We start from the raw sequence: 72,089 nt of genomic DNA on the forward strand, positions 1-72,089 counted from the left end.
ACACAGGTTCTTCGATAAAATAACGGCTCGCACAATGTGTACTAAAAATGTTTAAATGGGTAAAAGGTTATGGAGTTCACTTAATAATTGAGCTTAATTCTAATTGTGGTTCATAATTAAGGTAATTATGAATCAGATTTAAGGTTCAGGGTTTGGATTAGATAAACGCAGAAATATATCACCCCGTAAATTTTATTAACATAAATTTTAAATTTATTTAAATAGGAAAATAAAAGAGGGAAACGTACAAAATCTCAAAGGCAAGTAATTAATGCATACTTAAAAGTAATCATAGCTAAACCCTCAGCATAATTCTGCCATTTGAAAGAGGAAAAATTGTTTTATATAATAATATTTTTTTGTCTTCTTTAAGTTAACTGCATATCAATTTCCTATGCTTAACTCTTCTTTAATTCTAAAATGCGTTACTGTAATTTTTAGTAACAGAATTTGGTATTCAATACGATATTTTTCGAGTGGATATGTGTTGAGGTGCGGGTAACGGGGCAGTAGACCTAATCTAATGCAGTTAGTTGTACGATTTTTCGATCAGATGATGATATGAAAAGAATGAATAAGTAGAAGGGGAAGTTCATAGTATTTTGAAGAGAGTTCATATCATAAGCAGCAGTGGAGTAGCATTTCATGAAGACGTCAGTAATCAGGAGACGGTAGTAACAGTGCAGATAGCCTTGAAGTCAGGGGAATAACATAAGCGACATCATCCGAACTTTATTTGCGTCGCCTCTGCCTAGGAGCTTGCCGTTAGCAGTATGGTTCGATGAATTGTAATTGAAATTGCTGAGTTGGTGGGGAAGCGTCCTATTACATGGCAGGCAGAAGGAAAGCAAATGGTTGTAATTGAGGAACGTAATGCAATGAAGTAGCCTCCGCCCGTCGAAGCGATTGGTTTGTTCGAATTTAAAGCAAATGCATTTTTGTTTGCGGAACTTGTCTTTTGATGTCGATTTATGAAATGAGGAGTTAGTGCCCTTAAAATCTATTTAAGTAGAATTGTACATGTAACGTGCAGAAATGATTGACAAAACGACTCTCAAAACGAAACTGTTGCAGTATGCGAATTGTTAGGTTAGGTTAGGCTATTTAATTACCGCAAAGCCTCGAGGGCTATCTGCCTAAGGGATGCCTTCGTGGAGGACTTTCTAAGGGAAACTGGCTTGTACCCACGTTACACATGGGGAAAAAAGTTCAGCAAGATGCAGGAAGAGATAGGGCTTGCGCAAGGAACATTGCAGGCGATTGTGCATGGTGATTTAAAGATGGCAAATGTGCGGGCAACGTGGGTGGACCTCGGACTACGCCTTGCTTGATAAAATGAAGGACGAAATTAATGGCCAACATGTTGAATCTTCTGCCGAATTGCATGCAAATTGTCCATATGTGGTGCACTAACAACTCACAGATTGGTTTACGAAAGCCGCTTCAGTACCACCCGGCCAGATGGCAGAAGTGTTTTGACATAAGAGGGGATTATTTCTAACTGATGTACTATTAGTTTTTTTTTTTTTTTTTTTTTTTTTTTAATAAATTGTATTTCGCTCTCCGGCAGCATTTGCGCCATTCATTATCTGTACGACATAAGTTTATGTGTTTTAAGTATCACCGATCACCTCCACATAGAAGCAATGAATCAGGGATACGATTTAATTATTTACTACATAGCCACCGCTCTGTCCATTATTAGCAAAGCAGTTTCTTTAAAAAAGATGTAGAAGTTTTTTAAAGTTGCAGAAGTTTACCGTAATTTTAAACTACATATAGCGCAGATGTATACGAAAAAACTAGTGGGCAAGTAATTAATTACAATTTTTTGATATTAAATAGTAAACAATTTTGAAAATCCACAGTGTCATCGAATCGAAAATTGTTTCTATGACAGATGCATTTCATATAGAATTTTGATATTTTTTTATTAATTTGAAGGTTTAAATTCCCGAAGTAATTGGAAGTGCAATCATTATACGCTGTATTCATTTCTTTAAAAATTAGTAAAGTGTTATGACAGGTTTGCGGTTATATTTAGTGATCATCAGTGATAAATGCTGATGGCTGCTTGATGCATAGTCACCTATTTTTTTCCCATTTTAGATCCCGTTTGCCACCGGTTTGGCTATTATTATGTTATGCGCCCTTGCGGCAAATATATCATTGGGCAGGATACATCGTAAGATTACAGCGATTTCCAGGCAATACATGCGTGGAAGGATGAACAGCAAAGGTCGAGAATATCATGCATTTTTGTTCAGAAACAAAGCATTTGCGAGATTTCCTGCATGACTAAGACTCAGTGTATTACTAAAATATTATTCTCTACAATACTGAAATAATAATTGACTCGGTGTGTTAAAAAATTAATCTGAATTTTGTTTTATGGTTTTGCTTTTAAATTTAATTTTTTAAACAACAAATCTGTAATCGATGTGTACATTTACTTAATAACGGAAGTTCCCACAGACCTCAATCATCTTCACACAAACTCTTGTAAAATAAAATATTATTAGGAAAATAAAATATTCTAAAAACTGTTGCAATGCCAAGTTATATAAATAACTAATTCTATTGATGTTATTTGTATGTTACTATATGTACTATTTTTTATTAAATTTCCAAGTATTAAATTGCTTTCATTAATTTACATTTACTAAAAACATTCTGAAATAGAACTTCTCTAAGTCTAGCGGCCGTCAAAGGCGGATTCAGAAACGAGCGCAATCATGGAATTACGTGAGTGGGATGACTTATAAAGAAAGAACCCAAATTAAGTTGCAGACAATGGCATACTTTCGGTTTCGGTTACTTAAATTTGAATATGAATGTGTGATGATTTCAATACGCGACAAACCTGATATTCGGAGATACAGCGGATTGCGCTTTCGCGAATGAGAGCACTTATGAACGCTAGCGCATCATTTTCGATTCAGATAACTTGATTTTAAGTATAATATGATGTTCCTCTCCTTTATCCAACAGCTAAATGTCTAGGAAACTCGTGAACAGCTAAGCGAATAATCACTTTAGTTCATGAAAAGAGACGTGAACTCAAGAAGGGTTAATTACCCTTTATTCTTCAAAATATGAGTGTACAGTCGGCTCCTTTCTCAGAGCGTACAACAAAGCCTCTACTTGGGCTCAAACTCAAAGTAATCAGAAATAAATAAAATAAACTGAAATAAAACTTAACTGAAAAGATATAGCCGAAACTATTAAAATTCTAAGTAGTTGGCCCCGAAATACCTAATACGCTGGCGAAGTACTGAAGGGCTTGTAATTCGGTCGAGCTTAGTAACAGCTTAGAGAGAGACGTAGCCAAAGAGCGAACGCTTGCAAGTCAAACTCTGGGGCTTTCTAACGAAGTGAGTGGAATTTCGACTTAAATAACACTCTTACTCATTTGCATTTAACGCAATTCTAAAAACACATTCTGGTAGGAAATTGTAAGCTAAAATTAGGAAGGACAGGAAAGTATCTTTAACTAAAATTAACTGTTATAAACTTAGAATAAACCTTACGATAACAATTAGGAAGAGTGACAAGATAAAAGGCTTCTATACCATACAAAAACTGGATTTTCAATGAAATGTCACATAAAACCTTTATATTAGGGCAGTGATTCTCACATTGCGCTATTGAGACAAAGAGTAATTTTGAAAATTAATATTTCCCTTTAGCTTCGCTTAGGTCTCCTTCATACTTGCTTTGGTCCGCCAATTTCACGCCCTTGTTTTGATTCTTCGCTGTTGAACTGCGTTGAATAGTTAAACGAATTCCATACTTTTATACATACTTAGACATTTGTCTATGTCCATTTTGTGCGACCCATTTCGTTTTCAAAGAACTAGATTCTAAGTAGAAATTTTAGTTTGATTGCCTGCGAGTGAAATACGTTAGAAGGCGGATCTGCTCATTTGTTGACGAATAAAAGCTACTAAGCATTCTTTACGCAAATTAAAGACGTAAATCTTGTCGTGTACATAAAAACGTCTTCGAAGCATAACGTGACCGATTTAAGTCCTTGAGCTTTTTTAACAACCAAACCACTAGTTTACTTCCAGCTGAAACCTTGCGGTGAAAACTTTAAAATAATTTCGAGTTTCGGAAGCGGATAAAAGAATTTCACATTTAGGAAGTTAATTTGCGACAACTATATATATGTTTAACTAACACTTACATTTAGATGTAGGCAAGTCATATAAAATTAAATTCAATGGGGAATAAATCAAAAGATACTAATTTAACTTAGTTAGTTAAGTGTCTGCCACTGCCTCAAGAAAAGGTAGTTACTGCTATATTCAACTCAGAGAAAAAATTAGATAGTGCCTACGCACGAGTTACTGGCAATCTAAAAAAAAACGCACGAGTTTATGTGTAGGGTTTCTCAATCAGGTGTTTAAATTTGTATTCAACTTTATGTGTATAAATATTTAAATAAAACTAGAAGATAAATCAGTCTTATCCTTGTCACACTACCTTTATTACAACAAGTCATCTTTTTATATTTGTGTTGTATTTTCGGTTATAAAAGTCTTAATAAACTTTAATTTGGATCTTCACCAAACTTGCCTTGTAATTACAGTTAAATAATTTTTAAGGGCGCTAATGTTTCAGAAGTTTAGATAATTTTGAATGTTAGTTGTTAAGGCTGGGTTAATATGTAAATCTAACAGATAATCTCACAGATAATTCAGCTTTGTAATAACGTTTAACCAATTCAAGCGAGCGCAGATTTTAAATTAGGTTCCAATACTGTTTGTTATATTTGAGTCTACAAAGTAAATGCTGATGATACAACATAATAAATTGCAAGTTATATTACATTGAATTTAGTTTCATAATTAGCATTTCATAATAAGAAAAACCACTAACCCTATAAGCAAGTTGTCTTGAAGTAGAGGCCATCGTAGCAATCATATGTGAAAAGCGAAAAGCGAATACATTTTACCTTCAGTGAATTAGAATTAATCTGACATTAATTATTATGGCAACGGTTTCTAGAAATTTTAATGCTTTAATGGCTTTGTGTTCAGTTTTACATTATTTTGATTAACGAACATTAAACGAACATGAATAACGTCTCTCAAAAATCTACAAGTTGTGGTATAAACCTTATTGAAAGATTTGAAGATAGAAATTTGTTTATTTATATGACTGAGAATCCAATTTTTATTAGAAAATTTTATTTTCATAATTATGTTTTACTTTTATCGCAACTTGTATAATGATGATTGAAGCTTCAGGTTTTTTCCGGCATTAAATCAGTAAGTACCTTGATTACAGACAAGTTGATTAAAATTTAAATTCAAGAAAAATGTCTTATAACAAAACGCAGATCAACTTCAAACTCTTAGAATCAATTTTCCATTCCGAGTTGAGACATGTGAAGTAAGTGAAACTTGTAGAGATTAATAGTTAAAGGTTATAATTGTGATTTGGTCTCAGGAAAGTACTTCATTTCTGTTCCTAAGAAATGCTTGATATTCTCGTTCATTACTGTTGATCAATACCAGTATTTATCTGTGATAAAGTTTCAAAAACTCTGTGATAACAGTTTACTTACTTTAAAAAATGAATGCAGCTTATATAGTTTGGATTGTCAAATACTTCGGAAATTTAGTTCTTCAGATTCCAAAACATTTCAGATTTCTTTCGAAATGCATTTGACGTCACAACAAGCTTCGAGTCGATGGTGCCATGGATATTTTAAATCATATTTAGCTTTTCAGATTACAATATTTATGATAGCAAGTGCAAAAATAAAATTGGTACTCACCAGTTTTTTCGTACACTGTTGTTCTTTATGTGTTTTAAAAAATAGAAAACACGCCAAAAATATTCCAGAGCAAATAAAAATTTTTTTAATCAGACTGTTCTGCGTATTTTAGGCAGAGCGGTGGCTTTTAAATTAATTGAAGTTCCGTTATTTTTATTGTTTTATTTTTTTACTCTGTTGCTCACAGCCAAGTACTTTAGGAAATATTTCCGAAACTTGAATGAAAGCGCGTGTTTCGATGACTGTGCACTTGACGTAAAACTCACAGAATTTAAAGAAGTTCTAAAATCCTTAGGAGTGCTTTTCCGAAGCCCCACAGGACGTTTTTATTAATTAAAGTATTTAAATAAAAGTTTAGTCTTGCTGCTAAACTTTCAGATATGAAAACGTGTTATAAGCCTAACGTGTTAATTATCAATATAGTTGTTCTAGCAAATTTTCTACATTTTTTTAACCTTCCCGAAGATACGTTCTTTTTCATTTTGTGATTTGACCTGGATCAAACTACCGGAGTTCAGCAAATTACCCCTCCGCTGATGATAGGTCCCCCACTATAAGGAAAAAAGAAATAACATTTAATTCTCCACCTACTCCAATAATACACGATGCTACATATATACTGTGACAATTAATCAAAGAAACATAAACACTCAGATACTCGCTTGGATATAGGCTTTCAGCAGTTATATCAAAGAAGCTGCTTTTTACTTGAAGCTTTAATGCTTTAATTGAAACATCTTCATGAGTATATGGCGCAGGGGAAAAGTGCAAACGTTTACCTTCTCTGCGCCATATACTCATGAAGATGAGATATTTTTGGCTACACAACTATTTTCCACCAGTAGTGGGAAATCGTGAGCTCCCAAATAAGGGAATCAGAAAATTGTGTACGTTTCATTCAAAATCCTCGGATTGGCTGAGGTTCGATTTCTGAAAAAAAATTTTTAAAAAAGAATTGTAATGGTTTAACAATTTAATTCCAAATTTCCTCAAAGTGTGCTATAAATAAGAGTGCATGTCCAGAAAATTTGAGTGAATCAAAGATTTACTTGATTCAAATGACGAGTCTGCGAGCAGCTGTAAATGCACCGTGGTACGTCTGAAGTTCACTTCTGGCCTCTGCTACAAAAGAGTATATACCAGTAAATATCTTGGCCCTTGGACTGACTGACTGACTGGCAGGTTATTGCCGGCAACGCAATTGCGTATCCGGCTCTATCAAACTAGCCCTAATGGCGACATCACGATAAGTCAATCGTCACGTTAATACAGTAAATAGGAAGTGGCAAAAAGAGGGGACAGGAGAGTCAAGGATTATGCACAGAGGTGAAGACGTTGCCATATAATGCAATACAAACTATCTACAAATATATACGAAAAATATCAAGTGGGAAAGTTTGAGTAACAGAGGTGGGCCGCGAATGAACGTAGGTCTATATCCTCCATTAATATGACGTAGTTGAAAGTCTGGAAAATATTCATGTGATCACACATAAGTGCCTTATCATAAAAGTGCCTATTAAGTTTGCGTATGTGCTCCTAAAGTGTATCCAGCCGCAAGTCATGATGAATAGTTAAGTTACTAACATAGATATGCGCGTTAGTAATAGTACGAAACACGCTATTCTGTATTAGTTGCATCCTTTTAATATCATTTTTACGTATCGTCGACCAAGCAGGCGGTGCATATGTGATGGTCGGCCTAATAGTAGTGAGGAAATTTAAACGTTTTCTTCTTAGGTCAAGACTTGAAAATTTCCCTAGCAGGACTTTAAGCTATTGACTCTTTCACATCCAATCCTCCCGACACGGCCGTACATTGAAATGATCAGAACCGCCCGAAAACGGCCGAGATTGTAATCTTCTTTTCTTCCCTCTCCCCTAAGGTATGTAGTAGCTGGTGCACTTTTCCCAAATGCATTGTATCAGTTTACTGCAGACAGCTTGTCCTAAGAGTTTTTTAATGTTTTGGTTGATCGTGACATTTCGTTGTTGCTCCTTTCGTGGAACAGTGTGCTTTTAAGCTTTAAACAGCAATAAAAGAGCAGTTTAAAAATTTAAGGATTATATCCATTTTTGGTTGATCTTTACAATATGATAACTGGTAGTTTGGCGACATTTTGGAGGCGATAAAGGTTACTACCTGGGACTTTGGTAATAATGTGAGCAGTACTCAGTTCCGATTACGCATTATTTTGCGTGAGGGAAATGAGAGATCATGGGATATGTCATGTGATATTAATGGACGAATTACGGTTCTTTAATCGGAAAAGGGGGGAAATCGGGGAAAAATGTGGAAATTTTGTATTTAGCTTTATTCTGTGTTGTGTGAAACAGTGTTGTTTAATTTTTGGATCCCATGGCCCTAACTAAAGTGAATTCGAAATGGGTATTTAAGCATTGTGATAAAGAGAAGTTTCCTTTTTATTTAGCGGAGGAAGTATGGAGGAAAATTTCGCAGAAAAAATCTTTCAATAATTTTATTGAATGAATTAGAAAAGTGTATCCGCCACGTAATCAAGATTCTGAAGAAGATTAGGTAAGTTAGTATCTTTAATTATTTGAGGATATTATTTTTATGCATTATTCTAAATGTAAGGTGGAAAGGAATTTGGTATTATTGGGAAAATTGTTATTAGCAATGATTTAGTTTAAAGTAATTAGGATTGTAAGGTAATTTTTATTAATTTAATGTATGTGCTCATTTATATTTTAAGTAGTGCTTTTGAATTTAATTATATTTTAATGAAATGATAGTTATTTTGTGAATTTTATGTTTCTAGGAATTTGGTATACGTTTAAGTTGAAATAAACGTGCATGGAAATAATTTAAATATTTGATACTATGTATTTGTAATGCTTGCGGTATGAATTCGTTGGTGACGTGTATAATGTAATAGATGATTTAGAGGTAAGTTTTTGGATATTTTATTTATTTTATATGTGGAAATGTTCATATTTGTAAAAAGTAAATACTTTTTCGCGATCAGGTAATTTCATATATGTTCTTTTTACCGGGTTTAAAGATTGAGAAAATTGTCATGTATTTTCGTGAAATTTTTGTAATTTATGAGAAAAAAGCAGTGTACATGGATATAGTGAAGAGTGTGCGCAATGCCATTTTTGTGCAATTCTGGGATGTTTTTTTAAGTAAAAATAAGTCGGCGTGTACATGGTTTATGTGTATGTGTTATTTTGAAAAACGCGTAAGGAGTATGGTATTGTGCACTTTTTCCCAATTTTGCAGTGAATATTTGTCATGATTAAGCAGTTTTGTTTGATAAAATTTCTAGCATAAGTGTAATTCGGCTAGTAGATTGTTGGAAGAAGTGTTCAGTAGATAAAAACAAATGAAACATGTCTTTACTTAGTGAAGACAAAATGGCGGCGAGGAAAAAAAATAGAGGGTTGCTGTAGGAGAGTTGGTTGCCAAATTTTCGCCAAAAAAATCGCCAAGTTACCATAATGTAAAGATCAACCTTATGTTTAAACAATTTATTCCTTCCTATAAAAATACCGGAAATAAACAATATCTCAGTCGTGATCATAACAAAACCGGAAAGGCTTTTTGATCTGACATTCAGAATAGTTTTATAAAGAAAGGGGTCAAAAGCTAATGGAATCTTTGTAAGAAAGTACAAAGGATGTCATTGGACATCTTCACGCCTATTTTCTCTGTTAATGGACGGGGAAGGGAGGAAATTGCTGTGAAACTGGAAAAGTATTTCGGCGGTTCGGGTATTTTGAGGATACAGCTTAGCGAAGGGTCTGGATTTCAAAGAGTTAATAAGAGGGAACGCCTTTTTGCGAAGGTCCTTCCAGGTAAGTTGATCAGTAATTACTATACCAAGATAGGTGGCTTTTCTAACTTTTGGAACTACTTCATTAAATAATGTAATATTCTCCTGCATAGGCGTCTTGGTATGTTTTCGCCGCACTATGAGCAAGTTAGATTTTTGGGCGTTTATGGATATTCTACAATTTGTGCACCAGTTCTCAATGCTAGGCATGATGTTCTGCAGCTTACGAATAGCAAAATTTGCTTTTGCGGACTTAACGGCCAAGGCCGTTTCGTCCGCGTAACATCCCAGGAAGAAATTGTTATCTAGCTGCGACATAGGAATGCTCCAAACAATAGATACAAAATTGTACCTAAATTGGATCCCTGACGGACCCCCGCATTTATTGGCCTGATGCTGGAATGATCTTTTCCAATAGCCACCGTAAAAGTTCTATCTTGGACGAAGGACACAATGAGCTGAATTAGCTCTCTCTATATATGATAATGGATTAATTTGTAGATAAGTCCCTCATGCCAAACGCGGTCGAAAGCTTTCGCCAGTCTAGCATGAGGATTGTCACATTTTGTTTTTTATAAAGTGCGTCTCCGCAAAAAACTCTGCAAGCCTTACTAACTACTTTGTGGTGGACAACTTGCTTCGAAACCCGAATTGCTCCGGGGGAAGGACGTTCAAATAAGTCTTTAATCTGTTAAATATAACTCTTTCGTAAATCTTATCGAAGCCTGAAAGCAAACTGATAGGCCTGTATCCATCAAGTTTTGTTTTATCTTTGCCGGGCTTTGGAAGAAGTATGACCTTCGCATGCTTCCATTTGACGGGAAAGTAACTTAAATTTACACTTGCATTTATGATGCTAGTATACATCGTGATGCAACTGACAGGCAGATTTCTAATAGCCGTGTTACTAATCGTGTCATAGCCAGGTGCCTTTCGTCTCTTTAATTTCTTAATAATATCCTGGACCTCAGATGCAAATTTTGGGAGATTTCTAACTGTTTAACTAGTCGCGTAGATAATAGCAAACTTCGTAGGTAAACTCAATATTGCGTGGGATGCGGTTTGCCATAAACTGCTGTTCTAGGTGCTCCGCCAGTACATGTGCTTTTGCGTTGTTAGTAGTGGCAATGTTGTTGTCAGTATAAATAGGCCTGTTGCAAGTAGCAGTACCTTTAACTTTTAAATTAATAAACTTCCATAGCGAACCGTCCTCTGGGTTTAAATTCAGGATCCTTTCTTCCCAAACCTCATTTGTATGCTCAGTAATTTTCCTTTTAATGAGCCTGTTTAATTGATTTAACTCTCTCTTAACCAGAGTACTCCAGGTCAAATTCCATCTTTTCCTTAGTCGGTTTCTGTCCTTAATTAAGTCCCTAATGCTCTTCAGAGCCTACCGGCAAATTGCTCCTTATTAACCTGACGAGAAGATGCAAGTGTTATTAACTGAAGTGTTTATGCTGTCTATCAAAATATCAATGGCTGAATCTATATCATTTCTGGTCCTTAGACTTACAATATTCGGGGGGGGGTTCACCTGCAAGATGTTTTTGAAAAGGTTCCAATCAGTAAGATTAATTTTCTCGCAGCGTCTTTCTTTGGCCATACGAAGTGTAACGAGGACCGGCAAATGATCAGAAATCAGTTCATGTACAACTTCAGTGAACATCGGAATTGAAGTGTTAGTAAGTAGCAGGTCGAGGATATCTGCCTGATGAGGATTATCAGTACGATATGTAAATTCTGCAGGCGCTTCCAATGTAATTGGGTAATTGTTCAAAAAGTCATACAAGGTTTATCCGTTTTTTATTTGTAGAACGACAACCCCATTGTCTGTGCTTAGCATTGAAATCGCCTGCTAAGATAAACTGGTTCTGTTCAGGGTGAGTGAGTGAGTGAGTGTGATTATGGCAAAGCCTCGAGGGTTACCTGCCAAAGGGGAGGGATGCCTTCGTGGAGGACTTTCTAAGGGAAATTGGCTCCTATACACGTCACACATGGGGAAAACCACGAAAACGCCCATGCAGCCAGCCCGTTCGCGGGATTCGAACCTCGGACCGAACTACCAGTGTTCAGCGACTTTTACCGCTCGGCCACTGGTGGGCCTCGGTTCTGTTCAGGACATATATTCTTAAGAATATCCTCGTTGAATTTGACTTGAGGAGGATTCTAGAAGGCACTAAAATAGATGGTACCCAGAAAGGGTAATAAAACTGAAACTGTAACTCATGAAAGTTGCTTCTATCCTCGCCGATTAAGCATGAATGAAGGGAATTTCGAACGTATACCGCAACACCTCTCCCTCTGTGACTCAGCCTGTCACAACGATATGCACGAAAATTGATGATCCTTAAGCTTCTACACGGAGTAGCGTAGGTCTCCGTAATCAGGGCGATGTCAATTTCATGATAAAATAGAAAATTTTCTAGCTCCGTTAATTTATTTTGAATGCTATGCGCATTCCAATACACTAATCTGATGGGAGCCTTAGTAATAGTGTTACTGGCCATTATGTTCGCAGGATTTGAGAGTTTCCTCAATTAAATTTTTGGCCTGTTGTAATTGCCTTGAAAGTAAGAAGCCGGAGCTTTTAATGACACTTACTAATACCGCTAAATCCTCGAAAACCTTTTTTGCTTCTTTGATAGTGTCCGTTTAGAGGCCAGCGGATAAGGCCTGTGCAAATGTTTTATTTTCGATTACACGGCTTGGGAAGGTCTTAACCTAGTCTTGTTTCTTCTTAGGAAACTTTTCACACCCCCTGAAGTTCGAAGTGTGTTCTAATTGAGTTCGCGCACTTCGGGGGTTTCTCCTTACTTTTATTTGGGCATTCCTAAGAATAATGTTCTTCCACGCATCTCACACACTTGGGGGTAAAGTAGCAACCGGCTTGGGTGTGGCGGAACCCCTGGCAACGGTAACATTGCAGAGGCCCAGTCCGACCGCGGTAATCCTCAATTTATGGTGCCAAGTCCACATAAATTAATGATATTATGAATTTCCTTCGATTCGTCTCTTTTGGGAAGTGTAATTAAGAATAACGGTAACTTTATAACTTCACCGTTACGCCGACGGGTCATCTGTTTAACAGATTTAACAGTAAAGTTCTTAGCTTCGAGTGCGGCTCGTATATCATTGAGTTCAGTATCAATTAGTAAACCCCGGATTAGAACCTTCAGATCTCTATCCTGAGGGAGTATAAATGAGTGGTGTTCAATATTGGCAGCACGAAAAAGTCTAACAATGACTTTGTAGTTGTTAGCATCCTTTGCAAAAATTTTAGTACTTTTAGGGGTATTTTTACTCATGATATCTACGTTTCTCTCAAGGAATGTGTTTCTTAGATTTTGAAACATTTTATTACTAACTCTGATAATAATGGGCAAAACTCTACTTTTCTTAACAAATTCCTCTTCAAGGTCATCATTTTGCGTGGTAGTGTCTATTTTTGAAGTGTTAATCTGCTCATTAGCAGCGGAGGAGGTATCCATTTGTAGCGAAGCGGTATCTTAACTTTAAATTAATAAACCTAAGAATACATCAATGCGAGTGGACTGTAAATTTAACCTTTTTTCGGCGGTTTTAACTTTCGAACACAACACAGCACAAGGTAAAACGACAGAGTTACAATTAGCGGTTTTAAGAATGCAAGAACAAAATGCGAACTACGCATACAATCTGCGCATTGCGAATTAATATCCAACAGACAGGCAGAGAGCTCTGGTGGCTGAAACATTCCGCCCGGCGTTGAAACATCGTTTCAAACTAAATAGCTTTTACAAAATGAAATTATCATAACAATATTAAATTATGCAAAAATGTATCATCAAAATATTCACAAGAAAACATAATATGAAATTATGCAATGAAACTAAAATATTCTCAAAACAGATGCACAGAAGCCTTGATACAATTCAGGAACTTATATAGTTAAAGCAAAGTACAAAGTTATAATGCTTTAGGAAAAAAACTTAATCATTGATAGGCAAAACAACAAGTTTGTGAATTGGCCTTTTGAAAACTCCGTTAGCGGTTTTGATCTTCACGATACGCACAATATTATCTGAGCTAGGAAAAACTTCCAGCACCCTTCCTAATTTCCATCGTAGCGGGGGTAAACTGTCTTCCTTTATGATAACTAAATCATTAACCTTTAAATTAGGTTGCACTTTCAACCATTTTGAACGTCGTTGCAAATTAGAAATGTATTCATTGGACCATCTTTTCCAAAAGCTTTGAAACATTTTCTCAACAAGCTTCCAACGTTGCAATATAGGAATTTTTTGATCGTGTAAACTTTCTTCTGGTAAGGCAGTTAGCGGGGTACCAATTAAAAAATGGCCTGGCGTAAGTGCAGAAAATTCTGATGGATCTTCAGACAGTGGACACAACGGTCGCGAATTTAAACAAGCTTCAATTTGAGCTAGCAATGTCGTAAATTCTTCTTGCGTTAGAAGTTGTTCACCTATGGTTCGCTTGAGATGTAACTTTGTAGATTTGACTGCAGCTTCCCATAATCATCCAAAATGTGGCGCTGCGGGAGGATTAAATATCCACTTAATACCTTCAGTAGAGCAATATTTATTAACCAATTCATTTTCCTTCAAGGAGTTTATTACTCTTTTCAATTCCTTATTTGCAGCAATAAAATTTATGCCACAATCGCTATGCACTTCTATCGGTTTTCCTCTTCGAGATACAAAGCGCTTTAAAGCGGCAATAAATGATTCTGATGTAAGATTACCTACTAATTCAATATGTATAGCTCTTGTAGTAAAACACACGAATACACAAATGTAGCATTTCATTGGTTTTACTCCTCGACCTTGCCTGGGCTTCACTTGAAATGGCCCGGCGTAGTCAATTCCAACTTTGGAGAAAACCTTTGACGGAACGACTCTAGACGATGGTAAATCAGACATTATCTGGGTAGATGTTTTAGCTCGTACACGATGGCATTTCACACATTTCCAAATCTGTTGTCTTACAACTGACCTAGCGTGGATTATCCAATATTCTCTTCTAATTACTGATAGCAATAGCAGGGGGCCTGCGTGAAGATGGAATATATGAAAATGATTCACTATAATCTGTGTTATGTGATGTTTCTTGGGCAACAAAATAGGATATTTTCTGTCCTGCGCGATGTTGGATTGTCTTAATCTTCCTCCAACGCGTATAAGTCCATTCTTATCGATAAACGGGTTCAAAGAAAGGATCTTACTATTTGAGTTTAACGGTTGATTCTTTTTCAGAAGATTATATTCATTAAAATACTCATCCATTTGAACTACTCTAACAATTGCATTTCTAGCGTATTGCAATTCTTCGGTTTTATGGTAACCCTTAATTCTTGTTGCGGTAGATTTAGCTGAATTATTCGCAAACCGAAAACACCATGCGATGATTCTTTTAAGTTTCAAGAATGATGAAACTTCATTAAGGACTGTAATTTGCGAAGCGACTGTTCCAATTGAACAAGAAATATTTTTCCGTTGTTCCCTTAAAGACTCTTCTGAAAATGGTAAGTTGATAGAGAACGGAATATTATTTGAATTAAGCCACTGAGGACCTGTCCACCACAAGTCATGAGTAGAAAGCTCTGAAGGCAAAAGACCTCTTGATGCGCAATCAGCTGGATTCTCCTTTCCTTTTATGTGATTCCAATGCGATGAAGGTAAGACTGATTGAATTTCTGAAACGCGGTTGGCTACGAAGGTTTGCCAGCGTGTTGGTTCTGATTGTATCCAGGACAAAACTATCATTGAATCACTCCATGCGTAAATACTGTCAACATGAATTTGCAATGAATTCTGCACAGCTTGAACCAAATGCACTAATAGAACTGCGGAGCAGAGTTCTAAACGAGGAATAGAGATTACTTTCAGGGGAGCTACGCGAGTTTTTGATGTTAGTAGCTGCACCGAAATTGAAGAATGATTTGAAGACTTTAAATAAATCACTGCGGCGTAAGCTTTCTCTGATGCGTCACAGAAACAATGAAGTTCTACATTTGTAGATTTGGGCAATAATACTCTCCTAGGAATATGAATGGATTCAAGATTTGCGATATCTTCACAATAGATTTTCCATCTTTGATTGATTTCATCTGGCAAGGGATCATCCCACGAGATTTGTAATTTCCATATGTCTTGAAGCAAGATTTTTGCTGCAACTATAAAAGGTGCTAACCAACCAAGTGGATCAAAGATTTTCGAAATAGAAGATAAAATTATTCTTTTAGTAGAACACTCTCTGTTTTCGAAATTTCCAAAGTGGCAAGTAAACTCGTCTTGCGTTGGATACCACTCCAAACCCAATAATTTTATTGATTTAGTATCAACTACTGTACATGAAGAATTTGAGTTCCGAGCACTCAAAGCAGTTTCCAAAATCGAGCGATCATTAGTACACCATTTATGCAATTGAAAGCCACCTTTTTGTAAAAGTTCACTCTTGTGAAATTAACTCTACTGCGTCTTCTACTGTGTCTGAACCAAATAGGACATCATCAATATAACAATTGTGTAATATTATTTCAGCTGCCTTTGGGAATTTAGTTCCTTCGTCAATTGTTAGTTGTTTGAGTACGCGAGTAGCCAGGTATGAAGCGGAAGTAGTGCCGTACGTAACTGTGCACAACCTGTAAGTTTCAATCGGCTTCGATGGATCATCTCTCCAAAATATTTTTTGGTAATCGCGATCTTCATCATGAATTTGAACTTGTCGATACATTTTCAATAAGTCGCTAGTAATGGCTAAGGGATAGCATCTAAACCTCAAAAGAATAGTAAATAAGTCGTCTTGTACCTTGGGACCATTCATTAGCGTGTCATTAAGCGATATCCCTGATGTAGTTTTGGCACTAGCATTGAAAACGACGCGTAATTTTGTGGTAGGACTGGATTCTTTTAGCACGTGATGATGAGGTATATAATAATGAAAATTTACTTTATCTGGATTATCATCGGATAATTCTTCCATGTGTCCAAGGGATAAATATTCGGACATGAAGTCGTTATACTGTTGATATACTTCAGGAGTTTTTATTAATTTTTGTTCCAGACTAAGAAAGTTTCGAAAGGCTGATGGTCTGGAATTACCCAACTCATTTCTTTTAGGCTTGAATGGCAGTTTTACTGAGTAACGACCCTTTTCACTACGCACGTGATTTTCCACGAAATGATTTTCACACAATCTTTCCTCTTTAGTTAAAGGTTTCGATGTGGGAATTTGTTCCAAATCCCAAAATGATTTAACTAATTCCTCCGTGTTTACGTTTAGCGTATTGACTGAAACCTGCTTACGGTTTGGGAATTCAAAATGTGTAGTTCCAGCAATTATCCATCCTAACTTAGAACAACATGCAAATGGAAGATTTTTGCCCCTTTTAATTACCTCGCCATTTATTAAAGTAAGGAATACATTAACTCCAAGTAAAATATCAATTTCTCCCGATTCATGAAATGTAGGATCTGCTAAATCCTCGAAACTTTCATATAAATTCAAAGGTAAAGTTACACTTGGAATGTTTCCTGTAATTTTGTCTATTATGTAAGCGGATGTTGAAATTCTGTAATTAGTATTAAAATGAGGTGTAAACAACAAGTCAACTTCTCCAGTAGTAGTTGTATTGAAAGTACCTAAGCATGACACTAATATCTTCGAATCCTTTATGCTCAATCCTAAATTGATAGCTGTTTTCCGACGAATGAATGATTTTTCACTACCTGAATCTAGTAAACATCTACAATTTATGAATTCCTGGTTTGAGTTTTGAACCTTAATTAAAGCAGTACACAAAAGTACATGACTACGTTTACCATTAGCATGAGCTACAAAATGTTTATTTTCATAGTTGTTTGCACAAACAGTTGGAGAACCCTCACTCAAGTTGTTTTCTGGTTTAATTTGCGATTTCGGAACAAACACTTGTGCTTCCGGTGAAGGGAATCTAGATGCATTTTTTGGTTTGAAATTATTTTCTAAATGCAAAATGCTATGATGATGCTTAAAACAATGCTTGCAGGTGTTTGCACTCTTACACATTTTAACTTTATGGACATTAGACAAGCAATTAAAACAAAGTTTATTAGTCTTAACAAACTCTATTCGTTTTCGCACTGGTAAATTAAAAAAATTAGAACACCTGTATAAAAAATGATCTTCTTTACAAAATAAGCAGGTAGAATTAGAAATCAGAGAAGTAACCCTATTATACACTGGTTTATCTGATTTATGCGTTTTACTAACTAAAGGTTTACTGTTCTGTAATGTTCTAGCGTAATTCTTCAAAAATTCTATCAAGTCATTCAACTTTGGTATTTCGTCTTTTTTTAATTGACGCTCCCACCACAACTTTGTCGAAACGTCAAGTTTTTGCAAAATAATATACAACAACAAAGTATCACTAAAATTATCTATCCTTTGATCTAATATTTCCAATGAGCGAGTTATTTCGTTTACGTTATCTACTAAACTTAATATCGAGGATGCAGATTCCTTTTGTATTTGTGAAACGTTAAGAATTCTTTTAATAAAAGCAAATATCTGTTCTCTCTTGTTAGAAAATCTCTCTTCTAGTAAATTCCAAGCAATACTGAAATTTTGATCAGCTATGGGAATTGACTGAATAATGCGATAAGCATCATTTTTCAAAGAACTCTTTAAATATTGTAATTTTTGAGCTCCAGAAAGATTTGAATTGTTGCGAACACTAGCGTTAAATAAATCTTTAAATGTTATCCATTCAGTTAAATTTCCGCTAAATGTGGGTAAAGATAATTTTGGTAACTTTAAACTTTCAGAGATTGATTCAGGTACGACAGGTTTGTCGTCATTTGCACTTACGACCTTGTAAACCTTTAACTTACGAATAATTTTTAAGTGAACCTCCTCAATTTTCTCTAAAATCGACTGTTCTTCCTCAACGAAAGTGTCTATTTTTTCATCATCACAATTTGTATAAATTTCTCTAAATAGAGATTTAAAATCTTCCTTAAAGATTTTACATTTTTCTAAGATTAATTCAGCTTCAGCATTATCTAAGTTATCATAATTTATTCTCTCAATGAATTTAGTTAACTGCGTTTTCAAAATTTTCTTTCGCTTTTTTTCTATATCTGACATTTTGAAAATATTCTAAATTCTCGATTTTACTAATACTTTAAACACAACAATAGTAGCAATAAGGAAATCTCAAATGCAATTAAAATGCGTTAACTATTTCACTCACCTCGAACACTGTATCCATTCCGTACGTCTTGAGAATTCTAAACCGAAATTGCATTATCAACTCCATTACGGACACGTAGAATTCTTATTCACAAGCGCGGGTTTTTCTCGAAGCTCCGGCGTATGACGACCAAAAAATGTAGCGAAGCGGTATCTTAACTTTAAATTAATAAACCTAAGAATACATCAATGCGAGTGGACTGTAAATTTAACCTTTTTTCGGCGGTTTTAACTTTCGAACACAACACAGCACAAGGTAAAACGACAGAGTTACAATTAGCGGTTTTAAGAATGCAAGAACAAAATGCGAACTACGCATACAATCTGCGCTTTGCGAAATAATATCCAACAGACAGGCAGAGAGCTCTGGTGGCTGAAACACCATTATTTCGTTATCAGTTGTCTTTTCATTTCCTGCATTCACTTCAATATCAGAATTTCAGCGTTATTCATTTTATCTTCGTCATTATTGGTCACCTCAGAAGGCGATTTAGTCATATTTTTATTTTTACTCATACTCTGTGTGTTGCTTTTAGCGGGTGCAATATCGGGTTTAGTTGAGGGAAGTAAGTTACTTATATCAAGTGCTTTGTGCTCTTGTTTTGATTTCTTCACCGTCGCCTTAACAGTACGACTGCGTAGAGTTTGATCGCCTCACCTTTTCCTATAATATTCCTCACCGGAGCTTACATCTAGATCTAATGTTATTTCATGATCGGAATTAACTGCAGAGTTTTCATTCAACTTAATAGGGCTACGAGAACGATCGTTGTCACTGTGTGTAGCATTCATGTCATCTTTATCTGCATCAGTGTTATGTGTAGTAACGCTATTTCTGTCTCTATCTGATCCTGCAATGTAATTATCAATCCATGCTAGCATTTGTTGATAAAATTTATAATCGCGTTCCTTATCGCTAGCAAGCGCACCAGCAACGCTACGCACTTCATCCAAATCGGCTAAAAGCTGCTGAAAAACTAGCCTTACTCTGTCCATGATCCAAACGAAAAAGAAGATCGCAGCACCCAAATACGTTCATAAAAACCTGCGCCCTGGAACAACACCTCCTTACAGAAGGAAGCCAGGACACTGAAGCGAGAGGAAGCTCTGACGTCAAGGGTACTCGTCCTGACGAACTTCGCTCCTTCAAACAAGCTGAAAGCCCCGTAGTACTGGCGAACGTTGAACGTGTGGCGATTCTTTTGAATTTTTATATTAATTGTTCTCGTGATGTTATAATTTAATAGGATTAAATACGTGTGCTGCAGTCACATATCGTTAAAATGATCCAAAAGATATTTTTTGAACCTTCGAAGTGAGCTTTAAAATAAATAAACAAGAAGTCTGCAAAGCAACGATGGCAACTAAAGATAAAAAGTACATTTCGTTGCATCTTTCGTGTTTTTTTAAGTCTTTACCAGTTTTTTTATTGATACATTTGTGGTATTTTTCTTTATTAAATTTTAGTTTATTAACAGGAAGTTTATGGTTAATAGATTTAAGTCTTATTTTAATAACTTCAAATAAATATTTTCTTTCAAAGCTAACAATTTTAATCATGAAAATTGTAATATTAACTTATTGGGTACAGATAAATTACCCTTATTTGGGTACAGATAAATGTGATATTTGGGTACAGATAATGTACAGATAAATCTGTACCCTTATTTGGGTACAGATAAATGTGAATGAAATAAAATTTCACTTAACAGGAAGAATTCTAGATGTAGTAGTTATCTAAAAGACAATTTATATGGCATGATAATTTATGTGCCAAAGACAAGGAGCTAATAAATAATAATAGGATTCATTTTAAAATTTTCATATTGATATCTGGTCTGGTATCAGTGTGGTATAAATGTATTTAAATTAACTGATTATGTTCGACACTCAGTGTTTGATACTCCTAATTATTTGCCAATGTTATAAATTTCTTTAAATCTAAATAAATCGTAATCATCATGATGAGCTTTCTAGACATTACAAATTACTTAAACAATTATGTATGTAACTGAAATTATATTGCCGGCATTTTAAATGGTATTTAGTTTTCAAAGTACTCATTTAAATCATAGGGCTTACTGACTTCTGTTACTAAATGTTTACGTATACGTAACTATTGTTATGACAACATGTTAATTTTAAAATGGCATTTTAATTGGTATTTAGTTTTCAAAGTACTCATTTAAATCATAAGGCTCATTGACTTCTGTTACTAAATATTAACATATACATAACTATATTAACGGCAATAAGTTAATTTTAAAATATCGTGTTTTATAGGTCTGCGAACTGCATTTTCGAGGAGCTGATGTGCTACTATTTCTCTGGAAGTCTGAAAAAAAAAACAGTTTACTGCTGGATCATCCAACATGTCATCAAATTCTGCATCTGGAGCCACATGGAAAGCTTTTATGATTACATGAGACATGAAGTGTATTCATGTTTTGATTTTAAAGGAGGAAATTTGTGCAGTATGGCCTAAAATTTGCGAAAATGATTACGAGTGATTACGTTTTACGATGACCAGCTTATTATCGCCTTTCGAAGATGTGGCATATATATTGCCAGTTCAATCATTAAAGGAGCCCACCAGCGGCCGAGCGGTAAAGACGCTGAACACTGGTAGTTCGGTCTGAGGTTCGAATCCCGCGAACGGGCTGGCTGCATGGGCATTTTCGTGGTTTTCCCCATGTGTAACGTGTATACGAGCCAGTTTCCCTTAAAACGTCCTCCACGAAGACATCCCTCCCTTTAGGCAGATAGCCCTCGTGTGCTTTGCCATAATTGAATAACCCAACCCAACCCAATCATTAAAGGCTGAGGATCTGTACCAGTAACTTGAGAAAATAATAATTGGTTTAGAAAATATAGATTGCAGAATTGTGGTTGTGGTCTGTGATAATAATTCAATAAGTATTCAGTACTTTATTAAGGTAACAGCTATGTGTTTCAGCATGCTTACAAAATTATACGTTTATAATAACTGCTACTGTTATACTAAGAATAGGTCATTATAATTTTGTTGATATGGACATGTACTGACTGTTTTATATTCAGACGAGTTGAAAAATTCATCTTCTTGCCTTTAATTTGTCGTCGTGTAAAAATGTGTCTGAATTGTGTTTGTAAGTGGCTGCTACTTTATCATTTGGATATATTTTAACATATGATAAAATACTTTATCAAGGTAACAGTTATGTGTTTCAGCTTCAGCATGCTTACAAAATATGTTTATAATAGCTTCTGCTATTATACTGGTAATGGGTCATTATAATTTTGTTGATATAGACATATACTGACTGTTTTATATATTCAGATGACTTAAAATACTGAAGAAGGCATTTCCTTGTCTTTAATTTGACATCGTATAAAAAAGTGTCTGAGTTGTGTTTTTAAGCGGCCACTACTTTTATCATTTGTGTATAATTTTGGGGGTAACGTATGGTGAAATAATTTTTCAAGGTAACAGTTATGTTTTCAGCATGCTTAATATGTTTATAATAACTACTGCTGTTATACTGAGAATGGGTCATTATAATTTTCTTGATATGGACATGTACTGACTGTTTTATATTCAGATGAGTTGAAAAAATTCATTTCCTTGCCTAGTGGCGTAGCCAGGGTGGGACAAGGGGTAACATCTGTCCCCGGGCGCAGCATCCAAGGGGCGCCAAATTGACGCTACGAAATTTTTAATGAAATGTTTTCCAGTCTTGGCACACAGAAAGGGGCGCAAATTCTTCAATTGTTCCCGGGCGCTGGAAACTCTAGTTACGCCTTTCCCCTTGCCTTTAATTTGTCGTTGTGTAAAAAATTGTCTGGATTGTGTTTATAAGTGGCCGCTACTTTATCATTTGGATATATTGTAACATATGGTAAAATACTACTTTATCAAGGTAACTCTTATGTATTTCAATTTCACCATGTTTACAAAATGGTATGTTTATAATAGCTTCTGCTATTATGCTGATAAAGGTGTAGTGGAACATAATTTAATGTTTTTATATAATTATTAAGATTTTCTAAGTGGCAACGTGATGTAATGTTTTGAATAGTTATTAAGATTCGCCGTATGGCAACAAAGAGTCGAGCTAGAAACGTCGTTACTTCGAGCCTTCCTTGATAAGCGTTGCGTAAGCTTTATTTCTTAAAAGTTTGTTATATTTTTATTTAAAAATAAGTAACATGTTGCAAACAAGAATGGAAACTGTAAAAATAAATATGCTGTTTCTTTTAAGGGCAAAATAAGCATTTATTTCACTTATGAAATTTTGCTTATTCATCAAATCCATTTCGCTTATTCATCAAATCCATATTAAAAGATTGGTGACCGTAACATTGGATTATGGAAGGAACATCAACGCTGGAAACTTGCAAGGTGAGTGTGAAAATTCCACCTTTTTGGCCAGAAAAGCCTGAAATTTGGTTTTTTTTTTTTCAAATAGAAGCTCGATTCGAAATTAATGCAATAACTGTTGATAGTACCAAATTTAATTATGTAGAATTTCAACTCGAGCCAAAAGTATATTGACATTATTTGGGATATCATTACGGATAAAACATCTGATAATAAATATGCTTTAGTTAAAGCAAGATTGTTAAATACATTCAAAGAGAGCGAAAATAAGCGAATTAAGCGCTTAGTCACTGGCCTTGACCTTGGGGATATGAAACCCAGTCAGTTACTTCAAAAAATGAGATCCCTCGCTATTGCTGACGTTTCAGATAAAGTACTCAACACATTGTAGTTGGAAAAAGTGCCTGACTCAATAAAAAATATTTTACTGGTTTCCGATGAAGGCTTGGACAAAATAGCTTTAATGGCCGACAAAATAATGGAAATGAATTCAAAGCCTGAAATTTATTCCTCTGGCAAAAATTTAAATTCGGTTGAAGAGTTACTGCTGAAGAGTTACCACATTTTAAAAGGCAAAACAATATTTTTCAAAATTGATATTTTCAAAGCTTATTTCCAAATTCCTATAGCCGAAGAGGACAAACAGAAAACCGCCATAATTACGCCATTTGGCCTCTATGAATTTATCGTAATGAACTTCGGTTTGCGAAATGCACCAGCTACTTTTCAAAGATTCATACATGAAGTATTTCAAGGTTTGGACTTTATTCTTCCATAATATCTCGATGACATATTAATTGCTTCTGCCTCAGAAGAAGAACACAGACATCACTTGCAATTTGTTTTCGATAGGTTAGATAAATACGGTTTGAGAATCAACATTTCTAAGTCGATCATGGGTGTTGATAACTTAGAACTTTTAGGATATCTTATAACACCGGAAGTATCTCGTCCTCTACCTGAAAAGGTCGAAGCAATATTGGATTATAAATTACCAGAGACTATCCATGATTTGCGAACTTTCTTAGGGATGCTTAATTTTTATCGACCGTTTCTGAAAGATGCTGCTAAGACACAAGCAATACTTCATGAATACCTAAAGGGTGCTAAGAAAAAAAATAGAAAAAAAAAATAAATGGTCAGATGAAGCTATATTTAACTTTGAAAAATGTAAACAGGATTTGGCAAACGTAGCTCTTTTAAATTATCACAATTCAGATTTGCTTTTGTCACTATGCACGGATGCATTCAAATATAAGCATTTGGAAGAACAAATTTGGAATTTGTTTTATTATCTATTTCATATTTTGTAAAGCATTTACGAGTTTTTGATTAAGAACCTGAACGATTTCAAAGCGAGCAATGGCAACAATACACTGGAAAAAAACATTTTTGCCTTCAGCGCGTGAGACTGTGTATCGGAAATTCTAAAGATAAGCTCATTTTAAAATTATTTTGCGACATTATTTTTCAAGCTGAATCTTATGATTTAAGTTCAGAGGACATGATATTTAATAAATAAATGTAACAGAAAACGTTAAAAAAACCCGCCTTATTTTTGTTCTTTCTGTCATCATCCATCGTTAGTGTTAAGCAGTGACGATTGGCCATGTAAATCACGTAAATCATTGATTCAGTTTAATGTTTCTCATATGCGCTTTCTTATATATAGTAAATATTACATATTACTTATATATATATATATATATCACAAGAAAAGGTAAAGTTAAATTAAATTTAAATAATTCTCTTGCGCCATTACTGCAAGTATATATAATATATATGCATATACATACTTGCAATATATTTATATTTGTATGTATTTATATATACTTGCGCCGTATATATATATTTATATATATATACGGTCTTTTATACTGCGAAATTCATCCCCGGATGGTGGCCGTATACGGATCAGACTATGTTTCCGTCAAGTCAGCGAGAAAGGTGGAGTGCCAATTCCGCTCCGGTCAGCATCCGACGATGAATATCCGTCGGTTGAACTCCTCCCAGACTCAGAAATCTGATGATATCTCGCTGCTCCTCAGTTGTCGACTTTTGAATTGTGAACGCCAAAATGTCATTACACACACTGCCTACTCCAATCCGACGTCATGTGTGGCCGCGCGCGCAGGCACAACCATGTCGGATAATGCGTTCACGTCCCTAGAGGTCTCACTGCGTTCCCAAAACGACATATTCAAATTTCAACCGATTTGGTTGTTACGACATTTCGTACCTTTCCATTGGATAACCCTTACATATTTTTCACATTTGACACATCACAAAATGATCTGTTTTTGTCATTGCTTCGATTTAATAAACCCTTGTGTCAGTTATTTATCAAAATATCTGAAACTGTGCATCATCCTTTCCACCTGCATGTATCACAACTGGTTCTTTTAACTTAATCACAGCCTCTCTCTGAGTAACTTCAAAGAAGGCTTTCGAAGAAGCTAAAGTATTAGAAGTATTTCATTTTCTTCGTATTCATCTTTATAATTAGTAAACATATTTTTTATATTTGACACTTCAGAAACAGCTTTTTTTCAGTTTTCATTCATTTTACAGTACTTAATGCAAAATCTGATTGTCTGTTTGAAATATCTTCCTTGTACTCATGCTTATAATTAACAAACATATCTTTCATGTTTGACACATCAGATAATACAGTCATTAAGTGATTCATTTTAAGACTTAATGAAGATGTTTCTAAATCTCCTTCCCACCAAATTGCAAACAGGCATTACTTTTAACTTTGGTTAAGCATTATTTTGAAGATAAATACATTTTATGGAGTACATACATATTTTGATAAAGGTACAGCATAGAAATAGGTGACATTAGATTTCTTCTCTCTCTGAAAATTAGGGATATCGAAATTAGCAAAACGAAACCTCCTTCACAAGAATAACTTTTTCTTAACCTGCGTTCAATTCTCCCAGTTCCTATACTATAAATTACACACTGAGAAAATCTGAAATAACAATTATTCAAATATCAGTGGCAACACATGACAGCTTATTTGCCACTGATATTTGAAATTAATTTCGAGTTTGGCACAGGGAAGCTAAAAGTTGGGACTTTTCTGGAGTAAGGCGTCAAACAGATAAAGAAAAGGAATGAAATGAAATCGTCGAATAAAGAAAAAGAATAAAAAATTTCGAATAAAGAAAATGAATGAAATGGACATTCTTGAAATTAAAAAAAAATCTAGAAATTTTCCAGAGAAATCTATATAGATGCTTAACACATAAGATTTAACATCTGAAAGGTTAGCAAAGCTTGTAGTATTATTTAAAACATTAATTGACAGACCCTTCCTGCGGGGTTTTTTTAAATCTCTCCTAAAGGAAACATAATTCAGCTTTTCAAAGCCTAAATAAATTATTTGTGAAAAATTTTCAAATCTACAAACTGCAAATTTTGTTTCACTTGAAGAATGTGCATTCACGCATTATGTTGACAATGCATCCTTAAAAGAAGCTTTTGAAATTTTCCCTAAAATTCCGTCAATTTGGCATCTAGAGTTGAATCAGTAAATATTTAAAAACAAAACTAAGCAATAGAACAAAAAATTACAATTAGTTTCGTAGCCACCGCTCTGCCAAAAGACGCAATGCGGTTTTATTAAAAAGAAGAAAATATATACCAAATCATTTGAATTGTTTTTCAATTATAAATTACATATAGCATGCAAGTTTATGAAAAAACTGGTAAGTAAAGAATTGGTTATAGTTCCTTTCATAATAAATGCAATCAGAATCTCTAAATATTATTTTAAATAGTTTAATGTAATCTAAACCTGTAAATATAATTTTAAAAATCCATTGCGTTATCGAATCGAAACCCTTTTCCATGTCTGACGCATTTCAGGAAGAAACTAAGATTTTTTTTTTTTTTTTTTAATTTGAAAAACAAAATTTCCAAAGTATTTGACGATGCAATCCGTATAAATTTTATTCATTTTTTTAAATGCTACTAAAGGATTATCATAGATGTTCTCAAAACGTTATCAAATATACATACTAATACTGGTCAAAAGCAAACTCCAAAAATACCACACATTATTTTAGCAACAGAAACGAAGGTTTTTGTGAGATTTTCCGCACCACTAAGACTCAATTTTTGTAGTATTATACTAATCTTACATACGTTACAGACAATGAATGCAGTCTGACATAATTTACGTATCTCAGTTAGGTACGGAAAATTGATTCAGACTGTGAAAACATTGATCTGCATTTCGATAGAAGATTTTTTTTAATTTAAATTTCATAAACAACATATCTCTAGTCAATGTGCGAACTGATTTAATGCCAGAAGTTCCTCAAACTCAATTATCGTTATACAATCTTCAACAGAAGTAAAGCAAAATTACGATAATAAAATATTCTAATAACGATTGTAATGGAAAGTCAAAATAGTAAAATCTGTATCTTCAAATCTTTGAATACGATTTGTATCACAGTTTGAAAATTTTCAGAGCTATTACCCATTTTCCTTTTTAATGGTAATCAAACTAATGTAAAACTGGAATTAAACTATTAAAATGCTAAAATATCTCCACATTCTTGCGATAAAAAGTGATGTCATAGTAATGTTAGTTAACTCGATGGAAAATGCATTCGCTGGCCGTTTAGAATCAGTTCCATTGTCCCTAGATTCAGACCAGTACCTCTTAGGATTCGTGTGTTTTTCGTACTATGAAATGTTGATTCTTAACAGAGTAAAGAATTAGAATTTCATAGTATGTAGACATGAACATGATAATTTTAACGGAGTTAAGAACATAACATTTCATAGAGTTTCAGTATAATACATCATAGTGATGCTAACCTTTCGATGCCTGTGCCGGTCGGATAGGACCGAAGAAACGAAGCCGAGAGAAGCTGCAAGGTTACAATGTTAATTTGAAAGCATCGCCTTCAAATCCTGTAACCTTAGCCATCCTGTAACCTTAAACAAATTGGCATCCTGTAACCTTAGCCACGAACTGCCGATTGCAGCAATTCCATTCGTCGTCCTCAATAACTACTTCACCAACTGGTTTTAAGCGTATCTTGTGCCTGATCATGGGGCTGTCACTGTTCCATAGGTAAATGATACAGCATTGAATTTCACAATTCGGAGTGTCACTTCAGCTGCATTCCGTAGAAGGAAGAAATTTTTCATTGTATGTAATTAAATAACTCTGAAAGCTACTCGGCATCGACAAAACCCAAAGGATACCTTAACATGCCCTGTCAGACTGCATGGTAGAGAGGTTTAATCAACTCTTTTAATAACCTCTTGCTGATGGTTTCTAGAAAGCAACGACGTTACCTCTGCTGTTACTGGCCTATCGCAGTGCTGTCTACGATATTACCGGCTCTTTCCAATTCCAACTGCTCTTCGATCGCTATATGGACACGGTGAAGTCATGGTTCGATAAGAGGTGTATAGGTTCCCACTTAAAAATATAGCGTTTACAACGAAGAATCAAAACAGGGGCATAAAATAGGAGGACCAAAGCAAGTATGAATCAGACCCAAGAACAGAGTGCAAAGCGGAAGTGAAATACTAAAATCCATCTCCGAAGACGTACCATTACGATCGGGATTTATGGCTGGCTTTTAACAAAACGGCTCTTTGGCTCTGCGAAATGAATTAAACAATATTCATTCTGAATGGCCAGATAAAGCAAGCCCAAATAAACGCACATAATTCCGCATTTCAACACGTTTGACAAATGTAACAGTAAAAATAGGAAGAAATAAGTAGCCTTTCGTTTTGATACGAAAATAAGTTGCAATTACAGCGAAAATTTAAAATGAAATTTTATGTATAAAATTTCTAGTAAAATGTGAAAATAAATCTTTTTACTACCTCTATATTCAAAAATCATAAATTAATAATATTTAATTACTCGAATATGTAAGTAATAGTTAATTATAGTATAGTAAGAAATAGTTATTTTTTGTCATCAGCAATCATTAGTATTTTGCAGTAACGGCTCGCCGAATCAGTTGATTCAGTTGTTTGATTATTTTCTGATTAGATCTTATTTACGTCTACAAGAAGTGCCAATAAATGAATAATAAAGCTATGGAGAATTTCGTCAGATTGGTTGATATACAAGTAAATAAAATGTTGCAGAAATGAATAAAACACTCCTTATAGTTACCATTTCGAAGTTTCATATACGGAAATTTGGCTGAGACCTAATAATAATTTATATCTGCTTTCTCAGTGCAATGTTTGTTTATACTTTTATAAACTGTGTTCCACATAAATGCTTCCACAAAATTATTGCAATATAATATTTAGCATTGCCCCCTTACTCGTATTCACGTTCACTCGCTTTTTATTTAATTTGGTTCATAGGTTTGACTAATATCTCCTGTAGCGGGTTTCTATCTGTCACTTGCAAATCGCTTAATTTTATCTTATGAGTAATTTGAAAGGTTAAATATTCTGATGCTTAAAACCGCTTATGGATTTGTGTATTCTAATCGATGACGATGTAAATAAAATATTTGATGTTTTCTAGCGTTCTTTGGTTTTTAGCCTGTAACAGGTATTGTACTTAGATGATGTCGCATGAATGTAAAGTACTTACAATGCATTAACACATATATGACTAATCAATTTAGGAAAGGGAGCACTAATGGATTTCTATTTGGCAGTATTATGAAACAATGAAGGAAGACACTACCTATAAAGAAAACTATTTGGTCAAAATATTGCCTAAAGATATTGCTTATTTTGCAGAAGATATATTTTAGGTAATTTATTTAGCCAGTTTTGCAGTGTAGACAAAGCTACAATTTAATGCTCGGCAAAGTCAATGATATCTTGATTTTGGTTTAATACATACTTTTAATATATTTCGAGCAAGCATTATATATCTCCCATTTCTTCACAAAACAAAAGCATTTTGTTTCAATTTCGTCATAAAAAGGAAACTAAAAGGAACGAAATAAAAGTAATAAAGTTATTATCTAAAACTTTTAGCATGCGTTCTTAATAACTCATACGACATTTCCCTACTAATATGAAATGTGAAATGTACACATATCCCAATATAATTAACTCAGAATAGTTACTGTAAAATAATCACATAAGTAATTGGATTTTGTTTAAAAATTAAAAAAAAAATATTACTCATGTTGCCAAATGATAAAACGAAATATATAATGTCGAATTAAATGAAGTCAACTGAAAGAATAATGTTCACTTTATTGTATTTCATTTTTTAATGTAAATGTTACAAGCGATTAAAATATTTTCAGAAATATGTCTGAGAAATTTATCCAATGAAGTATGTAAACGATTGCACATGTTAACTGTGAAACGTACGAGTAAACTTGCAAATAATTCTTAAATAATATAGCCAGCTGATATTTTAATGAATAATCTTTTGCCCTCTAATTCGTTTTTTAAAACATCAAAGATGTCAGGGTCATATATTTTCAAATTTACCATACTAAGATACGTAATATTATTATTATTATTATTATTATTATTATTATTATTATTATGGAGTGTGCGTTTGTCTTTGAGTATGCTATGGAACGCCAATGTCGAGCAGCGTAGACATCACATGATTGGTATTGATAAACCACATGATGTATTCTGGGAGATGGGGAACTGCAATTCCCCCATTCGCTTATGTACTGCCTCATTACACGGCGCCTGCTAAAACTTTGCAATTGGAAAATTTTCAAAAAGAATCTCAATAATATTATCATTGCTAAACTGGTACTCGACTATAACTAAACTGGTACTCGACACGAAACTGAATGTCGGAGATGCAATCGGCCCACCAGCGGCCGAGCGGTAAAGACGCTGAACACTGGTAGTTCGGTCTGAGGTTCGAATCCCGCGAACGGGCTGGCTGCATGGGCGTTTTCGTGGTTTTCCCCATGTGTAACGTGTATACGAGCCAGTTTCCCTTAGAAAGTCCTCCACGAAAGGCATCCCTCCCTTTACGCAGATAGCCCTCGTGTGCTTTGCCATAATTAAATACACCAACACCAACGGAGATGCAATCATTGACTTAGTAAGTATCAAGATTTAATGTGCAATAAATACTCCAAAATACATCATAAAGGAAAATGATATCTGCTCCCCCGCGGTATATTCTTGACAAAATAAAAGAGAAGAACAGATTCGTAAATTTTACCAACGCTCTGAATACCCCAGAATTAAATTTATCCAATTGGAAGAGGAGTCAAACGCTTCTGCATGAAACATTAAGACAGCAGCTGAAACTCTTTCGTGGAAAGTCTCTCCGATCCCGATTATTTGGGATGGAAAATTGCTAAAACCCGCAAACAAGGCAATCACAAGTTAGGCCATATTTTACGTACCAATAGCACGATTCGGAATCCGGAAGATAACGCTAATGTATTTGCAGATACTTTCGCGAATAATTCACAGATAATGACTTGCCGAATGACATCAACCGTGTTAATAGCTTTCTTAGTCAAAATTACTTCTCCTGTAGTCCTCCTCATGAATGACGATATTGCATCAAGTGAAGGAAGTAATAAATATGATGGAGTGACAGTGGACAAAAGACTATGAAGTCCATACCGAAAGCATCAGATATAAATCTTCTAAACCTTTAATGGTGTTTTTTTTTTCTATGATCGGAAGGAAATACAATCTTTCTCTCAATACAAAACGTATTTTGCACCCCGAAGCTACAAGACCAATTATGCTCTACCCCGCTTCTGCCTAAGCAGCCACAGCAAAATTCATTACAAACAAACTTTATATCATATAAAATAAAGCTCTCAGAATGATACCAAATTAGCTATGGTTTGCACGAAATTCGGTGATTCAATAATAGTTTTAAAACAAAACCCACTGCTTATGAAGATCTTGTCCAAACAGTAAAATTCTTTAAAAACGGTAGAGTTCGTCCTGTTGAAATCCTTAAAAAATTGGGTAAGTGCGATTACGCTATCGAACAGTCTATTAAACGCTCACGTACAGTTCACTATAGAAAGAAATGGGTGCCTCTATAATAGTGTACATAATTTTCATTTATTCTGCTTTTATTTAATCAGGATTTTATTTTCTTATTAATTTTTATATTACTGTGTCATGCAGTCATCTTAGCAGTTCGGTAACCGACAGGACTGCTGCACTAGGGATCGAGGGTTCGAACCCCACTCGTAGGCTTTTTTTTTTTTTTTTTTGAATTTGAATCTGAATCTCCTCATTTATATAGTACTATTTTCTGATTTTTCTATTCCACAGAGACTATATCAATTTTTGAATGTCTGCGGAACTGCTAGATTATACGTCAGTCAAAGTCTTTTAAAGACCTATTAGTTTCCGGCAAAGGAAGGCCTATAATCAACTACTCGTGTGAAGCAGATGCAAATTTCTTCAAAGCATATCGTGATTAGAGCTTTTTAAATAACGAAAAGCATTCATTTATTTCTAATTGCAACGTTCTGTTCAAAGAAAGTTGACAAATAAATTCTAAGTTTCGAACGAGCACAAAAGTGTTTTACATTTAGGTATTTGTCACTACTAGTCACTTTTTTCACTAACTCTCCATTTTGAGATCTTTTATCATTCTTCGCTTATATCACAATTTTTTCTAATATAAAAAAGTTATGCAAATTTAAGCTCGTTGTAGCAGAGCTAAAAAGTAGGAATTTAGCTCGACTAGTGGAGTGTTCGTCCCGGTCCCACTAATGCAAGTTCCTGCTAAATCCATCTGAGGGGAAGAATTAGGTAGTAGCTGTGCTAAAGGCAAACTACGTAAGATTTTAACTCATTGCAGTGTAGAACTATGAGATATTTAAGTTTAAATCAAACTTTGTGTTTATAAATATTTGAAATCTAACTAGAAGGGAAAACACACTCATCCTTGTCATAGTTAAGATTTGTGTTATATTTTTGCTTATAAGGTACAAGAAAAAGATTTGTGTTATATTTTTGCTTATAAGGTACAAGAAAAAGATTTGTGTTATATTTTTGCTTATAAGGTACAAGAATGGTTTAGTCAACTTTTGTTTCGATTTTCACTAAACTTGCTTTGTGATTACATTTGCCATATCCGAGCTGATGATACAACATAGTGGAGTCTATGATATATTCATAACTGAAGCTCAGTTATGAATTAACATTTTACTATACGAGAAAATCTCGAATATTAAAAGCTAGCAGTCTGAATGTAAAGGCCATTGAAGCAATCTTACGCGATACATTAGCGAATACGAATGCATTACAAATTAGCTTAGAGAACATATGTTCTATTTAGTAAATTAGCATTACTATGACATTAATTTTACCTTAAGAATTGGGAGATATTTTAAGATTATAATTGTTTTGTGCCCAGATTTATATTATTTTCATTACGATTAAAACCGATTATGAGTAACGCCTTTGAAAAATCTGTAAACTGTGATATAAATGTGATTCAAAGAATGGAAGATACAGAACTGATTACTTATATGACTTGATATTATACTCTTTGTTAGAATACTTTACATATTCATGCTGTTTTCGTTCATTGGTATCGATCAATATTACCATTGACCTCTGATAACGTTTTAAGAAATATAACCCTTTACTAAATTTTAAACAAATAAATGCAGCTTATACAAATGGACTGTCAAATACTTCAGAAATTTAACTCTTAAAATTTCAAAACTTTCAAATTTATTCATGAAATATATCTCACGTGGAAACAGATTTCGGTTGGATAATACTAGTGGTTTTTAAAACGGTATTTACAGGTTGCGATTATATTTAGAAAATTATAACCAATTTGTTACTTACTAGATTTTCGTATACTCTTCCTCTATATGCATTTTAAAATTACCAATATGGTATTGAACACGTGATATATGCATAATATATCACATGTTCAATACTACAGTACAGTATGCTCGATACTTCTGTATTTTTAAACGAAACTGTTTTGTCTATTTTAGGCATAGCGGTGGCTTTCTAATAGCATTTAGTTCACTTATTTGCACTGTTTTGTTTTGCACTTAAGTTGTTATTTCGTGAAACGTATTGCAAGTTTGAAGTTCGAAGTAAATATAGCTTTGTCAACAAATGGTTTACATTTTTTAACTTAACTTTTTTTTTTTTTTTTTTTTTTTTTTTTTTTTTTTTTTTGTGATTCAGCCTGGATCAAATTCTAGTTTCCAAGTTTCAATAAAATACACATTTTAGCATGTTCTATCCTCTGCTCGTGCTTCAAGTTTTTGCTCAGTTCGAAACGTTATATAAATACAAGCTCAGTGAGACAGAGCTTAAACGTAGTAGCTCTGATTCACTGTTATTATTAATTTAGCTCGGCTAGTGAAGTCTTGCAACTGCCTCAGGAAAAGGTAGTTCCTGTTACTTGCATTTGTGGGCCAAATTTAAATTGTGACTCTGCTAATGGTAAGATACGAGCGAGATTAATTGTAGTGCAGACCTATCAAAAGTTTAAACTTGAAATCAACTTTGTATTTATAAATATTTTCAATTTAACTACAAGACGAAACAACTTTGTCTTTGTCATACTATTTTCATGCCTCCCAACTGATGTAGTGGTTAATAAAGCTGACTGCCATAGCGAATGGCCCGGGTTCGAATTAGGGAGAACGCATGGATGTTTGTAAATGAACAGTGTCTGCGCGGCATGTGGGCTCTCCAAATATACGTTGGGCCGAGAGTCCTCTCAAGAGTTTTTTGGTAGGAGAAGTAGCGTGCGAAACCTTGGGACTGGACCCAATTTTGAAAGAGGGCACCGTAGAGGGCTCTCCTTCAAAATTGGGGCGGAAATGAGGAATGGGGTATTGCCACCTGCGTGATGTCGAAAGTTTTTCCAAACGAAAATAGCAATCTTGACTTCTTGCACAATGAATTTCTTGGGCCTTGACAAGAAGTTATTGTTTTAGGTATGTGTTATATTCACAGTTATAAACTAAGGGATGGCTTAATAAACCTTTATTTGGATTTCCCCCAAACGTTCATTGCGATTACACTTAAACATTCTTAAGGGCACTTTTTCTTCGACAGGTAAAGATAAGTTCTCCATTTCGGTCCTTAGGTTGAGTGTTCACATACAGTTCAGCTTTGAAATAAGATTTAACAAATAAAGCGAACATAGTTTGCCAATTAGATCACCCTGCAGTTTGCGCTGTATCAGGTTAAGAAAGTAAATGGGATTTCCAAGCTAATGAAACACCATCTTTACCTGTATTCTGATCAGCGCGTGATTTGGCGATTTAGATTTAATATCAACAGCCTCATCACCGGCGTAGAAGACAGGAGTGTGTTGTGGTCGTCTCTGAAACTGCTCCCAGTTTCTTGTATGTCAATGACTGTTGATCGTCTCTTGTATGTCAACAGTCGTTGACTGTTGATCATCTATTGATCGTCTATTGATACAATAGACAATAGGTTTGTTGTTGACATACAATTGTTGACATACAATATTGTTGACATACAATATTGTTGACATACAATTGTGGTTATATTGTTGACATAATATTGTTGACATACAATTGTTGACATACTATTGTTGACATACAATTGTTGACATACTATTGTTGACATGCTATTGTATGTCACGAGTCGTTGACATACAAAATGTAACATATCGGCGCAAGATAGAGCCTTGCGGAATGCCCGCATGTATGTATGCTTTTAACGCTGGAGATGTCATTTCCATGTTTAACATCGAAGGTGCGCCTTTCCCAGAAATATATAATCAGCAGAACCAGGCTACGAGGCAGTCCAAACTTAATCAGCTTATAGCTTGTACATGAGACCTGGATGCCAGACGCGGTCAAAAGCCTTTTGGATGCGTCAGGATTGCAACACATTTCTTATTATGGAGGGCTGAGCCAATGAACCCAGCTAAGGCGAACGAGCTGCGTTAACGTGGAATGTCCCTTTCTAATTCCGTGCTGACGATCACCGAAGCACTGGAAATCATTCTTCATGCGATTGTAAATCAAACGTTCTAGAATCTTGCTGAGTGATGACAACAAGCTTATTGGCCTGTAAATAGCAGGATTTTCACGGGAGTTTCCAGGATTGGGTATCCGAAAAAAAGTTGCATGCCTCTAAGCCTTGGGAAAGTAATTACTGTGCAAGCAGGCATTGAGAATTCCTCCAAGTTTACAAATGATTTTAAAGGGCATGTTTTTAAGCATCCGGTTATTAACGCCATCTTTACCGGGGGCCTTTCTTGGTTTAAGCGATCTAATGACAGAATTCACCTCGTGCAGAGAAGTGCAATGTTCATTACACTGGCCGAGTTTAAATATTCGCTGATATATTCTGCAACATCTTGGTCCGAATCGATATTAGCTGGAGAGGTTTTCGGGAGGAATTGACTTAACAGATGTTCAGCAAAGATTTCAGACTTTTCGTGGTTAGAGTGCATGTAATCCCTAGCACTTTTAATTTGGACTGTTACATTAAATACATTAAAAGACTACTACATTTCATGGACTTACTGTATTTCCAAATAGAGTTACAGCCCAGGTTATTTTTTCCAATTTTTTCATTCCACGTACTGGCCCAATGAGTCTGAATCAGGTGTTTGATAAGTCGAATAAGTCTATTTATCTATGGCTTAATCGCAGGATCCCATGTGCGATTAAAATCTTTTCGTAAGCGAACGCGGAAAGTGATGATTTTGCTAATATGCATAAGGAGCTTCCGTTCAAACTGTTTTCGGTCCACTGTTTTGCAAGCTTAAGTCTTTGTACTTTTGAGAAAACTTGTGGATATCTCAATGACACAGTTTATATCCGTATTATCCTTTAGTGGCCGGAAACGGAGAGTGGAAGTCATAAGCAGATTATGAAAAAGATCCTATACCGTTAAATTTCCTGGGGGCAAGTCCTTGGATTTGTTCACTCCCATATAAGCCAAAACTGGCACGTGATCAGATGTCATATCATTGATTATGGATAATGCCATAGGTACACTGATCGTAGAGATGAAAAAGTCCAGGATGTTCGGCTTCCTATTCAACATATTAGGTAGTTTCATTCAACATATTAAGTATACGTTTAGGCCGATAAGTAGTTTCTTCTGGTGCATAAATATATATACCGGATGATCATTAATATAATCTTGCACAGTCTGTCCATTTAAGTTAGTATTATTGCAACCCCAATCGTGGTGCTGCGCGTTGAGACCGCATCCTAGAATAGTGGGAAAATCTTTATCCAGTAAATCATCAAGATTATTGGCAGTTAGGCGGTTATTGGGTTTGCCATAAGCGACACAAAATATCACTGAACCGAGTTTGGACAGCTTGACAACTGCTTTGACGGCCTCAATTCCACAGGAATTACTGGAACTTTTGAAACATTATCCAAAAGTTCGTTTCACATATATTAGTGCTCCACCCCCGCGGTTATGGAGCCGGTCGCAGCGATAGAGAGAGAAATTCGCACCTTTAAGCCGATGAGTGCGGCTAGCATGGATTTCCGAAACCAGACATATGTCCACGTCATGTTGGATTACAAGGTGAAGAATCTCCGGAATTTTTGAACTTATGTTCCGTGCATTCCATAGCAGAACCTTTAATGGGCTATAATGCGATTTGGTATCACTATTCCTGTCGTGCATGATTGGTTGTGATTCAAATTAGATCATTTATGTTTCGGTTACGAAAAATGCAGTAGCCAGGTATAGCTTTGTACCAGTCCACACACTGGATTATTTTTCGTTAATAAATAAAAGTGGACAGCTTGAATTAAAAAATTCCAAGTTTGTTTTAAATTTCCAAGTGCATAATAATTGCGTACAATTCAAAATTTATGCCAAATAATGATATCTAAAATAGCAATTTTTGAAGTGTTCTCTTGCATATAACAGTTAAAAGAAGATTAATAACGTACTGAAATATTTAATAATTTGTTAGTCAGAGGATTTAATTATTCTGAGAAGTCGACAAACGGTTATTCCATCAAATATTAAGGATAACAAATTTTTTTTTGGTCCAGCTTTCATTTACTAGAAAGAAAAGAAGGAAAATTTTGTAGATTTCTGATACCATTTTTAATATTAATTCAATAAATGAAAAATTCATTTAAAACAAACTTCCATCAATAGAATTAGGAAGTTTATATGCTCTAAAGTTGCCTGTACTTTCGTTTTAATTTTATCAAGCCTTATAATAAGCAAACAACTAATTCTGCGAAACGTAGCACATTTTCAAGAAGGAACTAAGATTACACAAAATTTATGAATTACTTAACATGACATAATTCATAAAACCATAAACGAAGTCAATAACAAATACCCCACTGCAAAGCACTAAGTTCTTACTATTGAATTACCACCGCTCTGCCTGAAGTAGACAAAGCAGATTTATTTAAAAACATATTAAAGATTTAATGGAAGTATTGTAGCTACTTGCAAGTTTGAAATACATAAAGCGCAAGATTATACGAAAAAACTAGTGAATAACAAAATCCTTATAATTTTATCATAATAATTATAATCTCAAACCGTGGATCAATACAATTTTAAATATCGATGGCATAATGGAATGGGAACTTGTTTCATGTCAGACGTATTTCATTAAGAAATATGATATATTTTTTAAATTTAAGAACACCATTTCCGGAGAATTTGACAGCCCAACGTGTATAACCTTCATTCATTTGTTTAAATGCTAGTAAAGTGCTATCACAGATTTTCTTAAAATGTCGTCAGAGATAAATGCTGATATTGATCAATGATGAACGAGAATATTATACAACTTTTGGAAAGAAGAGACGAAGTATTTGTAAGATTTTCTGCACGACCAAGTCTCAGTGTTATTATTTTAATATTTGTCTTTACAAGTCTGACATAATATACGTGACTCACATAGGTATGGAAAATTGATTAACACTGTGAAAAAAATTGATCTGCATTTTTAATTTCTTACCCCCCCCCCCCATCAATATCATATTTTAAACAACATGATTGTCATCAATGTGCGCACTGATTTAATGCTTGATAAATTTAGAAGTTTCAAGCATCATTATACAAGTTAAATTAAATATGTAAAAGTAAAGTATAATTATGAAAATTAAATATTCTAAAAATGATTATAGTAATAAGTCGTATAAATAATTAAATCTGTAGCTTCAAATATTTAAATATGATTTATATCATAGTTTTTAAATTTACAGAGGCATTACTCATATTCGTTTTTAATGGTAATCAAACTAATGTGAAAGTGGACTCAAAACAATTTGCATCTTAAAATATCTCAAAATTCCTGCAATAAAATTTAATGTCATAATAATGCTAATTAACTGAATGGAAAATGTCATCACTGTTCGTGTAAAATTTCTCTAGCGGCTTCTTTTAGGTATCGTGTTTTTCCGTTCTATGAAAGGGTAATTCTTAATAAAGTTTCGGTGTAATATAATATATAATCTGCTCCTGTTTTTGTTATCCTCGTATAGCGCAAACCTTACGGGAGCTTAACTTGCTAACTGTAGTCGCTTGAGTTGGGTAAACTTTATTACAGTGCAAAATTACCTGTGAATCTGTGAATACATAACCTAAAGTGTTAAAATTCAAAATTATCTCAACCTTTTTTAAAATTATTAAAGTTAACAACTATTTCACTCTAATCACAAAGGAAGTTTGGTGAAAATTCAAATAAGAAATGATCAAATCATTTCTGTGATTTTTAACGAAAAATATAACACAAATCTAAAATGATGACTTGTAAAAAAAGTAATATCACAAGAATGAGGTTGTTTTCTCTTGCAGTTAAATTTCAAACATTTATAAAAGCAAAATTTAATTTAAAGTTTACATTATTATAGATTTATACTACCATTAATTTCTGAGTAGCTTTCCAGTATCACAGCCCACTGTCTAATGTTGACCCTAAAATTTGATTTAGCAGGAACTATCTTTTACTGAGATAGTGGGGAACATTCCACTATCCGAGCTATATTCCTACTTTTCAGCTCTGTCAGTCTGAGCTTAAATTTGTGTTACCTTCTGATCCGATCAAAAATTGCGGCATAAGCAAAGAAAGGTTGCACACATCAAAATGTAAGAGTTAGTGAAGCTTACGAATAGTTGTCACAAACTTCCTAAATGCGAAATGATTTTATGCTCGTCAGAAACTCAATTCGTTTCAATTTTTGAATCCGAGGTTGCAGATGTTGCAGAAAAAAACGAATGTTTTGTTATTTAAAACATCAAGGACTTAAATTATTCAAGATAAGCTTAAAAAATTTTATCTACATGCTAAGAGTTAATATTTAATTTGCTAAATTCGTCAACAAATGAATAGATCTCGCTTCTAGCAGACTTCACTCGCAGGCAATCGAAATAGTCGTTCTGCTTAAACTCCGTTTCTTGGAGAAAATAATGGGTCGCACAATATGGACTTTGACAAATGTCGAAGTATGTATAAAACTATGGAGTTCATTTAAGAATTCGGCACTATTTTTGTGATACAAAATTAAAGTAAAGTTTGATCAGCGTTAAGGCAAGTTCAGTTAAATTTTTGTGATTCATAGTTAAGGTAATATTTGATCAGAGTTATTGTTCAGACTTTAGAGTAGGAAAACTTTAAAATATATCACCTCCTAAATTTAATATAACTTGTAATATATTTAAACATAAAATATAAGGAAGCATGTGTAATGGAAATTAAATATTAATGAGAGATATAACTGAAATTTGAGAATTTATTTGTTTTATTTTTGAATTTCTAAAAGAATAGTGAAAAGTTTATAATTAATTGTTCCGAATGACTCATCATTTTAGCTTAAATTTAATTTAAAATTTGAATTCTATGAGTAAATGATTTAGAAGAATGAAAAGTCGTTATCTTATTTAATTTGAAATAAGTATGGTTATTTTAATATGGTAAGCACACGAGGATTACCTGTATTTGGGAAAGAATACTTTTATGGAAGATTTGTTTAATGGAAACTGGCTCACAAACGCGATAAACATGGAAAAAATCGAGGAAACTACGCATGCAGCCACGCTCTTTGCCGAAATTAAAACCCAGTTCGAATTGCCAGTGTTGCATGGTTTTACGCACTCTAATACTGGTGGGGTGACTCAGAATAATATAGTCACTCAGGTTTACTAAACGTCAAGGAATGCGTTGAATAATTATTTATTTCCATCTATAATCATGTCTTTAATAAGTTATTAATAGTCACTGTTTTGTATTTAAAACTAAATATACGTATTTGCGTAAGGTTTCGTTGAGCTCAAGAACAACGAATATTTATATGTCCTCTTTCTGAAGCAACGTACGGTTTTTCTTGACAAAGAGGAGGACGTTGATGGCTCCAAGAGAACAATTTTATTTGTGTATGTGGGTTTGGAAATTGCCTGCTGTTAGTATTATACCTAAGTAAAATTTCACGAATACCTTAATTCAGTCAGACCCTTCGTCAGGAATTGAACCCGGTGGGATGTGCAATAATCACGATTTTAGGGTAATCGATGGACAGTAGAGAAGAATACAGTGCAATCGATGAAAGAAATATGTAATGAAATTGTTAAAATTTTAAGACGTTAAATATTTTGAAACCGTTGCAAACAAATGGATGTAATAATTGTATGAATTAAACGAGAGGAATATTCATAAATATAAAAAGTTCTAACGAAATCATATTCACCTGTTGGAGGAGACTTACAGATAATACGCGCAAACAGAAACAAGTTTTATTTAATTGATCAAATCTAATTGGTGTCTACGATTAATTCATCACAATTAATTGGTGTCTACGAGTAATTCATCACAATAAGCTCCTAAACCATAGCCTAACAAAATCATAATTACAGAATGAGGAATCATTCGCAGAAAGCGGATGAAGAAGATTCGTTCATTCATAAATAACAAATTTTCTTTTCTCAAGATATGACGCTATCAAGGTTTTCGTTTTTCTGATCGAAGAGCAAACATTAGTAAATAAAACCAGTTTATTCCTATTAAGAAAATATTTTAATACCTCCAAACTTTAATTCTTACGTACTGTTGACTGCACACGCAAATCGATGTAGAAATATTTTTGAAACATTTAATGTAATATTTTAGTTTCGTCGAGTTAGAGTAGTTGAAATAATAAGGATAATGAAAGCCTTGCGTAAATGAACTTGAATTTTAAATGTTAGCATCAGATTTTTTTTGTATATTAATGCATCTGAATTGGTTCTGTCAGCCATGGCATCTGTCCAGTTTTCTGAGAATCATGTCCGGACTGTATACGTTCCATTCCTATTCAGAGGCCCAATGCCAAGTTTACAAGACAACGTGGCAACAGGAAATGACGTGTAATTCGTTTTGATATATCTCTCATTGTAGCGGAGATGGAATTTTCTATATCGCTTAATAATTTCAATAATAATCAAGCAATAATAATTTTGAATTTGATACAACAACATTAAATAAAAATTTCAATATTTCAAAAAACAAATGAAAACATTTTTTGTTACACTATTTACAGTCCATATACATACTGCCAACGAATTTTCAAATAGAATAAGTGCTCCTATCTGCCACACAGCTGAAGGATATACTGATGAGGTCTCTTTGTTGGAATTTTATATGTCATATCTACAAGGAGATAATCATGCCTCATTCCATAGTAGTGACTTATTCATTGTCATAATTATTTAGCAGTCCGTATATTTCCGAATAAGTATTTTCACACTTAGAGTAAAATTAGAACCATAATATAGGATGAACATCTTGAGAACTTTCTGAGAATATCGACCACGTCAATTAAACCAGATGAGTTTGTCCACAGCCAAAATTTACATTTGAAATTTTGTGTACAGAATGAAATTAAAGAGTCACAATAACTGGATTTTAGCGTTTTTATGTTAAAAATATCATAAATTAATAAAGTTTAGATTAGTTAAAATTATTTTTCTCGCTAGCTTTCATTAGTGTTTAACAATAAAGGCTTGTATTAGGCAGTTAATAACAAATCACTTAAAGTTTCTGTATATGCGCTCTCTTATATAGAGTACACACTGAGAAAATTTCAAATAACACAGTGAGAATAGTACATTTCTCTCACACAGGTGAAATTCAACTATTTGTTTTAGCAGTCAAATCGAGGGGATTTTGAATACAACCTTCGCAATTATGTGATTTGCTTATTTGGGAGGTCACGAGCTGTCACTTATATTAGAAATTCTATTTGTAGCACAAAATATCTCAGCTTGTCCCAGTTTGGCCCAAGCGAGCTAAAAGTTAAATTCCTCTGCACTACGGTTTCAAACAGAAAAGAGCTTCTATGCTGCCACTGCTGAATGCCTGTATTCAAGCGAGTATCCGAGTATGAGAACTTTGTGTTCCTTTGATAATTTTCCAGGATAAATATGCACCTTCGTGTATTAGTGGAGCGTGTGGAAATGGATGGGACGATGGAACAAAAAACGATGGAAATTTTATGGATGACATTGCGCCATATCACAGGAACTCAACTATTCGCGATTGGTTTAAATACATTCTGGACAATTTCAGCGAATGATTTGGCCAACTAGATCGCCCGACATAAATCCTATCGAACATTTGTTCAACAATGTCGAGAGGTCAGTTCGTGCACAAAATACTGCACTGACAACAGTTTCTCAACTAGGACGTCTATAGAGCCAACATTTCTCAATATCTCTGCGAGGGAAATGCCAGCGATTTGTACAGTCCATACCAAGTCGAGTTGCTGCACTTCACAGAGTAAAAAGGGTCTTGACATGATATGATGAGGTGTACCGCAACTTTTGTCACCTCAGTGTAGATTTTTATTAGGAAGAGGCCGGTAGATTCCCGTTATACATGTTAATTAACAACAACTATTGATACTAGAGCGTCCAGTGCTCGTCTGAAGAGAAGTATCATTGGAAAAGAAGTGAGTGCGAAGCGTGAGAGAAATCTACGCCCCGATGACATATTTTACCGCTGCAAACGGGATTCAAGGCTAACCAACAGCGTGTGAGGATTGGCTAGTTTGATGATATGAACTGGATTGAAATAAAATGCGTTCTAAACGGCCAGATAAATCAAGGCGAAATAAATGCATGGAATTATTCACATTTCAATATCCTAGAAAAACGTAACCCTAGCAATGGGGAAAAATACGTAACCTTACTTTTTGATGCGAATCAAGAATATGAAAATAAATTTGAAAAATTTCTATTTTTGCGACTCTAATTGTTGATAAAGATATTACTAACAAATTTTCAAAGAAAATACACAGATGTGCTGTATAACATTCAGCTAAACAGAAAACAAACGACGTCTCTGTTGGAATTTTATAAATCATGCGTACCGAGAGACAACTAAGCCTCACTGAATAGTCACGCAATATTCATTGTCATCATTATTTGGTTTATCTTTATTTGTAAAGACTATTTTCAATCGAGAAGCATTTTAAAATTAAAATTAGAAGAAGAACATATTGAGAACTTACTGAGAATGGAAAATCACCTCAATCGAACCAGACATTAATGAATTACTTTCTGAAATTTAAGGTCGAATTGTACATTCATTTCATGATTTGTTGTAGTTTCATTCAAAATTTACAATGAAATTTTATATATGAAATGTGAAATAAAATGTAAATGAAATAAAATGTAAAAAAAGAAATAAATTGTAAATGTTCTCTGTTGCTGTCACTGCATTAAAAAAAATCATTAATTAATTAATTTTTTTAAAAATTACTTAAATATACTTCGAATTTGAGTTTTGTCATCAGCCATCGTTAATATAAGGCAGTGATGTCTTGCCATATGAATCAAGTAAATCACTGATTCACTTAAATTTTCTATATAAGCGCTACATAGTTTTGTATATTCGCTTTCTTGCATATAGTACACAATGAGCAAATTTTAAACAACGCAGTCAAACCCCTACATTTCTTTCCTAGAGTTGAAATTTAAAAATTTCTTTCAGTACTCAAACCTGAGAAAATCCAAGAAATTTTAATAAAATTTACGCAATTTTGTGATTTGTATATTTGGGAGGCACGAGTTGCCAGTGATATTAAAAAAATTGTTTAGCACAAAATATCTTATCTTCTTCCCGTGTGTCGCAAGGAAGCTAAAAGGCTGGACTTCTCTGCATTAAAGCATCAAAGAGAAAAATGCCTGTATGCTATATATAGCTGCTGAATGCCTGCATTCAAGCAAGAAGCCGAGTATGAGAAGTTTGTGTTTCTTTGATCATTTGCCAGGGTAAATATCGCGTACTATTGGAGAATGTGGAAAATTAAATATTAAGTCTTTTTTTGATTATAGTGGGGGAACCACCAGCAGCCGAGTGGGGAAATTTCCGAGCCCCTGGTAGTTTGAAATCCATGTCGAATACTCCTGCTTCACCTCCACCATCTCCTAACGATATCATAACCTCAACGATTGAAATCTGTCAGGGGAAAGCAAGACATACGGATCTCCACTTTAATCGTCTTTCACTGCTGAATCTACTAGGGAGCATCGCAGTTGAAAATTCCGACCTGCAGAGACCAAGAGTAGCTGGTTCTCATTACTAAATATGATAGAAACTGGAAATCTGGCAAACTGTTGAAATCTGACGGTGGCACAAACAAATCCTTCGTTGTAGTAAGTGGCTGTCGCAAATCCTTAGTAAAGTGCGACTTTTGACGTTCGCATAGTAGGATTCAAATGCTATTTTTTCGTTCCTGATTGGACTTCAGCTCATTATACTTTCATCCGCCAGTGAGTCTTCAGAGACAAGGTGTCTCATTCTATTGATCTCAAGTGTTCACATGCTTATGGTGAAACAAATATGAACAGCCGTTATGTGTGAGGCCCCTAGTGGGATTCTGTGATAAGCTCTCGTAAGAGCAGGATAAATTCCTGCTCCTGCTGACCACCAGAATTCGCAGCTAAAGCATCAAGGAATAATAAACGCGGATCCTTGTAATTTTAAACTATATGTAGCGCAAGAAGCAAGAAGTTACGAAAAAAGTAGAAGTAACAAATTGTATGTAATGTTTTTTGTACGTAAATTGGATATAACCCGTTGAAGCCCAGATGATTTTAAAATGAGAATTTATGAAAAATTATTTTAAAATTACATTTGATATATCATAAGTAAAGTAATTAAGAAGTTTTATTCACTGACCGTAATTATCAGTTAAGATAATAGGTGATCTATAAAGAGATCTCTTCCCGCTTCTCGTAATAAAAGAACAAGTAACTGCCCTCTGATTTCTAATGTTTAAAAAATTACGAATTTACTTAACAAAATATGAATCTTCTGCACAATTATAAACCTCTAAAGAGCTCTAAAAGGAAAAATTCTTATTTTATTGATCTTTCCGGAAAAATCTAGCCTTTTGTTACATTTCTTGTGATAAGAATAAATTTTATTAGCTTCTCATAGGATTTGTAACCCGTACACACGCAACACTATATCTGTGAGGAAAAAGTTTCAGACATGTTCTATAAAATAAAATAAAGAGCTGACCAGCGCTTAGCCAGGAGTCTTCCCTTGGCGCCCGCGCCTGAGCACTACTTGTGCTTCAAAAATAAAGAAATGCAAAATTATTTTCAGAAGATAAGCCTTTAATTTTTTTAAATATTGGTTTTCAGCTTCCTAACAAATTCATGCGATTAAACAAGACTATACCAAAATACCACGATTTCACGCAAACTCGTCGTGGAAAATACTTGGAAGGTTATGTGACAGTTTCAAGTTGTAAAGCTTTTGTACCTTTGCAGATTTGGATCGTCCTCAACAGTGCTAAATCGACACAGGTTGGAATCTTGGGCTGATTACATAAATACGTTTATGGTTTTCCTTATGTGTAATGTAAATACAATCTAGTTGTCCTAGAGTGTCTTTCATAAAGGCATTCCTTCCCACACGCAGATAAACTTCGTGTGCTTCGGAGTACTCGTATAAACAAACAATAATATGCATATACGAAACGCTAATTACAATGTTATAAAGTTTGACGTTTTGTAAGATCACCTTCGAGATGAAGCCAAACCCGTGACTCAACAAAATAACGTTTCTGAAGAAAATAATTTTGCTGAAAAATGGGAAAATTAAACCATTAAACTCTATCAAGAATATAAAAAGAAAAGCAGGAAGCACAGCATGGGCGGTAGATGGAAACTTCGACATATGAAATAAAAATGTCTATTTTACGGATATTTGTTTTAGGTGAAAAAAGGAATAAATTCTAAGGAAAAATATATTCACCACACCCGTAGGTGAAAATGGAAAGATGTTAACGTCAAGGTTTGAGCGAGAGTAAAAATTTGGTAAGTCCTTTAAAACATATCAGTCCAGAAAAGATGTATGGTATATGCAGGGAGATAAATTAGCTTGCGAGCTAAACGGGGGACCGAACCGTCGTTTTTTGTATCGCCTGGTTTTCTGCTGTGCTCAAACTTACTCATCGATTTCGCCGAATCGCATAAGCATCATGAAAGCCTGCCTTCAGTTTTTCAGAGGTCCCTTTTGCTTCTTTAATTTCCCCTATGTGAGAAATGATATTAATAAGGAAATTATCGATTTTTTCGTCTTTCAACTATGATAGTTCTTGAATAATTTCTTCGGGAGAGGTTTCAGTGTTTTCTTCACTTTGTTGCTGTTGCGAACTTTCTGTTAGTTTTTCTTTTCGAGTTCATCTCTGATTTTCAGTACAGGAACTGCAGGGGGGTTAACTTCTTCTTTTGGAATTTAAGCTTAAAATTTTACATCCTGGATAGCTACTTACGTGTTCTTCTTCACAGAAAATAAACGTATGTTTTTCTTCTGGATTCATTGGGCAAAGTTTGCTTCGATGAGATTTTCCGCATTTGCAACAGTGTTCTGGATTATAAGTGTTGGGAATGTCCATAATCCTGGCACCTGTAGCACTGAATGGGGAGCTTCTTCGGCGAGAATTTTTCAATTCTGACATTTACGCTACACATATTATTTAAATTATGTATAGCTCAGGAAATATAGGTTTCTGAAGGACCTTCAAAACGTGCCACTTCCGTCACAGAGTCAGGTAGATTTCTTAGAAGCACACGAAAATGGCTTTTCGCTCTGCAATTGATATGAACGGATTGCTTCTGTCTTGTAACCATTTCGTCATAATGTCATAATTTCGTAATATTAATCATATAATAATTTCGTAATATTAATCATATAATAATGTCGAAAGTCAGCCGAATTTTTTGTATAAACGAAAGTAGAGTTTGATTCATTTAAGATTCATGTACCTCAATGCACATTTTGCGAGAGCGTTCATCGATTTTTAACCAATCGTTTAATCGAACGTTGCTGGTGGGGGTGTTTCCTTTGGAATTGCTCCTCCTTCATCTTCTTATGTCGCGAGAGCTCCGTAAAATTTTCATTTCAGTGTGCTTTGATGAGTTTCATTAATTCATGGAAATTTGCATCGTCTTCATTCTTATGCGGAACTGGAACACTACTCTTTTCTGTGTCAGACATCGGTTTTGAAGGCCTTTTTCCCTTTTCCTTTGTTTGGAAAAGTTGACAGTTTCATGTTCTACCCATCATTTACAGACGAAAGAGCATAAATTTCGCTTTTGTTTCAAGCTGCGTACAATATACTATATGTGTGCATGTGTAAGATAAATAAAGCATATGTAAAAGATTAAATTAGCATCTTAAATTCCTTCCTGTACCGTAAAAATAGTAATCTCTCTGCACTGCGTCATTTCGAGATTAATCCATGTGATATGACTCGCACATAATTCTGATGATGTAAATGGAACTAAAACTCAAGCAGCCAATAGTAATTTTACAGAGATATTAACTATCTAATGAAAGTGTATTGAGAACCAAAACTAACTCACTCTGAATTAAGATTTCACCCTAAACACAACACACTTGCTTTCTAACACATTTCCTTAGCTTGACTGCCGTCAGTCTGCCCTTTCTTTCTTACTGCAAATTTACCTAAAACGTGTCATTTTTGGAATAGGCAGAATTAATCTGCCAACGTTTTTCAGGCCGCAACATGTTTACTGAAATAAAAAAATGAAGATTTAATCTGCCTTTGCCACCAATTTCCTATTCATTATGGGTCAAAACTTCTACGCCATCAAAATCCCTGCTGGTCATTACTTCTGAGTTTGTTTTTATCACAGACATACACGTATATATATATATATATATATATATATATAATTCATTTATTAATCATGATAAGCTTGCAGTAGGGATATTAATTTTAATTTTCTTTTTTTAGTTATATTCTTTATATCTGTTTATTGAAATTGTTGTTTCCAGCTTGCTCTGGCGCAGCCCGCAAAAAGGCCATAGGGGGACGGAAAGTCTGCCAGGAGGGTTGGACTGCGTCTCTCATATCGTACCATATATATATATATATACTAAATAAATAAATATATATATATATATTATATATATTGTAATATCTTGTTATGTAATAAATAAATATAATTATTGTTGAAGTGGCAACGCCATATTTGTATTAAACCGTTGCTCAGCAACGTGAGATATTGTTTTAAAAAGATTTAGTATTCTAAAGATTTTTACAGCTGGGAGTAGTTTGAAATTTTTACCACTTAAGAATTGTATAAAATTTGTCTACCACCGAGAACTCGAAATAAAATTTATGTTCTACTAAGAAGATTGTCTGTTTTGTAAATTACTACAGAATACATTACAGTCTTTAATTAATTGGAGGTTCCACCGAGATCCTGGAAATTAGGAGTGCAATTATCAATTTCGATGGTGCTGGTCTCCTAATCCCAGAAATTTACTGAATTTTTTAGAACAAGTTTGCTAATACCAATTGCCAAGTTTTTTTTAATTTCAAGGAGAAATGGATGTAAGAAGTCTGCGGTTATAAAGCCAGATTTGAAGCGGATCATTCAAAGTTTATCTTCTGTGCTTCTGTAACTTGCGTCCGAGCAAAAACTGTCAAAAATAGGATACTGCTGATCTCTGAAGATAAGATTAACTTTTGGTTTTCTTAAAAAAGCTTTTATTGAATTTTAATACTTTATTTCAGAATTATAGTTTATCGTGAAAGATTTTGTTTAAAATAACTAACGCTAAAAATATTCAGCTTAAATTTATAATTGGTATTTGTGGTAAAGAAGTGTTTTGAAACTATTATTTATGCTTTACTTTTATTTGTATTGAATTTTTATGTTGATAATTGATATGTGGAAGCCATCCCGGCGTTTATAAAAAAATAAAAAAAAATAAAAAAAAAGAACTGCTAGCTGAATTTTGAATTTGTTGCCAAGCAGGCGCGTGGAAAATAAGTAGCAACGTCAAACTGACGTAGTGTGATTTGATTATACTGCAAAATTGGCAAAAAGGTTTTTTCTTAGTTCTCGCCATCCAGGCGTATGATAGATAGTAACGTCATCCCGACGTATTACAGATTGTATATTCTAAAAGTTGTATTGCCAAACTGGCAAAAATTGTTTTTGTTATCGCCAACCAGGCGTGGAAATAGATAGTAAAATCGTCAAACTGACGTTGGTAAAATTCCATTGTATTGCCTAACTGGCAAAGGTGTTTATACAGTTATAGCCAACGAGGCTTGTGAATAGTGAGTTAAAACGTCAACCCGACGTAGTATTAAATTATTTTGTGCCAACCTGGCAAAGTTGTTTAAATAATTCTCTCCAATTGGTTAGTGTGAATTTCGTATTCGAGAAATTAAATCTCGCCAGAAATTATATATTTTTAATACAAGTACGAGCTTTTAGATTGAATTTCAAAAGGAAGCCTATTAAAAGTAACTTGTGTCAACATGTCATTCTTAGCTAGGAGTAAAAAACAGGATTTAAAAGTACTAGCAGAAGAGTTAGGTTTAACCGTGAAACCTGAATTTAAGATTGCTCAATTGCATAAACTGATTACTGAAAGTCCCGATTATGATGAGGAGTTTACTCGAGAACTACTGGCTGCAATTAGAGAAGAAAGGGAACGAAAAGAAGAATGTGAAAGAAAAGAAAGAGAAAGAGAAAAGGAACGTGAAAGAGAAGAAAGAGAAAAAGAACGCGAAAGAGAAGAAAGAGAAAGAAGAGAAGAACGCGAAAGGGAAGAAAGAGAAAGAAGAGAAGAACGCGAAAGGGAAGAAAGAGAAAAAGAACGTGAAAGAGAAGAAAGAGAAAGAAGAGAAGAACGCGAAAGGGAAGAAAGAGAAAAAGAACGCGAAAGAGAAGAAAGAGAAAAGGAACGCGAAAGAGAAGAAAGGGAAAGAAAAGAAGAGCGTGAAAGAGAAGAGCGAATTAGAGCCTTTGAGCTACAGAAACTTCAGTTGGAAGCAATGGCTGCAACAGCACAGCCGGTAGAAACTACGCAGTTACCTGAGCAGCCTTTAAAAATCAGAATTCACGATGTCATGCCACGTTTCAACCCTAAAGAAGATGAAATAAGTTTATTCCTGGTGTTATTTGAGCGTCAAGCTAAAATAATGAATATACCTGCTGAAAATCAAGTGACTCAACTTATTTCATTACTGCCTCCTGACATTGTTCAGCTTATTGCTAGAGAACCAGAAGAGGAAGCGAAAAAGTATGAATATGTAAAAACTTTACTGTTACAACGATTTAAATTGACTGCGGAAAAATTTCGACAACTATTTAATAAACACCAAAAATCTACTGAAAGTACTTGGTATGATTTCTACTATGAATTAAAAAATTATTTAGAAGGATGGCTTAACGGATTAAACATTAAAAATTTTGAACAGCTAAAAGATCTCATGCTGGTTGATCAAATAAAAAAGCGTACTTCTCCTGATTTCAAAGAACATTTTATGGATCAATGGACAACCATCATTTCACCTACTGAAATGGTTAAGAAAATTGAAGATTTTGAAGATGTGAGAAAAACAATAAAACCGAAATTTTCTACCAATCAGACTGAGAAATTTAACAAAGGATCATTTAAACTGCGTTATGATAATTTTGTGAAAAAAATAGAGCATCCGCCTCATTTTAAGCATTCTGATAAATGGGATGATTCAAAATACCAGAAAGATCAACGACAAAAAAATCAATTTCAAAACAAGAACCAAGAAATTTTATATGACAAAAGATATCGACCACGCTGTTTCGAGTGTGGGTCATACGAACATTTTAAGCCTCAGTGTCCTCGCTTAAAACCAAATGAAAAGGTAAATTGCGTATCTTCAAATGATGATTTGTTAGAGACATATACAATTAACGGTTTAGTGAATGGGTATGAAATGCCTATTCTTCGAGACACAGGAGCCACTGTTGATGTTATTTCTCGGAAATACATAGATAACGCAAAAATGATTGGAGAACATGTCTGGGTACAATATCTCTTAAATGACCATTTAGTATGTCTACCGTTAGCGGAAGTTGAAATTAATTGCGAGCTTGGTAATATAAAGACAAAGGCAGCTGTTGTTAGAAATGATCCCGGAAGATATGTATTGGGTAACAAAACTGCACAATTGTTCAAAAATAAATCATTCTTAAATTTAGAAAAAATAAATGCGGTTTTGACACGATCTCAAGTAAAAAGATCTCATGAAGATGACCGAAGCAGAGAAATTGAAATGGAGAAACTAGAAGAAGTGAAGTTTATTGAAACTGACGAAGATATTTTACCTCAAGCTGATGAGGAAGACAAGGAACTTAAGAAAGTGATTAATGTTAATTCAAAGGAATTAATTGAATCTCAGCATCAAAGCAGAGATCTAGCGTTATTGCTTAACGAAGCTAAAAATGAAAATTCCAGCAAGACAAATGATTTCAAAGTAAAAGAAAATGGATTGTTGGTGAAAAGGAAAATAGATAAAAATGGAAATGAAAGGGAATTAATTGTTATTCCTGAAAAATATAGAGATCAAATGCAGAACTACACACTTTTGATACAGAACCAAACAAATAATGGTACTAAAACTCAATTTGGTCAATACTCACCCTCCTAAGAGTCAAGCTCCTGTCAATGCTTCACAGAAATCTGACAAACAGTCTAAGCGTTCATGTCTTCATGAGAAAACTGAAGTTATTTATATGGAAGTTGACTCGCCTTATTTACCTGTTGATTCATCGTCTGTAGATAGTATGTGTGATTATTCCTCTACAAGTTCCCCAATTCCTTCTTCTCCAAAAAGCAAAGATGTGTTTGACAGTTTGTTAACAGCAGATCAAAGAACTTCTGATAAAAGAACTCATGAAGGTGCTTCTAAAGCTAAGAAATTAAAAATATGTTCAGAATCTACGCACACGTCAGAAAACTTAGCAAAGAGGCATAAACATGATGAAGGATACTCAAAGTTGCCACATTCAATGAGAATGCAAGTAGCAGATAAGAACAAAGATTCATCTCGCAAAGAGCAAAAACTATCTTACAAGAAAGAACTGACAAAATTAAACTATTCTCAGTTAAAAGTTCCAGATGAATTTCCAAGTTCTGGAGTTGAGATGCAAGTCAAAGAGAAGTTTTTAAAGAAACTAAACAGACAAGAGCAAGTTGTTGAAGAAGAAAAACTGCCACAAAAGCCTCTGTCACACTCACCTGATTTCAATAAGGAGTTCGTTTTGCAAATTGATGTTTCAGACTCTGGTATGGGTGTCATTTTAGCTCAAAAAGATGAACGAGACAATGAACATCCAGTATTATACCTCAGTAAGAAGTTTACAGAAACTGAAAAAAAGTACTGCACCACAGAAAAGGAATGCGCTGCCATAATATTTGCTGTAAAGAAACTTCAATGTTATTTAGACGGGCATACTAAATTCCTCATCATGACCGATCATAATCCCTTAGTTTGGCTCAAAAATAATGTGAGTCTAAATCCACGACTTATGAGATGGGCACTGGTACTACAACCTTACAATTACACGATCGTTCATCGAAGTGGTAAAAACCATAAAAATGTAGACGCATTAAGTCGTACTCCCTGGCCTGATTAAATAATTTGTTTCTCTATATAGATAAAAAAAATATTTTGTTCCTTCCTCTCTTCTTCAGTGTATGTTATTATGTTATTTCTTGTTTAATTCTCCTTTAAATGCTTGTATTTTAATTCTGTGTTGTGCCGATATTGTTGTTTTAAAAACCGTAAACTTTAATTTATAAAAATATAAATTAAAGTTTATCTGGAGGGGGGAGAGGTTGTAATATCTTGTTATGTAATAAATAAATATAATTATTGTTGAAGTGGCAACGCCATATTTGTATTAAACCGTTGCTCAGCAACGTGAGATATTGTTTTAAAAAGATTTAGTATTCTAAAGATTTTTACAGCTGGGAGTAGTTTGAAATTTTTACCACTTAAGAATTGTATAAAATTTGTCTACCACCGAGAACTAGAAATAAAATTTATGTTCTACTAAGAAGATTGTCTGTTTTGTAAATTACTACAGAATACATTACAATATATATATTTATTAGTTATACTAAATATATATATATATATATATATATATATACTAAATAAATAAATACTAAATTAAAAATATGAAAATAAAGTATATAAAATACATGAAAATACAAAAAATGAATTGAAAATTGTAAATGGATAATTTCAATGTACAATTTCATGCAACTTTAGGTGGTCAGGTTCGTGTCTCTAGTGAGGTAGGCCGCCAATGGTCGTTTGTCACTATCTTCCTTCAAAAATTCATAAGAAAATATATCAAGATTTTTCAGATGCTCCCAGTTTGTAGACTTATCAGAGAAGTCTTTGCTGAGTTTTCTTAAATACTCTTCAGTCGTAGCTAGTTGGAGGTAAGAGTGTAGAGTGCCATTGCTAACATAGTAATGCTCATTGGTCGATAGATTATTTCATTAACATTCGATGAAAAACTTTAAATATTGCTTTTTTCTTTTTCTTTTATATTAACACTTTTAGGCGGACAGCCATGACTATCAGTAGTCTCAGATGTTAAATAATGGAGAATCCGTATGTTTGCTCTTTGAATAGTGCAAAATGTATGTCCGCAGAAGCTACCAAATTTTGAGCTCACATAGTCCTAACTCAAATATGTGCAGCTAGAAGCTCGAATTCTAAATAATTTTATTATTATTTTTTAAATATTGTTTTGCTCTATATAAATAAATGGGGTTTAACTGACAAACACAGTAATTAATAGAGGAATTTTAGCTAACAAACTCAGTAATTTAAAAGACAAGCCTCGCCATTGCTGCCCGAAATAAAATATTTTCCTTCAAACTAAATTAACTACTTGTTCTCTACTTGAGTTTGTACTAAATATACCACTTGAATGCCTGTGTTTAGACATATGCATTGGGTGTTTACATAGATACAGAATCAGAGTGTAAGAGATTTTATAATGCTGAAAATTGAAGCGGAAGCTTGTAGAATAACAAGCACATATACAAAAAATTTAAATTCAGATAACAATACTAAGTTTAGCACAAGAAATTACAAGTAAAGCGTACTCACAATTCTTTAGAGTGCAAGACAAATATTAAATTTAATGCAATTGCTAAATTGTCATAAATCTGTCGTTGCTAACCCATACTCTAAATCTGAAACATAATAATGGATTAATAACAGTAAAGCAAAAAGATGAATACATAGTTTTAAAGTCTTATTCACACAATGTTAACAGGGAACGTTAATGTATACGATGCTTCATTTCGCCAAATAAAATTTTTAGTTTCACAACACGAACTTTACCATCGACATCCGAATATAGTTCAGTTATTCGTCTGAATGGAGTCAAATTTTCGTCTTTTATTAAGTCATTGAGGGTTATATTTGGTTTATCCCTCAACCATTTGATACGTCCTTCCAACTGGGATAGGTAATCGTTAGACCAACGTTTCCAGAAGCTCTAGAAATTTTGCTGAGTAAATTTCCATCTTTCAGAAGGAGTTAGTCTATTATTAGTAAAATCAGGTTCAGGAACTGCTGTTAACATATTTGCAATTAGTAAATGTCCAGGTGTTTAAGAACCCGATGAAAGTCTTCAGGATCAGAGGAGATGAAAACTACTGGTCTGAAATCCAAACACGCCTCGATAGCAGTATTTAGGGTGTGAAAAAAACTGAGTTAAAAGATGTGTTCTTAAAATTGACTTTTCATTTGCTTCACTGCAGTCTCCCAGAATCCGCCACAGTGAGATGCTGCAGGAGGATTGAAAGTCCAGTGAATATTTTCATCGGGTAGTTTTAAATGATTCCTCAGAAGAATTTTAGTCAGGTATCTTTTGAATTCACGTCCATTGCCAACAAAGTTGGTTCCTCTATCTCAAAAGATTTTCTTGGGTTTTCCTCCGCGTGAACACGCTATAAATGCCTCTGTTGTTAGATCGCTGATACTTCTAGATGAACAGCATACGTAAAGCACATGTAAAGGCAAAAACTAGCATTAATATGTCTTTCCACCTCTTCTCTTTCTATTCTTAATCAGAAAATGTTTCTCCAAAATTAAGTCCTGTGTTCGAAAATGATCTATCCGGCACTACACGAGAATCTGGAAAGTTACTGACCCATCCGAACAAAAGAGTAAATTGGAATTATACGAGGCTACTAGGCAACATTTTCTTAGTACTGTAAAAATAGAAGATAACCGCTTTGTAGTGTCTTTGCCTTCGTTAGAAGGACACCCTCCCCTGTCAGATAATTTTGAGTTATCGCTTAAAAAGTTGCACGGTACGGTTAGGCAACTTGAACTGGATAATCTTCGCCAAGAGTATGAAAATATATTCCAAGAATGGCTCAAAGAGGGCATAACAGAGGAAGTACCCGTAAATGAATTAGATTTACCCCATCATTATTTACCACACAGACATGTTGTTAAGGAACACAGTATTACGAAGTTACGGCCAGTATTTGACGCTTCGTCTAAAGCAAAGAGTTATCCGAGTATCAACGATTGTCTTGAAAATTAAATTGCATTTATTCCTTATTAAACCTTATTGCATTTATTCCTACAATTTTAAATAGATTTCGCCAAGAAAAAATAGGGGTGATTTCTGATATTCGAAAGGCATTTCTACAAATTAGCCTGATTTCTGTTCGCTATCTCTCCATGGACCTTATAAGAAATAGACTAACCCAAATGGCTTTTCTCCTTCTTCTGACGCATTCCCGGCTGTCACCTTGATCACATCTGGAGGAGTAGGGACGACTTGCAGAAACCTACAATGGTTGGCTATTACAGTGGGTATAATTGTCAAGAAAAAGTTGGTTGTAGCGCCTCATTTCCCAAATTAGAATTTTTAAATATTTTTATTTTTGAAACTGAGATAGATTTTTAAAAATTTAGCGTATTTATCAAGCATAATTAACTTTTCCAAATAATATAAAGCTGTGGCATGCTTTCAGACCTGGCTATTTTTTTAGCTTTTCCTATGCTGTAATGAAATTTGTAATTACTTCTTTTAGAAAATAATATTTTAAATCTAAACTAATAGAAAATTTTAAACAAAGAATTTTCTCTTATAATTTTTATGCTTTTTATTGGTGTAAATAAGTAAAAGATACTAAAGTATATAAAAATTAATTTTTTAAAGTTTTTGCTTAAAATGTTAAGTTGTGCTGCTTTTTTAAGATTATAGACGAATATTATAGCATATTTTATATAAAGGTGTTTTATTTAAATTATATTTCACAATACATCATAGTGATAAACACTTTTAACACCTTAATAATTTTTATACATTTATTCTAATGTTAAAAGTGTAAACCGTAATAATTGATTGTGCTTCACAATACTTTTATAGTGATAAACACTTTTAACACCTTAATAATTTTTATACATTTATTCTAATATCAAAATTGTAAACTGTAATAATTGAATGTGCCAGCATTTTATAGTGATTATTTTTTTAAATTTAATTCTAATTCTGCATAAGATTTTTTTTATTTACTGTGAATTTAATTTATTAACCCAAAGGTGTGGTAGTCGAGAAAGGCTATTAGTTTCGAAACGGCATTTGTTGCCACCAAACATTATCGCCTTGTATAATATTTAAAGATATTTAATAATAAACAATCTGCATGAATACATGTATGTTTCTAGCATTGTGAAAAAACGACGGTATTTAGAGCCATCAAATTTTCAACAACGTAAACTTCCACCCGAACAGCCGAATTTCGAATTTGTTTTAATCCATTTCATATTTTGTAAAACTTTAATGAATTGTTGATTAAGAAACTATACAAGTTCAAAGCGAGCAATGGCAACACTGTGCGGAAAATAACATTTTTACATCCAGCGCGGAAATTCTAAAGATATGCTATTTTCAAATATTTTGTGATACTGCTGTTGAATTGAATTTTGTGTTGCTTACGAGAAGAACATGATATTCAGTAAATAGAGGTAACACACAAAGCGTTAAAAAACGTCCCTTTGAGCATAACATAAAATCTGAGTGCTTCCAGATTTTATTTATTTATTTATTTTCATTACACTGAGAAAAGTTTATGCTTCGAATTTTATGAATTATTAAAAGAAATAATCGTCATATGATGTTAATAATTAATAATTATATGATCAAATAAATTATCGTCTTGTAATGTTATAATAATTTTATGAACCACTGCCTGAAAATGTTCATAAAATTTAAATATATATATATATATATATATATATATATAACATAAAATATATATATATATATATATATAACATAATATATATATATATATATATATATATATATATATATATCAGATCTTGTTTAATTTTGCTTTATTTGTTTCAAAGCTTCATGTACTATCAATCTTATTTAATTTTACGTTATTTGTACGCAAAATTAAGGTCATAAATTTTGTGCTTAGAGTTTTTACCGTTTTACCAAAGTAAAGATGTTTGTACACGAATTACGCGTGAAAAAAAATGCGCGAAATGCAGTAAAAAGTGCTTTAATGAGATATATTAAATCCTATTTGGGAAAAACTGTGGCTTTCATAATCTCATCATTATACAACGTATCACATTTAATAATTAAAAAGAGTTATGTGATACAAACGCCATAGGTTTCAATGTTAAAGTAAACCAAATCGTCCCTACTCTTTCTTGCCGACATGTCGGTGACGCCCGGCTAGCCCACTAGGTTAGTCTATCTCTTATAAGGTCCATGTATCTCTCCCGGTCAAATTGGTGGGAGTGTCCGAGCTGGCTCTTAAAATCCCAAGGAAATTGGCTGAGTGCCGAATCCGTAACTGATGAAGTGGAAATAGCCAGCGAGAGAAAAAAGGTAGTCGTTTCATCTCTAGTGTCTACTGAAAAGTTAGGTTTGAGTGAACGATTTTCTAGCTATCGAAAAACAGTGAGAGTTGTTGATTGGATTCAACGATTTTTCTTTAATTGCAGAAATAGAAAAAAAATGAATGGTGAACTCGCTGTTGATGAACTTGATTTTGCGGAAAAGGTTGTTATTCGCTTGATTCAATCGGAATCGTTTCAGGATATAGAAGACGCAGGCTTACGAATTCTTAGTCCATTTTATCATGCTGGAATTCTAAGAATTAAGACCGGTGCATTTCGAAGAGATGACACGTTAGAATTCAGAACACCTAAAACATTACCAGGAGAACATCCGTTAGTTAGAAATTTAATTATGGAGGAACATAAAAGGAAAGGACATTCAAGTGTACAATATATACTGAATACCTTAAGGGAAAGGATTTGGCTGTTATCTGTCTGAAGAACTGTGCGTTCTGTTTTGAGTAAATGCATTACTTGCAAGAGATATTCTACTATACTTGCTGACCATATATCAGCCCCACCGCCTATAGAGCGAGTAAATGATTCAGCAGTATTTCAAGTCACGGGTGGTCCTTTATTATTGAGAAATAATGAAAAGGCATGCGTGTGTGTGTGTGTGTGATTATGGCAAAGCCTCGAGGGCTATCTGCCTAAGAGGAGGGATGCCTTCGTGGAGGACTTTCTAAGGGAAACTGGCTCGTATATGCGTTACACATGGGGAAAACCACGAAAACGCCCATGCAGCCAGCCCGTTTGCGGGATTCGAACCTCGGACCGAACTACCAGTGTTCAGCGACTTTACCGCTCGGCCGCTGGTGGGCCTGAAAAGGCATGCATTTGTATTTTTACATGTGCCGTTTATGGAGCGGTCCATTTGGAGTTGCTGACTTCCTTATCTATAGAAGAGTTTCTTCAGGCTTTTCATTGGTTCGTGTCTCGAAGAGGTAAACCCACAACTGTGTACAGTGATAATGGAACTAATTTTGTAGTAGCTCCGAATGCATTCATATTAATGGATTTTGAGCAGATTAATCGGCAGGCAGCCAGTGAGCGAATAACATGGAAGTTTATTCCCCCTGGTGCTCCATGGTCGGGTGGTTGGTGGGAACGTCTTATCGGAATAATGAAGCAAGTCTGTAAAAAGGTTCTTAAGCATGCTTGTTTAAATTATGAAGAAATGTACACGATACTGTGTGACTGTGAAGCGATTTTGAATGACAGACCTTTGACCGTAATTCCTTCTGGTCCTGAATTTAAAGCTTTAACCCCTGCCGACTTTTTAAAAGAAATTAGAACTAGTAGTTTGCGGGATATAAATACTGTACGAGAGGCATTTAAAAATAGGTTTCGTAAAGAATATTTGGGATTCTCAAGGTTTTGCATAAAAGAGCTGGGAGGAAAGTTACTATTAAATTGAATGATATTGTTTTGATTGGTAGTAATGACAAAAGACATTTCTGGCAATTTGGTCGTGTCGGCTTGCAAGAGTAAAGACTGGGAATGGGATTTTGCTTAGAGCAGTTCGAACTTTGTATCCTTTAGAGGTAACACAAGATGATGTACCCGTGAAGCTACAAAATGAGAAACAGGGGTAAAAGTATATTTTAGGGTACCCCTTGGCGAAACGTGGCAATTTTTGGCGGTACATGGATACCGAGTTTGTGCAATGCTTGTTATTTTGATTTGTGTAGCGGCGATTTTTGGCGAAAAAATTGCCGCTACGCAAGCCAAAATAACAAGTCAAAGAATTGCACAAACTCGGTATCCATGTACACATCGACCTATTTTCACTTAAAACAAAAATCCTCGAATTTCATAAAAATGGCATTGTGCAATCTCGTGACTTTATCCATGTACAAATTGACCTATTTTCACTTTAAAACAAAATCCCCGAATTGCACAAACTATGCTTTACGCACTCCCTTCAATTTGTCCATGTACATATTGATACATTTTCACTTAAAAAGTCAAAGGAGCACCCAATTCTACAGTAGAGGCAAACAAAAAATACATAATCTCAATAAGCTACATTTTAAACCAAACAATAAAATAATACAAAAAAGGAAAAACCTGTTATGTATTTTAGCACTACACAAAGCAAAAATCCCTTTACCCTATTTAGAAATTCGTTCGTCTTCAGTCTGTGGCACACAAAATTCCTTAACAGTATCCAAAACTTCCTAAAATTATCTGAACTACAATCCGTATATCCGCGTCGCCACAGAAATTAACAAAAATTAAAGAGTAAAAAATATACTACGTAGTTCCAGACTATGCCTACTAAGTAAACCTTCATTTACACAATTAATTCACTCAATTAATGCACTTTTCCCCTTTCGTTCCAAATCGTACAGAAACTTAAATTAATTCTACTACATTCAGCCATTGTACCGTCTAAACAATGAAACAAGCAATGTACTTCCTAAACAACACACACCACAAAAGCATTTGCAAAACATCCCATAATTCAAAATTTCCCAGAACAATGCAAACGATTACGTCATACTAGGGTTTCCATGGACCTTGTAAGATACAGACTAACCCAGTGGTAGGGGCACGCGTCACCGTCATGTCGGCAAGTAAAAGTAGGGACGATCTGGTTTACTTTAACACTGAAAACTATGGCGTTTGTATCAACTCTTTTTCATTATTAAATGTGCTACGTTGTATAGTGATGAGATTATGAAAGCCACAGTGTTTTCCAAATAGGATTTAATATATCTTCTTAAGGCACTTTTTACTGCATTTGGCACATTTTTTTCATGCGTAATTCCTGTACAAATATCTTTACTTCGGTAAAACGGTAAAAACTCTAAGCACAAAATTTATGAACTTAATTTGCCTACAAATAACTTAAAATTAAACAAGATTGATAGTACATGATGCTTTGAAATAAATAAGGTAAAATTAAACAAAATCTGGTATATATTTTTTAAAAATTTAATTACCATTTTCTGGCAGTGATTTTTAAAACTATAATAACATTACAAAACAATCATTTATTTGATTATATCATCATTAACTTATTAACATTAAAGTGGAATATTTATTTTTGCAATTTATAAAATTCGCAGCATAAAATTTTCTGAATGTAATGAAGGTTGGAAAAAAAAGGTAAAATAAAATCCTTCGCCTGTAAACCACATACATTTGAAAACAGCATATCTTTAGAATTTCCGCACTGGAGATAAAACTGTTATTTTCTGTACAGTGCTCGCTCTGAACACGTTGAGTTTGTTAATCAAAAATTCGTTAAAGTTTTACAAAATATGAAATAGATTAAAACAAATTCGAAATTCAGCCGTCCAGATGCCCATGTTCGGGGGGATTACATTATTCAAAATTTGATGGCTCTAGATACTGTCGTTTTTGTCGCATTGCGAAAAACATACATGTATTCATGCAGATTCTTCATTATTTAATTTCGTTAAGTATAATACAGGGCGTTAATATTTGGTAACCACAATTTGCAAGGAGACACAGACATTTATAGTAAAACAGCGCAAAATGCCGCTTTGAAACTAACAGCCATTCTAGGCTACCGCCCCTTTGGGCTAATAATTTAAATTAACACTAAATAAAAAAAAAAAAAAAATCTTATGCAGAACTAAAAATAAATTTAAAAAATAATCACTATAAAATACAAGCAAAATTAATTATTACTGTTAAATACAATTATAATATTAGAATTAAATGTACAAAAATTATTAAGGAGTCAAAAGTGTTTATCACTATGATGTATTATGAAATATAATTGAAATAAAATTCCTTTATAGAAATTGTGCTATAATACTCATCTAAAATTTTAAAAAAGCAGCAGAATTTAGAATTTTAAACACAACTTTCCAAAACTCGTTTTTAAATATTTTAGTATTTTTTATTTATTTACACCAATAAAAAGCATAAAAATTGCAAGAGAAAATTGCTTGTTTGAAATTTTCTATTAGTTTAGATTTAAAATATTATTTTCTAAGAGAATTAGTTACAAATTTCTTTACAGCATAGGAAAAGCTAAAAAAATATCCAGCCCTGAAATCATGCAATAGCTTTATAATTACTTGGAACGTTAATTATGCTTGAGAAATATGCTAAATTTTTAAAAATCAATCTGAATTTCAAAAATAAAAGTATGGAGAAATTCTAATTTGTGAAATGAGGCGCTAGAACCAGCTTTTTCTTGACAATTATACACGCTGCAATAGGCAACCACTGTTGAATTTCTGTAAGTCGTCCCGACTCCTTCGGATGTTATCAGAGTGACAGCCGGGAACGCCTCAGACGACGAAGAAAACCCATTTGTGTTAGCCTATTTCTTATAAGGTCCATGACCGAATTCGAATGACAACCCCAGCCAGAAGGCAATGATCTAATTTATGTTTCCAAAACCACCACTTTACGTCAAAGACACAAAGTTGTTTTGTTTAAACAAAAGTTTCACGTTTTCTTTTTATTTAAAATGTGAAAGTTTAAATCCTTTTATTCCAAAAAGTTACGAAAAAAACTGGTGGTCAGCAATTCTGAAATGACTCATTTTAAGTAGTGTGTTATATTTAATTTTAAAATCCATTACATATTGGAAGCTTGTTTCGAAAAATTCGATTAATTATTCTGCATCCGAACTAAAAGTTAAAAAAAAAATTGCACTCAGCAAGCTGTATAAGCTTGCATCTCTTTTGTAAAATATTTGCAATTAAAATGCATATCTTACATCATAGACATATTTACATACAGGGTGATTCAGCGAATCGGTTACAAACATTTAGGAGAGAATGAGGACACCTAGACGATGAAAAATCTCATAGCTCTCTGACTTTAAAGTTGCTTGTGCTGTCACAAACCTGGAGTGCTGTTGAGCGCTTAAAAAAAAAAAAAAAAACAAGAATGATTACCATATTTTTGAAAATTATTCAAGGTACTTCTACAAATAATTTTGTAAGATAATTTCCAAACTATAACCATTTTACGGCTTGTAGAATTAAAATAGTGGTATAGTCGTTGGCATTTGCCAGTTGATATGTACAGAAAGAGATTTATTTCTTAGAAAATTCCTCTTCGATGATGAATCTTCTTAATATTTCTTGGACAAGCTCTTAAAAAGTATACAAGAAAATATTCCGTGTTGCTATATTTATAACCAGTTAGAATAAGTAATATTCCCCAAATTCATATACAAATGACTTCCGATTTACGAAAGAAGGCATCCACGTTTGCCAAATTCAAAGTTACATTAACACAAGTTTAGTAAGATGCAGAAAGTTACATCAATCTATATTATAATAAATAAAATATAGTAAACACCCAACCGACGTTTTAATCAGTATAATTTGGAGGATAAGTTAATATTTTATGTAAACTCAAACAGCAGTAATAAAAGAATAGCTTTCAAACAAGAAAGTGGAAATTTTAATTTACGCTAAATTTTATTAATTTTAATTTCGAGTCTGGAGACGCCGTGGAGAGAGGAGGCTGAACAGCTGCGTTATGCACCGCCACACTGGTCCTGCACCGGGTATTATGGTATGGGGCGGTATTCGATATCACTCTCGCACTCCTCTAATACGCATTAAAAAGCCAGGGCTACGTCTCCGAGGTGTTGGAGCCAGTTGTTCTTCCTTACCTTCAGGGCTTGCCCCACAGCCATATTTCAACAGGATAATGCGCGACTAGACGTGGCACGCATTGTCCAAGGGTTCTTCGTCCATTGCCAGATTGAATTGCTTCCCTGGCCGGCTCGCTCTCGGGATCTTTCGCCGATAGGAAACATGTGGTCCATGGTTGCTGAATGGTTGACCCGGAATAAATCCCAAGATGCCACATCAGATCAACTTTGGCAACTTGTGGAAGCTATAAATCGATATTCCTTATACCCTAAACTCAAATAATGTACAAAGTATTAACACAATACTCTTCTTATTCTTTGTAACATTTATAATTTCAAATTTGTATTTTAAAACATCTATATACGAATATGAAGACAACTGTCTTGTGAAAATTCAAAAACATAAGAATATATTCTCTCCAGTTGCCAGACTCATAATTACAAACATTAAACACGTAGAGTTATACAGACAACAATGATGCGTATATAAATTTAACATTCAGGTTTCTATATGTCTACTTTGAGTCTTACATCAAACATTGTGGTTTCCCTTTGAGCTAATTATAGCAGTTTTGGTAACAGACATCGATTTAAAGACGTAGGTATCTAAAAAAGGCCAATCATATATTTATTAGAAGAAACGTAATTATCTAATTCTTGTCCACTTGTTTCTTCTTGCATAAAACTGAGTAAAAGTTTGAATACGATTCCAAAAAGATAGATTTCAAAAAGTCGAGAAATTGATTTTGAATAAATTTCTCTGCTGCTGTTAGGTAGAGCGGTAAATTCGGAATAAATTAAGAGTTAGATTTTTTGTGTCGTATGGTTTTATACCTTTTTCTTTCAGCGTATCATTCATTCGCCACAAAATGTTTACCGTATTTGACGGCATGTAAGACGCACTTTTTCTCCTAAATTTGGTCTCAAAAAAGTTGCCTGTGTCTTATACGTGAAGGACAGAGGTTAACTTTCAATACTGAATGCTATTTTTAGCCCGGATAAAGGAAACACATAACTTTTTCGACATCTGCCGTAATTATTTTGCGCATGCGTGAAATATCTGTCGCCAAAAAAGCGCCAAAACTCGAAGCTTATGTCGAAGTTCGAACAGGTTCGACGGTCACATTACGTCTATGGACCCTTTCCTTCTTTACATAGACTTTCTTAGACTCAGCCGACACACGTTTCGGTATCGGTAGTACTCTGTATAAACGTGACGTAATCGGTGTTCAAAATTATTTGTTTAAAAAAAACCCTGGAAATTATGACTACAGGAAACAAGAGATTAAGCTATACAATTTAGTATAAACTAGGAGTGTTAAACTAAGCCAAAGTGCATGGAAACAGAGGAGCAGCAAGGCATTTCGGTCCACCACCTACCGAAAAAATGATACGTATTTGGCGACTGCAGAAAGATCAACTGAAAACTGCTAAAAAACAAAAACATAACCTTCGATGCCCAGCTCCATCTTGGCCTGAATTTGAAAATGCCGTAAAAATGTGGATGATATATAAGAGGAAATGTGGGATGTTTCAACCAAAATGATAATCAATGAGGCCAAAGGATTTGCAGAAAAAAATGGGAATCAGAACTTTTCAGGGTCTGAGGGCTGGTGCTACAGGTTCATGAAAAGGCAAAGTTTATCAATGCGCACAAAAACAACTATTGCACATAAAATGCCAGCAGATTATAAAGAAAAAATACTAGCATTTCATAGATTTGTTATAAATGCACGCAAAAAAACTTCTTTTGAGCTCGGTCAAATAGGAAATATGGATGAAATTCCACTCACTTTTACATATTCAAAAGAAAAACTTCCAACGGGTGTAATTGTTCATGTTCATCCGAAAGGCTAGATGGACGCAGCTGGAATGAAACTGTGGTTACAGAACGTATGGGCGAGGCGACCTGGTGGACGCTTAAGAAAACCCTCTCTTTTGGTTTTGGATCAGTTTAGCGCGCATAGAACTGAAACCATAAATAAAGCGAGAGAATTAAAAACCCAGATAGCTGTCATGCTGTCATTCCTGGTGGACTGACTAGCCAATTTCCGCCTTTAAATGTATCAGTGAATAGGCCATTCAAGAAAAAAGTGCGAGAACGATGGAACAAGTGGATAGGAGAGCCACATCACGCCCTCAGATAGAGTGAAGCGGCCTTCTATTTCACAAGTGTGTGAGTGGGTAAAAGGATCTTGGGAGGACGTAAAGGCTGAAGTAATTGTTAAGTCCTTTAAGAAGTGCGGAATCAGTAATGCTATTGACGGAACAAAAGACGACGCATTATTCGAAGAAGGCGATACTAGCGATTACGGAAACAGTAGTGATGAGGATTTTCTCGTTTTCGATGATGATGATAGTGAAAAGGATTTTTATGGTTTTGGAAGGGATTAAAGCCTAATTTCATGATAGGCAACGTTTTCCTTGAAGCTGTGTTTCTTTTTGTTTCTGCTTTATTTTGTATTATGTTTGATTGCTTTCCGTTCATTCATTTATTCATTACTGAAATTTACATATCATGTTCAAAATAGCTTGCCGTTTGTTAATTTTCCTTAATAAAAATATGATTGGTAATTGCATTGAATGACTGTTTATTTGGCTTTTACGAAACGTGAGAACTAAAAGAAACCACATTTTAAGTTATTGGGGTACCGCGCTTTCGCGCGGACTATTGAAACATTTTTTCCTTGTGTGTGGCCTTTTAAATAAGGGTGCGTCTTATATGCCGTTAAATATGGTACTCAGTATAATCAAAAAATTTTTTACGGTGCATGCGACAAGAATACACGGTTTAAATATTTACTGACGACTCGGACGTAAATGTTCCGAGCCCTGTAAATGTCATTAGAAATCTCGGTGCAGTTTCTCGTAGATTGTACTCTCAGAAATTTAGAGCTTAGGGCGTGAAGAAAATTCTTATGATAACCCGCAATGTGCTCTCATTTGCTGGGTTCCTTTAATGTCTGAGAAATTATCTTTAAATCGAGCCCGAATAATATGTTTGAGAACTTCTTTTTCTTTCCCACGAAAGAGTTTCTTGGAGGACAAATATATTTTGTTTCCTTGGTTCTCGCACATTTCCTTTTAAAATCTCCCATCGGTTTTTTTTATGATTGTTGCAAATAGCGTTACTAGTTAACACAACCTATTACATCGGTGTCGTAATGATCATCTTACATTTTGCAAAAAAGCATAATTCTAATATCAAATCTGATAAATGGACCGTGATATTGTATGTTTGGTGATGTGCCTCATATTTTACGAGAATAACGTCTGGCAACAAATGTAATGGTAACTATGGCTACAGAATATTTTGCACGAGTTTAGGAAAAAAGAGGTTAATTTAAAAAAAGGGGGGGTTAGGATTGCGTTGAGAAATTGAGATCTAGTTTGGATGAAATGAAAGCCGCTGCGTTTCTAATATCAAATCATAATATGAAATCATAAGATTCCTCGATTTGCTGCGTGTTGCTACTGCTATCTTTAGATTACTCCTATGTTTATGTTATGTATATTCAGATTTGCGGTATATGAATTACAAATGTTCTCTCAAATTTAGAAAAAATACGGTGGGATTATTTTCCATGTATAGATAAGTGAAATTTTATGTGTATTGTAGTTATATACAATTTGCAAATATGACTGCGAATATAATTCTATTATATGCTTTCAAGCAATCTGGAATGGTATTTTAATTTGTAGATGTTGAGTATACATTCTATGTCGGAGCCTATTGCAGTCAGGTGTGAAAAGTAAGAATTTTAGCTCACGACACAGAAAAAGGCGATCCGGCCAGGGTTATTATATGTATATATAGTTGAAAACAGCATTGTTTTAATTGTCTTATAGTGTTATAGAAGATAATATTAATTTAAGTTTCATTCGGAAAAGTTCTGTGTTTAATCATCTGCAATGTTGAATTGCGTATTTGTATTTGAAATAATTTCGATTCATCGTGCATGAATATTATGATCTATTTTTATTCATTTTAATTATATTGAGTTATATTTTTGGAATTGTTGAGTAAAGATGTTTTTTAGGATTTCTCAGAAATGCTAATAAAATTACAGATTTTGAGTTTTAAGTGGTACGGTACTCAGTATAATCAAAAATTTTTTTACGGTGCATGCGACAAGAATACACGATTTAAATATTTACTGACGACTCGGACGTAAATGTTCCGAGCCCTGTAAACGTCATTAGAAATCTTATGATAAATTAGATTAATAAATTTGAAGGTAAAAATAGATGTTGAAGGTCAAAGTAGATGTCGATATGCTAAAGAAAAGGCGTGCAAGGCCATGCAGTGCTCTCACTAGAACGTTAAGGTTCTAAGGAACGAAGTTAGTAAAGATGCAAAAGTATTAGCTTATTAAGAAAACATTTTATATGTAATGTGGAAACGGGATCGAAATAGATTGATTGTGTACAGGTCCGGTGATAGGTTGATAAAATTTATTTTGCCAAAAGAATAACTTCAGAGTTTTGGAACTTTCCAGGAAAAGAGTGGTACATCTGTTCACAGTATCACCCACTACAGACTAAGAACATTAAACACCACGCAATGCAAAGCGCATCTAAAGAGCGAAGTTTACCCGGAGATATCTCATTACTTGGTCTAACTGTGAACATATCACCCCTTTTCAAAGAAGAAAAGGCTTGGCCACAGAAAAGACTTTTTAGCAAAAGCATTAGGGCAGTAGCAAGGAAATTTTACATGAAAGATAAAGAAATATGTAAATCAAAATTAGGAGATAAAAGTGTTCCAATCAAAATTATAATTTAAATTAACAAAAGTCCTTACTTCCTCATCTCTATTCTACAAATCATAATAAATCTCCTGGACTACGACATTTGAAGATAAAACCATTTCGTATGGCTTGCGTAACGCTGACGATATAGTTAATTCAGAACTTGAACTCAAAATTTTGAGAACAGAAAACTTTTGTTTCTTTTTAGCTAACTGATAGAGGTTTTTTTTTTTTTTTTTTTTTTTTTTTTTTTTTTTTTTTTTGTCATCAGGAACAAGGTCAGAAGAGCGTAGCAAAATTGCTACAAATGACAAATAAAGATCAATATTTGCAAATATGTAGCCACATTAACGGCGGTACAAATAATGAGTTTCAGCCACTGAAGAGTAAGGTTGAATATTTGACTCTCGCCATTTGGAATTGCTCGCTACAAGAATCACTGCAATTTTAATTGGTAGGTTACTGTTGGCTAATCTAAAACTAAAAAGGTAAATGATTGCCAATGTTAACGATATGCAAGTTTCAAATGTTTGGAGTGACTTCGAATTTAGAGTTCAAATAAATCAGATTTATTTTAAAAATGAACATCACGTAATACCTGTTCTTATCTTTAGCAACTAAAAGTTAATAAAACCATAATGTCGTGGATTAGCTCTTTCTGTTTTTCTTTATTATTGTTAACTGCAAGACTATTTCAGTCCTAGGTTAATGCATTCTAATAGTTTTTTTCAAAATAAACATACGGGGCCACCAGCGGCCGAGCGGTAAAGTCGCTGAACACTGGTAGTTCGGTCCGAGGTTCGAATCCCGCGAACGGACTGGCTGCATGGGCGTTTTTGTGGTTTTCCCCATGTGTAACGTGTATACGAGCCAGTTTCCTTTAGAAAGTCCTCCATGAAGGCATCTCTTCCCTTAGGCAGATAGCCCTAGTGTGCTTTGCCGTAATAAAATACACCACACCACGCCAAAATAAACATACGTATGAAATATCAATCATCACCGCTACCAGAATAAAATTTAAATATCTATAAATTTTTATTTCAGCTAAGTTGTATAAGAGATCCTTTCACAGATCAATGGGATATGATGAGTCGGATCTCATGCAAGTGCATGGTACGTGCGACGCTTGATCTTAACTAAGTTGTATAAGATTCAATCGGTATGCTGGGGTTTTTGTAAATGCAACTGCATTGTCTCTAGGAGGCAAAGCATTAGTTTACAGCAAATTTTAGATTATTCTTTGCTTAATAGCTGGGCTGTCTTTACCGTGCTGATAGCTGCTTTGTATTCGTGGTGTGTTTCGGAACTTTGATTGTGAGTGACGGCTATTTATTTATAATAAACGTGGCGGAAATTGTAACAAAATTCAAAAATCTTAACCTAAACCTTTTTGTTTTTTTCAAAAAGTGTGCTTAAACCAGGAAGGTTTTTTTTTTCAATTATCTTATATTTCAGTAAAGACAATTTGAAAAATTTTCGATCTTTTTTCGTGAAATGCAAATGCACTTAAGATTCATGTAAAACAGAGTACGTTTCATTCAGGAATTTATGTAGATAAAGTTAAACGTTGCACGTAAATGATGTATCAATCAACCCTGCTAAATAATAATAGAGATTATCATCCATTTTTCTAAAAAATGAACTAGGATTTATAATAGGTATTTCTATATTTAAGTTTCCTGAAAGTTTCAGTTTTTTTGTAACATTCTGTATTGTGTATTCTGTTTACACCTTTCGTTCCAAAATAGATATTCAAATTAAATACATTAGGCAATTTGTGTTTATTTGCATGTGTTTCAATAATAATGTTTTTGTTGATATTAATTTCTCTATTGTTTGTTTAAGGCCATTTTTTATCCATTCATTTATTGAAATATTTACATTTATTACTTTTTTTCCCATTAGATAATCCAAGAATTTTATATATGGTACAATTTATGGTATAAGCTTGTATGTATGCAATATGAATATTTTTTTTTTAATTTTCCAGAAGAAAAAAATTCTTATCTTCTATTTGTGATCTTATTATCGGATTGTGTTATAAGGTATTTCTCTTGCCTTCGTAGCATGTCTACATGATCAGCACACTCGGCACATATTCGAGAGGTCCATGGTTCGAGTCGCGGGGAGGGCATTGCTCGTTTTTCACGTCTCTCAACTTCCAAAAAAAAAATCCTAATGTCTCTACAGTGTCTTCTTCAAATAAACAATCTGATGGAATGAAACTATTTTGGTGATTAAAACTTTTTAATCACTGCTGTTTACATCAGTTTTGGTTTCACCCTTGTATAATGTCTGATGTACATACCGTACAAATTCCGGCTTATAACCGATCAAACCCAGGTTTATTATGTGTAACAATAATGAGCAGAAAGAAGAACTTTGAACTCTTGTTGGCGAAG

Source organism: Stegodyphus dumicola, chromosome 11, assembly GCF_044657685.1.
Source record: "Stegodyphus dumicola isolate Sdum_Otavi_A_Nest chromosome 11, ASM4465768v1".
Lineage (NCBI taxonomy): Eukaryota > Metazoa > Arthropoda > Arachnida > Araneae > Eresidae > Stegodyphus > Stegodyphus dumicola.